At 40.3% G+C, this 71339-nt stretch overlaps 5 protein-coding genes across 11 annotated transcripts; 2 read left to right on the top strand and 3 right to left on the bottom strand.

The window, feature by feature from the left end:
* Positions 1-13841: 13841 nt before the first annotated feature.
* On the bottom strand, positions 13842-28032 carry tspan11 (tetraspanin 11). Of its 3 annotated transcripts, none has more exons than XM_027020263.2 (9): positions 27924-28032; positions 25697-25797; positions 23811-24002; positions 21701-21775; positions 20187-20291; positions 19833-19991; positions 18849-18935; positions 17107-17224; positions 13842-14849 (listed from the first exon to the last, which is right to left on the bottom strand). In XM_027020263.2, the coding sequence occupies exons 2-8, from the start codon at positions 25781-25783 to the stop codon at positions 17147-17149; spliced, it is 783 nt and encodes a 260-aa protein (XP_026876064.2). In that variant the 5' UTR covers positions 25784-25797; positions 27924-28032; the 3' UTR covers positions 13842-14849; positions 17107-17146. The 3 variants fall into 3 exon arrangements, with proteins under 3 accessions (XP_026876064.2, XP_026876066.2, XP_026876065.2); XM_027020265.2 differs by having other exon boundaries at positions 17107-17175; XM_027020264.2 differs by lacking the exon at positions 17107-17224.
* A 2512-nt stretch (positions 28033-30544) lies between these two features.
* prmt8b (protein arginine methyltransferase 8b) lies at positions 30545-42266 on the top strand. Of its 2 annotated transcripts, none has more exons than XM_027020242.2 (10): positions 30545-31912; positions 32673-32900; positions 35560-35715; positions 35952-36015; positions 36737-36879; positions 37515-37599; positions 39340-39455; positions 41617-41767; positions 41897-42018; positions 42160-42266. In XM_027020242.2, exons 1-10 carry the CDS (start codon positions 31844-31846, stop codon positions 42241-42243), a joined length of 1218 nt encoding a protein of 405 aa, XP_026876043.1. In that variant the 5' UTR covers positions 30545-31843; the 3' UTR covers positions 42244-42266. The 2 variants fall into 2 exon arrangements, with proteins under 2 accessions (XP_026876043.1, XP_026876042.1); XM_027020241.2 differs by having other exon boundaries at positions 30546-31912; positions 37512-37599.
* Positions 42267-43437: 1171 nt separating this feature from the next.
* cracr2ab (calcium release activated channel regulator 2Ab) lies at positions 43438-54532 on the bottom strand. Of its 4 annotated transcripts, none has more exons than XM_027020231.2 (18): positions 53914-54532; positions 53568-53649; positions 52751-53108; positions 51737-51848; positions 50971-51145; positions 50490-50627; positions 48817-48907; positions 48411-48506; positions 48003-48190; positions 47675-47746; positions 47554-47599; positions 47364-47458; positions 46752-47226; positions 46503-46638; positions 45276-45357; positions 44662-44878; positions 44379-44455; positions 43438-43542 (listed from the first exon to the last, which is right to left on the bottom strand). In XM_027020231.2, exons 3-18 carry the CDS (start codon positions 52826-52828, stop codon positions 43455-43457), a joined length of 2166 nt encoding a protein of 721 aa, XP_026876032.2. In that variant the 5' UTR covers positions 52829-53108; positions 53568-53649; positions 53914-54532; the 3' UTR covers positions 43438-43454. The 4 variants fall into 4 exon arrangements, with proteins under 4 accessions (XP_026876032.2, XP_026876039.2, XP_026876035.2 ...); XM_027020238.2 differs by having other exon boundaries at positions 47364-47455; XM_027020234.2 differs by having other exon boundaries at positions 53590-53649.
* Positions 54533-54619: 87 nt separating this feature from the next.
* Positions 54620-56515, bottom strand: ccdc59 (coiled-coil domain containing 59). Its single transcript, XM_035527975.1, is given in 5 exon segments — positions 54620-55033; positions 55137-55234; positions 55538-55864; positions 56281-56329; positions 56331-56515. Coding segments are annotated over 5 exon segments (744 nt in total). The 5' UTR covers positions 56436-56515; the 3' UTR covers positions 54620-54868.
* A 182-nt stretch (positions 56516-56697) lies between these two features.
* Positions 56698-67345, top strand: mettl25 (methyltransferase like 25). Its single transcript, XM_035527974.1, is given in 20 exon segments — positions 56698-57025; positions 57155-57319; positions 57491-57609; positions 57772-58254; positions 58256-58297; positions 58299-58397; positions 58399-58464; positions 59083-59092; positions 59095-59229; positions 60576-60581; positions 61513-61565; positions 61567-61602; positions 61751-61780; positions 62315-62388; positions 63193-63286; positions 63758-63814; positions 63816-63833; positions 63999-64063; positions 65498-65507; positions 66763-67345. Coding segments are annotated over 20 exon segments (1863 nt in total). The 5' UTR covers positions 56698-56820; the 3' UTR covers positions 66859-67345.
* The last annotated feature ends 3994 nt before the right edge of the window (positions 67346-71339 follow it).

Here is a 71339-nt window from a genome sequence, read left to right as displayed (position 1 = left end):
TAATGGCTAATAATATATATCTGGATCTTTGAGACATGTCTGTTGCCATACTTATGTCCACCTGTTTAGGAACACTGAGCAGGTGTCCAAATTTCTGTCTACAGCTTATCTCCACAACAACCCCTGCCCCTTAAACGCACACAATGTGTCAATCAGCCTTCATTCACAATATAGCAACAGCCTATGAATGCAATGTAACTTGCTAAGTTCAAATAGCAAAGGTAAACAAGTAGTAAAACTATCAGTAAGTCTCTGTGTGTGTGTGTGTGTGTGTGTGTGTGTGTGTGTGTGTGTGTGTGTGTGTGTGTGTGTGTGTGTGTGTGAGTTTGTGCAAGAGTGTGTGTGTGTGTGAGAGAGAGAGAGAGAGAGAGAGAGAGAGAAGGGTGAGTTCACCTAACCACATTAAAATACAGTCATTAGCACTTCTAGGGGGGGTGTTTGTTTGGGATGTGGTTTTTGTGTGTGTGTGTGTGTGTGTGTGTGTGTGTGTGTGTGTGTGCACACGCACAGAGGGACCTGAAACAAACACAACACACTAGAGTGTATACACAAATGACTGAGTGATCACAGACATCAAATGGCTTCCCCAGGGCCACTTTCACATAGGTCAGCTGCCGTTCTTATCCCACACAAGTCAAACTGAGCAGGTCAACATTTGAAAGGGCCACTGCTCCATTTCCCATAACAGAAGCCAGTAGGTGCCTCTAGAAACTCCAGGACAATTCCAATTTGTCATCTGGTTGGTGCATTAAGACTCTTATTTCTTCCAAATCCTGCTATTACTTTTGTAATGTCTGCAGAGAAAGCAAAGGTAAGCCTGAATGATCGGTCTTTGAGCCCGACACTTGCTCAGAGTCTCCACACGAAATCAGAACAGCTCAGCACCTTCAAGCCCAGAGGTCTGCACACGGGAGCCAATTAGATTCAGTGCCTGAAGGCCTAGGGATGCTGAGGCACACTCCATTATGCTAAGCCACCATGCAATGGCTTGCAGAGGATCATTCTTCTGTTTTAAAGTGATGAAGGTGTGTTTTCACATGCTCTCTGAGATTTTAGCTGGTTCCTGAATCTGGAATCCACAGGATGGTCCTTAGCATGGTGATAAGCTGTTTTCCATGTTAAGGATATAGGGACTATATGATCTAACAACCACGGTCAAGAGTAAGCAGGGGAAGGAGGGTGTGATATATATTTTGACACCTTGTTTCTCACTGGATAATCAGATGGTTGGAAATGGAAAGAAAGCTGGGGCATCTTCCTAATTTTCCTTGATAGACATGTACATAGATCCTTTAAGATAGATTCCATAACACTAAATCTGGTCTGTTTTGTTTCCTTGGAGACCATGCAAGCGTGGCAATAAATGCCAGATAACCATAACATAGCAGCAGATATGTCTCCCCTGCTGAGGACATACAAAAGTGAAAGGGAATTACCATATTCAGGGACACTGAACATACATAATATAAATAGAGACAACATGGTCATCTAAAAATGTAAGATAACTTGTGTAAAGAAACACGACAGTGGCTCATATCTAATGGTTTGGCAATCAGAGGTGCCTGCATTGAAAGTGTCGGGGCGCACCCGTCTTCTTTCTGACACGTGGTGGGGTATAGGCCTGTGCTGTAAATAGTCTCGTCCTGCCCTGATCTCTGGAGTCTCCTCGTTTTCCACTCATGTGACAGCCATTCAGCGCCTGCAGCTCTAACAGCCTTCAGTGCTCATATATACCACCATGATAAAAGTTAAAAGAGGCTGTCAGGTCAAGAGTCCATGAATGCTTTTTTGACATCACATCCACTGTGTCGTCTCACAGTTGTGAATGAAGCTAAGGTCCGATGTGACCACATAGTGTACTGTATGGCAGCACTCCCCATCAAACACTGGCACCACTCCATGGCATCTGCAATACATGCCAAAGTGCCTAAAGAGTAATTACATGTGTGGCAATGACTGTAATTCGTGTGCTTAAAGATGTTATCAGGAACACATGTCTCATTCTGCTCATGTGTTTGTCTGTAGGGGAGATGTGGAGAGAGTAAGTGTGTAAGAGGAAGAGAGTGAGAGGTACAGACAGACTGAAGGAATTAGAACTTGTCACAGAGGAAAAAGGAGAGGACTGTGAAATATGACATATATTAATGAATGTTAATGGTCAAGGCAGCAAAGATGAGATCAAAAGGTGGAATGAGATTGAGAATATAAAGAAAGAATGTGTAGTGAGATTGTGTAGAACAAGAGTGTGTAGAGAGTGCGTGTAGAGAGTGTGTAGAGAGAGAGACAGAGTGTAGAGAGAGAAAGAGGGAGTAGGGGGAAATGGGCAAAAAAAAAGATTAGATGTAACGGGGAGAGAAACAGATTATGTGGCATTGTGCCAAGGAGACTAAGGAAAGATATTAGAAGGACTAGACACAGTTTGAAGGAAAGCACCGAGGAGAAAGGAGCAGGCTAAGTACAAGTACTGTCATACATACAATGCATGAGTACAGCCATACATACAGTCAGACAGTGTGCACGAGTACAGCCATACATACAGTCAGACAGTGTGCACGAGTACAGCCATACATACAGTCAGACAGTGTGCACGAGTACAGCCATACATACAGTCAGTGTGCACGAGCACAGTCATACATACAGTCAGACAGTGTGCATTAGTACAGTCATACATACAGTCAGACAAATCTGAATTATTTCTTCAACTAAATTTATACTTTCAGTATATGTACATTTGTGGGAATAATATTATTTTGTAATAGTTTTTCTCATAGCTGTAACTGTATCATGCAATATTATTAATCATTCAAAGCTATTGAAAAATTTACTGTGCTAAGAATTATATTTGTGAAAGTTATAAACATATGAAGATACACTACATGCTTAATATTTGGTCACTCTGCCACTCTTTCATACATTAAATGCTAAATACTTGGTCACGCTGGCACTCATACAGTATACTTTTCAATACTATACTACATTTTGTATTATATTTTTATACTATATTTTCAATTCTATAGCATATTATTGCAAAACCACAGGTTTGAAATCTTGCTAAAGCTGATACTCCTACAGTAAGTTCCCTTGGGAACATCCACAAAAAGCATCTAAAAATGGCATCTGAAACATGGGACAGAAGTTCAGAGGTCACAGGGTCAGAAAGTCAGTGCCAGTCATCACTTTGCCCCGCCAATGTCTTCATCAGTTGCTGAGCACTATATTATCGCCTTTACTGTCCACTGACAACCTGCACACTTCCTAATAAGCTGCATTAGCATTCGTTCCTCTCAGGAGAGCGATCGTCCAGTCAGGCAACGGCGTCTCATAAGGTAGAGAGATACGGAAGCATTAAAGAGCACATAAAGAGAGTGTTCAAATTGCAACTGATGCACCCTAATGGACATGAGGAAACAGATAGGGCAGTGACAGTGTAGCAGGATACTGTTGCGATGTGGCCTTAATGATTTTATTTAGCCTGGGTGCTGATGTGAGGGTGATGATTTATTAATAGCCGGGGATTAAGAATAGCTGTTAGATTACTATAGCAGAAGCTGTGTTTACGCGTAGTGGGATTTTCCTGCCTATTTCGGGTGTCATCAAGAGACAGTACGCAGACAAGGGTCAGCTTTCCTACCCGCGCCCTGGCTCAGATTCTTTCCCCCCACACTCTGTGACCTTTGGCCTTCGCCCTGGTGGCACACACATCACAGAGTATTTCTGTAACAGCATCTGGGTCGTGGCCCAGAACAGGAAACCGGGGGCAGAGAAGAGCTTGCCCTCTATTTTGCATGGTCACCTTTAGTATGTGCCCCTCTGTCCATTTCCTCACATGTTATCTCTCTCTGACCACTTTTTTTCCCCCTCAGTCCAAGCATCCATCTCTTCTTTCCTACCCCTGTTATGTGAAGGTGAGTCCTCTCTATTACAAGAATCAGACACTGCACTGGAAGGGTCTATAATTAAACACATCCAGTGCTGGTCATTACCAAATACCATCCCTAATTGCCCCTTATCTGAAGTAATTACTGCCTAACAGGGCAAAATGACTCCACATCATGTGGCGAGAGCCTGCCCCGTGTGTGTACATGTACGTGTGTTATTGGGTGTGTGTGTCTGAATTCATGGTGAAATGGAACAAATGTATGAAGGGTTGGGGGAGGTGACAGCAGGCGGTAATGCAGTGGTAATGGCCTGGCTCTATGCTTGAGCTCATGCTGGAAACACGTCCTTCAGAAAAGGTGACGAGGGCACAGAAAGAGTGTTGAAAGAGACATTATAAATTGGTGTTTGTTTTGGTGGTTTCTGCAGGCATGTTTTACTCAAGCCCAGACACCAAGAGCACTACTATATGGCTCCATGTCTATACAAACTGCTCAATGTACATGCATTTACAGTTATGGCATTTAGCTGACACTTTTATCCAAAGCATCTTATTATTAATTATGATTCTCATTGGCTAATTATGACTGAATGTTGGTGGTGGGGCTTGAACTGGCAACATTCTAATTACAAGTCAGGTGCTTTAACCACTGAGCTATACTATCTAATCTACAGATACTGCTCCAGATTGATTGATAAGCACACTGCTCCATGTCTACAGACATATGCACTGCTCCAGGTCTACACACACTACTCCAGGTCTACGGATATGCGTACTGCTCCAGGTCTTTGTATGTGTGCACTGCTCCAGGTCTATGGGTATGCGCACTGCTCCAAGTCTACAGGTATGCGCACTGTTCTAGGCCTATGGATATGTGCTCTGCTCCAGGTCTATAGATATGTGCATTACTCCAGGTATATAGATATATGCACTGCTCCAGGTCTACGAATACACAACCTGCTCCAGGTCTATGGATACACACACTGCTCCAGGAATATGGATATGTGCACTGTTCCAATTCTACACACACTGCTCCAGGTCTACGGATACACACACTGCTCCAGGAATAGGGATATGTGCTGTGTTCTGGGCCTACACACTGCTGCAGGTCTACGGATACGTACACTGCTCCGGCAGCCTGAGGCTTATTCACACATGAGTGAGCTTTGTATCTGTCTCAGCGCTTTTGGGCTGCTGCTGCTCTAAGCATACTGCTTCCCCTGTGTGTGTGTGTTTGTCTGTGTGTGCACGCGCGTGTGTGTGTGTGTGTGTGTGCGTGTGTGGGTATTAAGAAGAGCGGGTGTCACTGGCGGATCGATTACTCTTTCTGTCTGACACTACTATGTCGATTCAGCATCTAACAGAGCAAAGACACAATACATACATACACACAGGCACTGCACAAACTAAGGCAAACTCTTTCAAACCTTTTCAAGGTCAGCACATTCAGTGCTAGAGCCTAGGGGACCCGTATAAACCGCGTCCTATTTAATATCATGGTCTGACACTAAAGGTGAGCCTCTGAAAGTATAAACCAGCGCAGGGAGCTAAAGCAAACCTGCACCCAGTGTCCCTGCTTTACCCATGACCTCAGTTCAGGACTGCAGTAAAACTGTAAGCTCTGAACAAAGATGCTCATGAAAGACCTGGTAGTAACCAGAACACTTTTGGACGTCTGTGTTATTATGGAGTGTGATACTGTCATCATGTGAACATTCATAAAATAATCTCACATGCTCTCTGAGAAATCTCCAACTCCACTTAGAACGGAAATGAAACAGCAAAAAATATCATTATAAATTTACATTACAAATGACAAGACTGCTCTTATGAAGTTCCCCATTCGTCTTGTGTGTGTGTGTGTGTGTGTGTGTGTGTGTGTGTGTGTGTGTGTGTGTGTGTGTGTGTGTGTGTGTGTGTGTGTGTGTGAGAGAGACTGAATAGAAAGTGACTGCACGAGTACACCCAACATGAGCTAAAGAGAAGCACTCAGGCACACACTGCGCTCTCGCCTCACTCACATTAGCTGGCGTGGTGGGCGTCCATCTCCCCGAGTGACAGAGGCATTTCATTAGCGCAGTGCTGGCCGGATTCCTTCACAATAGTGGCGACGAGGACATCTGTTGTGTGCCTAGATTATGCAAAAGATCTGAATGCCAGTGTACAGTTACTTATGCCTACATCTTACCTACACTAACAGGCATCTTAGCCATGTGAATGTGCATTTGTGGGCATGTTTAAATGCTCAGGACTTACCAAACCAGACCGACTTCTGACTGTTGACAGTAACAGCTGCAGGTCACCTACTTAACTGCAGCACTTTTGAGGGTCTAAAATAGGGTGGATATATACAAGATTTGTTTCTGTTCCTAACTTGTTCATTTGAGAGGTATGACAAACCCGATCATTTGAACATTAGCTCTCATACTTAGAGTATTGCAACCTTGCTGAAGAATGGAAGACCATGACAAAGATCATGTCATCAGAAACACATTATTTTTACAGTGGGTGTGGGTGTGTGTTTGCTGAACAATGCTAGCTCCCAGTTCCCTGTGCTCTTGTTAAGCAGAGCAGTCTGTGCTCACACCACCAGTCAGGTGGCCCCGGACATCCCTGCTCTCCAGACCTCAGTTCAAGAAGTCGAACCCGGCCATCCATTACCTGGCTGCCTCAAACAAAGCCCAAAAGATGTCTGCCTCTACCGCTGGCCTGGCAAGGTGTTTTTCTCCTCCCCAAGCACCTTTGACGTCCAACAAATCAATAGCTGCTTTCAGCCTCCACCCACACCATGTCACCAGCAGAATATCATTGACCTGAAAGCCACAAATTCCCACTGCTGTAGGTCTTTCATAATATTTATACCATACAGCATTATATGATACTCACAACGATGCCATATGGAGGAGGATTTTTTCTAACGGATGTTGAGAAGTTGACAACAGTAAGTATTTAACATAATTTCTGCCTCTTAAAACATTCCAGAGTGTGCGCAGCCACTCATGTTTTATGAACATGAATTGGGGGTATTTGCTTAACACATAGATTCTCTGGGAAAACACAGCACTTAGCACTTCACTCTTAGAAAATAGTAAATAATATTATGAATGAAAAAAATCATGCCAAGGAAACATACATGTAGCACATAAATGAACCCATATTAAGACACTTAAATATTTGCTATAAAACTTTACCAGCATCAGAAAATTCATTGAAAAATCTGCTTGTGAGAATGTCACTGATATCACCGATAACACATATCAGACTTTTCAAAATACGTCATTTAGGACTGCTGATTGGCTAGCAGTCCTTCTGGGACAACTGATATATAAGGCCCTGATGTGGGTAGACAGGATGTTCATGCAGAGAGCATGGACTACTGACAGCACTTCTTGGAAAACCCCTGTGAGAGAAGACAGATGAAGACAATCTGTATAGCCTACCACTGTGATCAGATCAAGCCATGAAAACAAGTTTCTGTGGTCGGTGTGGCACAGGGACACATCACTGGGATACAGTTAGCACCTAGAACCACACATGCTTTGAATCTTATCTTCATGACACCATGCAGTGCAGGATAAGTTTCCACCTTACTCCCTTTAGCACAAGTGAGGCAATGACGCAGTCCCGACAGATTCACCCCCGAACGCGGCCCCTAACCAAAATATTTGACTCTGACTTTAGAAAACACAAAACCCCAGCAAGGTTATGTCTTTGCTCCGACACCAGGCACTTCCGGAAACACTCCCTTCACCCCACGGGCTTGTCCACGGAACTGCTGCGTCAGTAATGAGGATGAATAGCACTATAGCAGCACAATCACAGGCAAACTGATGCGGAGCCAGAAAAGAGCGATGGTCTGTGGTCGGGGCCGGCACTGTTTGCGTGCTTTAATCTGTGTCTAATCCATTCTCGTTTGGCTTGTATTGATAACTCCCAGCATCCACAGCACCAGCAGAGCTGAGTAAAGAAACACAGAAGAATGAAAAGCACACCAAACAAGTGGCCTTTCACACTGCCTACTGCTATTTGTTTTCTTGAAAAGGCCTTTTATAATTGGAGAGCCCCCGTCTTTATGGAGATATGCACTCTATAGGCCCTGCGGTCTTCCTCTCGAAGCCAATTAAGTGGAGGGACACAGATGCGCTGTAAGCATCCGAAAGATGAATAAGCCGATTAGGCTGGCGTTAACGCCCGATTCGCCCCAAAGTTCGTCATCGATAGTATTGACCACAGACATGCCGTGGAACATAGGAGAAGTTAATTTCGACGCCAAAGCAAGTCTTCTCATCTTACTCCTCGGAGGTTCTCGGAGAGAGGAAGGGATGAATTGATGGGCTACTCTGCCCCTGTACCCCTCTCTCTTCCTCGCTCCCCTTTTCCCTTTCTCATAAATGTCATCCCACTACTTCGTCGCATTAATCTCCGTGAGGCCTTGGCTAGTGGCTCCAACACGAACCGATTTTGCGGGGTCTGCTGGCTCATGCCCCACTGGACTAAGAGTTGGCAGGTTTTGAGGAAGACACTGGTGTGTGTGTGTGGGTGTGTGTGTGTGTGTGTGTGTGTAAGAGACAGCCCATTTTTCATACAGAAGAGACCTCAGCAGCAGGGGTACGAGTGGGAAAATATGAGGGGTATTATAGTGGTGGTCACTCCTGCCATAGCAGTCAATAACAGACAGAGAGGAAGCATGGATACGGCCTAGCACAAAGAAGAGAATTGCAACACTGGGTGACAAGACAGCCAGTGCAAGAAAAAAGCTCAGTCAACCCCATCGAGTGTGTGTGTCTTTGTGCATCACAGTGCAGCATGGCGTAAATGACAACCAGCTGAGCGATTTGTGCCTCAACATTTGATATCTTATAAACAGGAACAAATGAGACCGTCCTTCACACTGAAGAGAAACAATCTGACATCACTCCTCAAACATTCCATTGAACACTGGACTCACTTACATCACAGAGACGTGTCGGGAACTGTGTGAAACTGCTGCTCTACAAAGAGAGGGGTTCTAGAGTAGTGTCACATTGCACACATGACTGCCTGCACCCTAAGGTTGGCAAAAGGAAGCACAACTGGGATTCACTTCTCTGACGTTGAATTGCCATGATCTGACTGGCACGGCAGATGACCAGTAGCTACCTTTATGGCATCCATCTCAAATCAAATGAACAAAGCTCATTGGCTGAGGGCCTAAAGGGGGAGAGCATAACCCTTGGCCGAGAAACAGTTTACCACTGCAGTTTCTGTGCTGCTAAACTTAAGATGACTTCACTTTAAAAGTAGGGAGGAGCAAAAAAAAATTGTTTGTGAAAATGTGAAAATTATGTTAGCTTGTTGCATTGAATGAAAAATATCTGAAATGTCTGGACATGATAACTAGGTAACAGTAGTAACAGCAACCTATATGCTGGCCTTCCTTGAGTGTAGAAATACGATATATACAGTCATGTACTCTTGGCACATCTATTCATACAATAAACTGAATGTGAGATGAATGCATATATCTTATATGTCAGTAAACTGCCTCTCCAAACCTCACTTCTTATAAAGCAAACTGCATGGCTAAATCATTCAGCACCACTGTGTCCATAGCAACAGCAGAACCATCTAGCCTTCTAATAAATAAAGGGGTCAGAACAGTGTTTTATTTTTCTGTCACCAGAGACGGTCAAAGATGGAGAAAATGCAAGATTACAACACTGATGTTCATGGTAATGATCCGAGCGTACATCTGTGTGTGTTTGTATGTTTGTGGGAGAGGGGAAGAGACAAAGGAGTTAGTATATGGAGACTCTATGAGCAGTTATCAAAAACACATTGGCTGAAGTGAGTAGCTGAATGGCTTTAATGGCATGTGGGGCTTGGGACCTGGTCTGGGCAGCATGCCAGCAGTCCTCTGAAGCTTAGACGTGAAAGTCTGCCATAATGTCAGCTTCTCTATGTTCCCATTCACCTGGGACTTTATCTCAGCCTCGTACTCTCGCTCATTCGCTCTTCCCTTAACACCATCCCAATACCTTGCAGAAAATAAGAAGGTCTCAGTGCCCAAGAGATCATGCTTGTCAGATAGGTGAAAGCTGACCCCATGTGCAAAACATCCCTTATTTCCTCTCTCTCTCTCTCTCTCTCTCTCTCTCTCTCTCTTACTCACATACAGACCTTACTGAATCTTCCTCTGCTTCACCCCCCTCAGATCAAGCAAATGTGTTTCTAATTAAAATTACTTTCTTCAAATGAATTCTATTGCATAACATTCACATTTCGAACCATTTGGCAAGGCCCACATTATTCGATTGGTCAGGACACACATTTGTACATGCTGCCATAAGTGCATATTCAGTTAAATATTCAGTTTCAGAATGAATACCAAGTGGTTAGCACGGAACATCCAGTTGTTGATGGCCATGGATTCAGTAGTCCATGGATTCAATAGAACCAGCCCTAGAAACTGGCCCATACCTCCTCCAACAACCACATCAAACTTATTAATAAGACCGTATTGTACCAAGGATCATTCTGAGAATGCACAGTCTTGTTAATAAATCTAGAACTGCACAATAATTAACTGCCACTGTAGCTTTTAAAAATATGAAGAATTGCAATAATGTTTGTATGTTTTCCTTTTCCAAAGATGACGTAAAACCATTTTTTTCCATCCAGAGGAAGCACACAGGAAGCCACACTTGTTCTTCGATGTTCTGGAGCAGAATTTGGCAGGAGTGGCTTGGATCAATGGACTTAAAGGCTTGTCGTCATGGTGATTTGTCTTAACGCCCATGTGACCTTGCCCCCTGCATCTGTTTTTTTTTTTTTTTCCTCTTCCCTCTCTTTAATCTGCTTAATTATTTAACATTAATTATTAATCACCTGCCACTGGCATGATTCAAAGTGGGGTATTTACCAGCAATACATGAATATGACTTTAATATAGACTTCAGAATTATCTACAATCTAAGAAGTGTATATAAGATTGTGTGCTCCGATACGTCGCTATTAATTTTCCAAGACACAATATGATGAAGGTAATTTAGGATTTATTATATTTATAACAGTTACTTAAAATATATATAACTCTGTCATTGTTACTAACAATTTATATACAGATCACAAATGCCCTCAGTGACCAGTTACCAGTGCACATCTGAAGGATTTTGGACCAACATTACCCTCTGCTGGATGACTAGAGCATTACATCTGGTGCACAACTTAAGAGATCAGCCATTTTGTTGTTTAATGTTCAACAGTTAAATCTCCCCCCCCCCTTTCTTTATTTCTCTCTCTCTCTCTCTCTCTCTCTCTCTCTCATTGTAATATAACCTCTATAGAGTAAGTTGGGTCCTCCAACTTTGAGGTCCTTTATAGATACACACTTTTAGGTCATGTGGGGTTAAAGTTCATAGTACGTAATGCTGCCATGTGCTCGATTCCTTCTCTTACTCTGTATAAAAGTTTTTTTCATAAATGTTACTTTTTCTTTTTCTTGCAATGTTTAGCTCATAACTGTCAGTTCAGGATTTACATGTGCCAAAATATTATCGCAGCACAACTGTAAAAATATTATGCAGTTCTAAGGTATGTTACAATGAACTGTTCTGTGAAGCACGTCACAGAAGCGTGGAAAGAGGAACGTGGTGTGGTACCTCCTACTGCTGCTGTGACCCTCAATGTTTATGAAACAATCTGTGGTTGCCTGACTCACATAAAACACCAAAGAAAAGAAATTACATTTAAAAAACTCATGTGCCACTGTGTTTAAAGACCTGGACCATGTCCCCTGTCCAACAGAACAGTCATACCACCTATAAGTGACAAACTTTATATGTCTACAGAAAATAAGTATCAACTTGGATCTCCCCAATTACAGTTCATGCTCAATGCTATTTGAAGCCGATTATTGTATTTTCACTGCTCCCTGAGGGGTCAGCCGGATCTCACATCACTACTCCCAGCATGTCCCATCTATCACCTGTATCATCTAGGACTTGAATTACAGTGTCAAAACAATTGGCATCTGGTTTCCTTAGGAGACACATCAACAAGCAAATAAAAAGACAAATCTTGCTTGTGCATGACCTGACCAGCTATGTGTGACAGAGGCTATAATGATGCATAGGGTTTTCTGGGCCTTTAGTAGAAACAAACATAGAAGTAAACAAAATTAACAAGAAAGGTAAAAAGCTCTTTTGCCCAACAAACCTTTATGCAAATTTGTACAAAATTTGCCACATTAAACAAGGTGGTTGCATTAAAGCAATCAAAGGCTTTTCCAACAATGTTCCACCCTTACAGTCACTGCCAAGCACACTTAAAGTTCAGTGGCCATCCTGGAGAAGGAACATCTGGCCCTCGTGATGCTTTGGCATCCCTGCGTGATTGGGATACAGGTCTACATGCTGACAGTACCACATGGGGCAGATTTACATCGGCGTGGCGCTGTGCTGCGGCTCGGTGAAGCTTCGTCATCTCGGAGGCAGTCTCTTCTGTGCTTTTGATCTCAGCCCTAAATCTGTCCAGCACATTTACTCCAGAGGATAACGCAGTTAAGAGTCGTGTCAGAGGTCACAACGCTCACATTGGAGATGCCTCTTTACTTGCATTTCTGGCCCCTAACAATGTTATATAACCCACAATATATTATGCCTTAAAACATGTGTTTTTAGAGATATGGATTGTAAGAGAAAGTTTTTGTCCTACATCCTACTAGGCACAGGAAGCTAAAAATAGTTCTGCTTTTGTGTTTTAGCAGTTTGTATAAACAACACTATGGAGGATTTATCAATGCCCGAAAGGGTGAATGACCAGCTGTTTCTTATCGAATTCACTCTTAAGTGAGGTTCTACCAAAGCATCCCACACTTACAGCTCCTGCAGGCTGTGAAAAACTAATGGCATCTGTGCTCAGCCACTCTTAAAAGACTAGGTGAGGTGAGAAATAACTGCTACATCCATTCCACATTAGCATGAACAACACTAGAGTGTTGCCAAGCCACACCAGTGATCTTTACAGCCCTCCAATTCAAAACACCCACTGGACCAGGAAAACCTCTCATGTTCAACCAGGCTGCTCATTAAATGTGTGCATTTCTGTTGAGAAGGCCGGACATGGTGACCCAAAGCACAGAATCAAACAAAGATGCACAAAAAACAAAGATGAATGCACATACATCAAGTGCCATATGGTCCTGGACATAGCTAATCAAATCGTGTTTGTCTCCCCCTCCTGGTCAAAGTGCCTCAGTACAGATTACATTGATCAACAGTAACAGACACACACATACATACACAGCTCTGGGCATTCAGTATATTTTCCAAAATGTACATTTTACTTTTTAGTATCAAAAGTCAGTCTGCGAATATTTTTCTTATAATACATGCCATTGCCATCTCTGGATAAAGTATAATTTCCTTCAGAAGCAGCACACATTTGTCTTAAAAACATTTAGGCAACAAATAAATTACTTTAAATTAGTATTGAACTGTGTATCTGGCTGTAATGTTCTACTATAAATGAATAGCATGATGTAGTCTTGCATGTTAAATTGTAATCAAGAGTTCCATTTATATCTACTAATGCTAAGAGTACATGATTATTCTGCATTATCTGCACATGCTTTAGGAATGCATACATAATTTTTGTAAACATAAGCCGTAAGCCAAATGAAAAGTATCATGTCAAAACATCAGCTGAGAGAGAGATAGATAGATAGATAGAGATAGATAGATAGATAGATAGATAGATAGATAGATAGATAGATAGATAGATAGATAGATAGATAGATAGATAGATAGATAGATAGATAGATAGATAGATAGATAGATAGATAGATAGATAGATAGATAGATAGATAGATCTCAATATGTGTAGTCTAACATCTGGATCACAAAGGTGTTCCATATGTAACACCTCCATAGAGTTCTAGCATGGAAGGCACTGTTCTATTATCTGAAAGATAAGGAAAGGTACCAAAAGTTCACTCTGCTGGTCAATATATTTGCATGATACCAGTGCTCCATTTAAAATGCAATAAAGACAGTTCCAGGGAAGTAACCACAAGAAAACATGACAATAGAAAGTCAGTAATAACCAATACTAGGGAACAAATTCCAAAAGGCTCATCATATCCTATGCTGTTTAGAAAGCACCCCATCAAAATAAGAGCTCTGGGTTTCCAAAAGAGCAAAATGTTACACCTTTGTTACTGAAGTACTCAGGGACCCAGGACACTTTTTGAAATGTGTCATGGTATAAGATCCACCCCTGTCCATTGTAGGTTCACAGTAGTGATTTTGGAAAATGTCTCATGTGTGTTGAACTTCAGCATGCCGTGTTACACACAATGGAAAGACAGATGCGAGTATTCTCGTGAAATCTAAAAATACATTTGATTACAATTTTAAAGGTGTGTAATTTCTACTACCTAGTGTGACAAGTACATTATTTAGAGGTGTATTTTTTTTAAAGAATCATGGTACATAGATTTAATAAGTATACTGCATAGATTTAATAAGTATACTTCTATTTTTGTGCCTGCTAGTTGACAGCTGACATCCAGTATCATAAAGATGAAATGTTTTAAAACAGCTAAAGAGAAACAAAATAAAAATAGCTTTCCTTTTTTTTCTAAAAAATAGTTTGGGTGAAAAATCCTGTCACATGTAAACTGGATAATCATCTTACATGCTGAGACTCCCGCATTAAAGGCAAGAGACTCTTGGTCATCAACTCTAGTGTCTATGCTGATGATGCGTGTTCCTGTGTTCCCGGCTTCATGCTGAAATTGAGAGCGAAGGCATTAAAAGAAGGAAAAAGGCCTCTCCATGTCTGTCCTGGAGAGGGGAGCACATCCATGCGGTTGAGAGACTGATGAGGAGAAAGGAAGGCTGGGGGCTGGGACAGTCGGGGCGAACCACAGTCAGTATGGGTCCAGCTTTACCCGTCTGTGCAAGCAACAGGTAAACACCATTCCACAGATCTGAAACACACACACACACACACGCACAATTCTAAAGGCCCACAGGCGAATCTTCCAGTGACTGCATTACAAATGAACTATTTTCATGATTGACTTGGTGAGGTGGCCATTCCTTCTGACGAATACCAGCTATTATATATGGCTCTGTGGAACATTTACTATATGAAAGATGTAGGATGTAAGGATGAGTAGACACAGGTAAAACAGGAGACAATGGAGAAGCAACCACATTTTAGTTTTGCATGAATATTCCATGAAGTCTTTATGGGAGCTTCTGTTGAAGACAGCAGTATGCAATTACTATGGGAACTGAAGCATAAAGCAGCCATTATAGCAGTAATGTTGTAATTGGATCGATTAGCATGTAAGAGAAAGTATGTCTGTATGTTTGTGTGTCTGTCTGAGTATGTAGACGTGCACATGCATTTGAAGAGTTAGAACAATGGCAAGACTCCAGTGGGAACAAAAGATAATCACAGCACAGACATTAGTTTTCACATTTTCACATCTGTAGTGTTGCCAGAGTGCCTGTAGACTCAATAACATCCACAGACGCAATCTTAAGAAAATTGTAGGTACTACAGTGCCTCATTGTGCAGTTTTTCTAATACAAAAAACACAAGCGAATATTCAGATCAACACAGGATCCAGCCACAGCAGAGATCAAAACTGTATCTAACATATGTCAACAATATATCTAATAATGTATCAACAATATAACAACATTTTAATAGGCTCTATTTTCAGAACACATCAGGAGAGGATAATACTAATGATAATAAAATATGGTATGAAACAAGACCTTCACCATTTTAAAAAGATCTAAAAGTGGGAATCCACATCTCTAAGAGGGATGAAAAAGTAACGTGTGGTTTTTTAACAGCCGATGAGGTTTGTGCAGGCTAGAACTGTGTCCGGGGAGAGTGTGCAGTGAGTGATCAGCCCTATAAAAGAGATAGAGCACCCTCCTACCCGTGAAACACAGACACAGGGCGGAAAGAGAAGAAATGTGGGAAACACTGAAACCCAGACAGTGGTGTAAAGGAATCCGCTTGCACTCGAGTATATGCTCAGCACATGAGGAACATCAGATGAACAGTGATACTCATGGTCAGAATGATCATCTGTGTACATTTAACATAGGGCTTTAAAGAAGCCAGAGTAAATATTGCAGCTTTTGATCACAATATGTGCAATATCATCTTCTGGATAATATTGCATAGCAGAAACTCCAGTGTTATCCGTCAGTGCTGAATTTATTCACACAGTGCACGTTTTTGTGCAACTTGCTTCTGGGGGCTTATTCACCACTGTTTCTTTTGTCTGTGGGCTCTGCAAAATCCAGAAAATTCTCAAACCCTGAAATAGCTCCAGTCCTACTATTTGGTAACACAAAGTAGCACACTTTAAAGATGGCTGCAAATATATTATATACATGCATGTGCTCATCTAATATCTGATGGCCAGAAGGCCAAAACGCATGTGGATGCAGTATGAAAGTTAGAAATAGAAACAGAATAGAAACAGATCTATCCATCTCTAATCTAGAAGAGAAATACTTCTAAAGGCCCCTTCCTTCTGGGAGGTAGAGTGACCGGACCCAGACTTCGTCTCTTGTCTGTTTTACAGATGACACATTACTGGCGTTACCTAACTCCTAAATGCTCACAAAGGAGCAATAAATACACAGCAAAGGTCAATTGGTTTTAGGCAAATTACATGATGACTGAAAGTCACAGTCTGTTAGCTGTTTCATTTTCTTTTCTCCTGGGGGTGCTCTCAATCAGGCTGTCCAAGTAGACAGAGGTGAAAAGCGCAATGACGAGGCAGTAATGCTAAATGTAGGGAACTTAAACTCATAACCATCAGATTTGCACTGTTTTCCAAAGTTTGAACAATGGCCTCCAGTTCAACAAAAGAGTGAGATACCCAAAAAGTGTTGTTACTTGACCTAAAATGCGACAGGTAAACATCGCAAGCACTTGAAAACACCTTTCAGACATAAAACTTTAACTATGCGCCATTTTAAAATCAGAAAGGGACATTCTCTTGTTATGACAGCATCAGAAGTTGGCTAGCATAGTCACATGCCATGTCTGAGCCTCACGATGTATACGCAGCAGAAGTCCCCAGATGCATTTTCATTCTGAAAGCACTGCCTCCATGAGGTGATGACAACGTGCTGCAATACCATGCATAGTGCACAAACACACACACATGCACAAAGACACGCGTGCACACGCGTTCACGTGCAGACCTTGGCTGTTCAGCAGGAGCCAAACAGTGGCAAAAAGCAATCAAACGTCAGAGAAGTCTTCTTCCTCTTCTTTATAAAGCAGATAAATAAAGCAGGCAGTCAGCATTGCTCCTGCTAACTACAGATACAGGACACACACACACACACACACACACACACAGAAACAAAGACAGAGACAGAAAAATAGATAGAAAGAGAACAAGAAACGGGAAACAGAGACATGATTTAAGACAAAAATCAACTATCTAACACATATATCCTACATACTCTAACACACACATATGAATTAAAGCATGACTTAAGTCAGAAACCTAGAAGAAAGCACTGAGAGGAGTTAAACACATACAAAATACACAATAAATGCACACCCACAGACAGACCCACATGCCAAATAAATACATGCCTACAAAGACATTTCACAGATTGATATCTCTACCAAAACTATAACTATAAACCCATAAACTATGAAAGTGAACATTAAAGACCAACTTGCAAACATTGTGCATGCCTACTTCCCTGCTTTTTCCAAAATGAATCACAATGCTTTTGACCCTGTGGAGTAGTACTTGTGAAGTATTAGCATAATAATGATATGGTGCTGAAGAGCATCAATTTAATTAGTGCACTCTCCCAGGAGGTGCTTCTGCCCAGTTTGAGGCTTTTTTTTTACTATAAAATAATTTCAGTAATTCATTGCAGGCTTTATTTTTAGCCAGTTATTAATTGCCAAATCTTTCGTTTCCACGGTGACTTGATCATGTGACTTATCTGTGCAGTGGACCCAAGGACCTGGATAATGGTACTGTAGCTGACTGAGTGCTAGCAACCCCAATTTGTTATGAACTAATTTATTGTCTTTATTAATACAAAAAGGGAGAGTAACTAACAGATCAAAACAGTAATAATTAAAGTATTTAGTACAGTTAAGTAAATTACTGTATTTTTCAAAATCAAGTTAATTTTCTATCACATTTTAAACAGCTATTAGTCAGTCAGCGACCCAAGACAGCTAATATTTAATACCAATATTTAATAATATTATATTTAATACTAATATTTAATAGCATAATTCTGTGCTTCTTGCTATTTTGAAGTAAAGGGAATAATTTTCATCTTTAACCTTTTCATCTTTAAACCACAACCAAAAAGGTCTTGTTATAAAGCATGACTCACACAGTCCAGTCCAGAGACAGGAAGACTGATAAAGAAACAGCTTCATATGTCTTTGTGGTTTATTTCTAGAGTTTATGCACAGAGAAAAGATCAATAGTATTTTGCACTCATTCAGAATTCAGAACTAAAGTTAGCTCTCTCTCTCTCTCTCTCTCTCTCTCTCTCTCTCTCTCTCTCTCTCTCTCTCTCTCTCAATTGCCTACTGGAAGGCTGAGGCTAAAATAGTCTTCTATTTTGCACCTCCCCACAGACCTAAAGAACCTATTTTAGGAGGACTTAAAAAACCAAATCAAATCACTAAACCTCACTGTCAATTTCTGCACTGAATACATGGCTCTGTTTAGGTTTATGATTCATAATAAACAATCATAAATAGCAAGTACACATACACACATACAACACCAGACTGGGCCTAAAATAGGATCCACTTGTATAATGAGAATGTGTTTCTAAAGTGAGAGTGAGTACTGTTATTTGTATCTAGGCAGCAAACAGAAACCAGTCGGTTAAACATTAAACAGCTTAATCTAACATTAAACTTAACCAGATGAAAATGTGGGCGGCGTTACCTGTAGACAGGCCACGCCTATCCCCACAGCTCCGATGATGAGCAGGTGTTCAGCCAGGAAGTGCTCCAGCTTAGTGATACAGCCACCCTGTGGGCGAAGACAGGGCATAAGCCCTCCTGTAGCAGGAATCCTTTACTCACTAACTCTGGTTCTGCTTCACTGTTTTCTGGCAGCTTGGCAGGATATTCACTTCAAAGTCAGCATGGAGCAGGACCAGGTGCTGTAAACAGCTAAGACGCTCCCGCCTGCATTTACCAGATAAAGGCTGTGAGAACCTGCCATCTCTCATTCATTCTCAGGAGCTAATCCCTTTTAAACTGCCGCAGAGCACAGCTTCAGTACACAACAGCAACTTTGTACTTTTGAGCTGCATTGACTGAATTCTAGATGGCATTCACCATTGCAGACAGAGAGATGCATCCATAATACACATCCACACTGTGTGTGTGTGTGTGTGCACACGTGTGCGTGTGTAAATTGGACTGGACATTTAATATCATCCTATCGTGGAAGATATGGAGAAAGGATATGTGCATGAAGTAACAATAGCAAGCTATCTCTATTGCATGTCTTCACAAATATGTTGGTTATGTGACTGTTTTATTTCAGAGGGAAATTTGCTAACTGCAGGACAAAAAATTATATAATCACTATGCCCTTATAGGACTATTGGAGTTGTGTATGTGCAATTCACTAAATACGGTTCACTTGAAGTTAGTTCTGGCATTATCACCTACCTCTCAGACCACTGGGACTTTCTGTAATGGTAATAAGTGCATCAGCTTGCTTACAGCTATAGTTTCCTAATTTAAAGCACTCCCTTGTGATATATTAAGTGCTTTATGGATTTTGAATGCTCAGCAATGTCAAAGTTCCACAGCTAATATAGGCGCAGTTTAGATGGCTATAGCTTCAAAACATTTAAACATCACATTTTCTGAGATTTAATCTAAATTCGAATAATGATCGAATTCAAAGCCTTACTTCCACTTTGTAGATGTTGGAGGGGTGGTCTCTCCAGCCACACTGAAGGGTCATAGATTTGCAGCAGCTATCAGGAACAACCCTCTTCTCTGCTTCCGGTGACATGATGTACACGCTGTGCTGCCAATCGAAGGAGTTGTTGCTCCCACAACACTTGAACTGCAGTACGAAACAGCAGCACGATGGAAAGCGTTTTGTGCCTCATAAATACAGTGATTTAAGAAACAGTGGAATATAGAGGGAGGCTCTTCTAAATGTGTATATTTATAGGCCCACCCACTATAATTCAGACAGAGCTATGGCTGGTTTTGATCCATGAGGCCCAGAGGGCCATGGGAACTGGGAGACTCCTACATCCTGCTGAAGTCGGTCCACAGCCCGAGTGATGCCCTCCTTCCCTGGTTGAGCATAGTTCTCTGTCATGGTCTTCCTCAGGTGCTGCTTCAGCTCCTCACTCAACTGAGAGAGAGAGAGAGAGAGAGAGAGAGAGAGAGAGAGAGAAATAGAGAGAGATACTAAGCCATTGAAAATGACAAAAAAATCAATCAATGACCTTAAAGGAAGAAGTCAGAAACAGCAAGATAAGACACAAAAAGACATCAAAGAGGCAGCAAAAGGAAAACACAGAAGTATCAAGAGGCTTATGAGTGGGAGAGCAGGAAAAAAAAAAAAACATTGTGTGTCTTAAATAGATCTTATCGCAGCAGTGGGAGCAGCTGTTGGCAGAAAAATCAGGTGTGGGGGTGAACAGCACCCTGCTCACTCAAAGCTTTCTTCAGCCCCAGTGACCCCTGACATGAGTATGGGACTGCATGGCTTCAGAAGTGCGAAGCTGGAGAATGGATGTGCCAATGCAATGCTTTGTATAGGTTGGATGCAATGTTTTGGATACATCAGTGAAATCAACAAGAACCATATTGGAGATTTACCATTAAATTTAATAGTATATAATTACTTACATGTTGACAGTTAAAACCTTTCCTTGCTAACCTTATATCATTATATTTAGAATCTGGATTATTCATTCTCCAACTCTTGATCAATAAAGGGTCACTGACCAAACAATAAGATTTTTTTAACAAGAATGGGTTACTTTTCAATCATGCTTTCAAATAAATTTTGGCTTCTGAGTCAAACCAAACTGTGAGTGTATATAATTAGAGTTATTTTTTCAACACAATGTCACTATTGATATTCCGTGTTCCATGTTTTCCCTGTCTTGTGTACTTTAGGTCCATGCCATAGTTTGGTTTTATCCGGCCCTCGTTTGATTGCTTACACCTTTCCCTCATTTCTACCTTGTTAAGTTAATGTATTTAAACCCTGTCGCGTTCCCTGTTCAATGTTTATTTGAATGGTTGTGTTCCTTTGAATCAGTGCGTCTATGTTTATTTGATGGTTGCGATTGTGTTTGGTTTAATGTTTGGCTGTATCAAAGCCTGTTTTGTTATCCTAGCCTTTGTGTTCCCTAGCCTATGTTATAGCCTGCTTCCCTTGCTTCCCTTCCCGTACGTTTTTGTTTGTTTGTAATGTATCCCCGTAATCTCTGTGTTGGTTCTATGGTCCTGGACTGCTATAATGACTCTGATTTTGGATTTGCCAATAATAAATCTCGCTCTTTTCCACACACGCGTCCACCTGCTTACCGCTCTCCGTTGCACACAAAATCAAATCTCAACATTATATAACCAATAACATCCTGAAAATGTGTGTATTCTTACATTCTGATAACTTATCATAGCTTACTTTATTTCTGACGTTTCTTGTGTACTAGTTTAAATAGGGTAAGATCATCTCAGATATATTACTGCATACAAAGTTATAGTGACAGTAACATACGTTTGTGTGTGTGGTCAAGGACTCCTCACCTTTTGATAATACACATATGCTAGAACTCCAGCAACAAGCTCAATCAGGAATATCACCAGCAGACAGGAGAAGTACTGCAGAATGACAACAGCAAACAAAGCAATGATTATGCCCATGCACAAAGTGGGACAGAAGAACCATAACAACCCAGTGTGACAAGGGGCGGGGACAGGGATGGGGGCCAACACACTGGGGCCTATGGTGCCGGGAAGCCTGCTGCAACTGGGCATCTACAATTCCAATTGGGCCTTTTCAGTCAGTGTTTACACAACCTCAATTTATGCCCCTCTTAATGTCTCATTCATGGTAAAAGGAAAAAAAAAACAAAACTATGGCATAATTAGCTAGCTCTCTTATTTTCTCAAGGACATTCGTAGGATCCTTTTTATGAGTGTATACTTCTCCATTGCTGAAATATGCATTACAAGAGATGCAAGTCACTTCATGTTTAAAATGTATTGTTAGCTATGGCTATAACTAAGTTTGAAAATTGCAAAGTGGACTAATATTTTGGCACACTATCTAGATTAGCTATCAAGACAGCAGTGCTTTGGAAGCAAAGGTATTTTTCTCGAAGAAATCCAGTCAAATTCTGTTTCCTTCTGAGATTTCCAAGCATATCAGTTGCTGTGCTGTTGACACATGAAAGTTGCTGTTCAGTCAACAGCAGTGAGGAAAAACTAGGTTTGAATAGCTATCATGTTAAAATGAGGTTGTTACAACCTGAACCAGGAGTGAAACAAGATTAAGAATTTTGATAGATAACAAAGATGCATGACAAACAGATATGTGTAAATTATTTCACCTCTGCCTGTTGTCTATCATTAGAACAAGCTTCTTTCAAAAATATACAATAGGTACAGAGTACACCCTCAGACAAACACACAAACACAGTGCATAACCACCTGCCTGTTCGGTGCTTCTACCTGTTAGAGTAGTTCGAGGCCTACCAGTCCCCATACAAACACACACACACACACACACACACACACACACACACACACACACACACACTCAAAAGACTACTACAGCACAACCCACTAGCTACCTGCTCAGACTGCTTAGACTCAGGTGGGTGTATTAGAAATAAATACATAGGCCATTATGTTCCCTTGACATGTAAGACTCTGATTAGAAAAAGGCAGATTTAATCACTACACTACTGTACTTGCGCTTATTATGGTAGTGGGGGGTGGATGGAATCAAAAAAAAAAAATGCGAACGTAACCCCAACGTGTTTACATTCTTCGTTTCTCTGAAGAAAAATATTTCAGATGTGAAAGATCTCACATCTGAAATAATCAGATCTCAATAATAAAGAGGGAAAGATCAAAAGAAAGAAAAACAGAAAGAAAGAATGGAAAAGGCAGCAGTCATCACACACACACTCTCCTGCTGCCAGATAAGGAATTCATCTGATTAAGCGCGTCAGCAAGGTAGGAGACAAATCCTTTACAAAGACAATGACAAATTTAAAGTCAAACAATGCAGTACAACAGATTAATCTTTCTTGATGGGGCGTGGGGTTTTTGTGTGCGTTTGAGTGGAGCTGGGGGGGACGGGGCTTTATTCAGATGACACAGAAGGACAATAGCCCTTTTACAAGAGAAGAATATGGAAGGTGACACTCTCTCAGTAGATGACTTTCACATCACCTCTTTCATAGGTAAACAGAACTGCTTTCATAACTCATTTTAATCCACACACAAAACCACAAGGCCACAAACACCCAGAGGTGGCACCCTACCTTCCTGAGTATCACGCATGAGACCGAGGGCTAGCTATAAATAGCACTGCTGCAGTGGCAGGTGCAACCTTGGTTCTCTCTCGCTCTCTCTCTACTTTAATAATGAAGGAGAGGAGGATGTGTGTCTGTTCCTTTGTCAGGGCTGATGTGGAGTCAGGCCATCAGCGAAGGGATTGAAAGCCAATGACTATACCAAGAGGCCTAAATGTAATTATACCTATTAACAGCTTCATTACAAATGATGGGGCTAGTTACAGTGTGAAGAACTATAGCTGGGGTTTTGGGCTTCAGGGAACTGGGGGAATATCCCGTATAAGGGCTGCCCAGAGCCACCAGTGAAGCACAGGCAGCCTGCCCCATACCATTGAGAGGAGGCTCCTCTGCTCACGGATGACAGCGCAGCAGCCCAGGAAGCCAGTGACCATGACCAGGGCTCCAGCCAGGATGAGGATGTAGGCAGACACGGCAAATGTGCTGGAGGCCAACAGGCTTAGGTACTCGCCCTTATCGATCAGAGTCCAGATCCCCACCCCCATCACCACACCTCCACCCATCTGAGAGAGAGAGAGAGAGAGAGAGAGAGAGAGAAAAGACCAAAAACCAGTCCTTCAGCACATATATTTTGTTTTTCAGCAAACATTTTTCCAATAATTTGTAAGGCAACTTAAATATGCAAATAAAAATATAATCAATAGATCAAATAAATTGTGAAAATACAGTCTAACTTTAAGTACATTACTCACTAAGGTGATGTGGATACACATTTCAGTTTTGTTCCCTTTTATGACCCATCATGACCCTTTAGTCACATGGAAGTTAAGGAAATTCCAGTAAGTTAAGGAAATTATTGCAAGTTCCAGTAAGGAAATTCTCCCCCGATACTTCCCTCCCATCCCTTTCCTCTGGGCCCAAACAAAAGGCAAGCAGGCATCAGACACCCCTTCTGCATACCACACACACACACACACACACACACACACACACACACACAACAGGGCTCCCATCTACACCTCCACACCACATAAGACAGGGCTCCTGTCTACTATTCCATGAGAAAGATCATGACCCCCCCCCACAAAAAAAGTGGGCTGTAGTTTCCTAGCTCACAGAAAGGATTTTATATTGAAAGGATTTCACCATATGTAGTACAGGATGAAAGACAAATCTTATATTTAATGTTTCTGCATACAAAAGATAATGCTGCATAATAAACCAAAACCAAAAAAATCAGAAACAAATACCACCCATACATATCATTTTAAATATACTTTTTATTTTACTGAAGATTGTTTTCAACAGCTTGTTTTGCTCTGAGAGGTGTGGTCTCATGCGCAGCTGAGTGAGATCATGTGAATTCTGTTCTAAGGAGTGCCTGTACTCATTTCTTGAGTGTTGCTCACACACTTGGCTCCTGGATTCACACACTTCTATTACAATGTCAAATTTCACAGGCAACAGTGTTACAGTGATCTCAGCCTGTGCATATTTGTACAGCAATGGGGCCAAGTCTGTAGCCAACGTACAGGCAAGGGCATTTCCAAACCAAATCATCATGTTGTGGATGGAGCAGAAAACGCTTATCGCATTCTTTTTCAAAAGGAATCTTAACAGCACTCAGCAAATGACTTGAACTCTAGAGGGTGCTGTCCAAGTTCAGTATCTGCTGTGGTAATGGATGGGAGGAGAAAAGCATTGAGAAGATAGCAAGTTGTGGTGGAAAGGAAATTCAGAGTTACGGGTCTGGTTCCCAAGTGCACTACGTGACAGTAGCTCATATGCATACATAAGTACAGGTGCTCATGCACACAGTCATGCATGCGTTGCTTCACAGCACCTTTGCAGTGCTCTGAGACAGTTTAAAAGTGATTCCTCTTCTAGCCCCAAGCTCTGAAGAGGTATAGGACTTCACTCAGCTCTATTACTGAACACATACTGCTTAAGAATACCATACCAGAGAGTGTGTACACACACTCACGCGAACACACACACACACACACACACACCATTAAGTCCATCTGTTGAGATATCCATCAACAAAACACTGATGTACCTGTATCAGTCATCCTTTGCTTTCTCTCTCCAGCTCTCTTCATGTCTCACAGATCAAAACCTCATTGCACAAACTGAAAGAATGAACATTAGACTATTCCCCTTACACTATCTGTAATGCATAAAAAGACAATAGGAACTCCATAAACGTCCCAGTGTGCTGAAGGAATAAAGGCTGCAGTCTACAATCTAGACTCACCCAAAATAGAAAGTTAAAGACAAAGAGGAGGTACTTGAGACAGACAGTCATCCAGTCATCCTGCTCATCCTTATACATGCTCCCCATCTTTCCTGTAAAATCTGGGAGAGGAGAGGAGAACATGTTCATTTAAAGTGGGGGTTAAGATGAATAAAGCTTTTGCCTTACAGTTTTCAGAAAGCAAGAGGAATATGATCAGGGAGGAAAAGGACAAAGATGGTAGCAACAAGAGGCTGCTGAAAGGTTTTGATCAGAGAGACAGCAGTCAGATGCTGTTCTTTTGGGTGACACGTTAATTACCAGATGTGGCTGTGCATTGCTACTGCATGAGAGTGACATGGACTATTTGAGAGCTCAGTGTAGAAGCAATGCATGTCAAAACAGCAGCTGAATAATGGCCCACTTTTGGAGAGAAGCAGTCAAAAAATATATATACCAAAACACACACAGACACGCACACAAACGCACACCCACACACACAAAGAAAATTCACAAACTCCAGAACAGACAGATGGCTGCAGCTCATTATGACGCTGACTTACACTTTTAGGAGCTTTAAATAAAGCATTACTGTCCCTAATGACATAAACCATGCAGTACCACACTGGCCCTGAGTTTCTTTATAATGACATATAACCCATGGAGTACCACCCTGGACCTGAGTTTTCTTATTGTGGATGACATTTTAATCTGTTGTAGATATAACCTAATGTACCATACAAAAGTCTTTAGCACATAAACAAAAAGAAGCTTAAAATTATCATAGCAGAAAGTGTTTATTTGCTCTGAAGGAAAAGTGGTCACATGATTGGTGGGAAAGAATTTCTTCTTTTTGACTTAAGCAGTTTTTGTGCTCTGTTCCCTGTCCAAGTCATCCCCCACTGTTCCAGTTCTGTTATGAATAGGGTTCTAGATAAGTTTCTAGATAGGGGTCTAGATCTGTTTTGTATAGGGTTCTGTTCTGCCCATCAGTATGTCTTAATTGTGTTTCTGTGTGTTTGAAACACTTATGCTGAAATATGTCACCTTCTCAAACCTATGTTATTAATTAGATATCAATAACTTGTTGAAAAAAACATTAAAAAGTTCATTTTTATAGTATTAATGTTGAATGTATTTATGTATTAATGTAATCCATGAATGTTTCTGTACTAGTGTTGGTATATTATTTAATGTTTTCCATGCAAATAAACACACATTACAGAGTTTATAATTTTCTGGATGGCATAAGATTTTTTGCATGGTACAGCATGCACACAGGATATGTTTAGAATAAGCTGATGAACTGATTTTCCAAGTTATTACAGAATGGTAAAGCAAGCCATTCTCAAGTCTTTGGAGTAAACAAAATAGAACAAAAGCTACAAAAGATTTCCTTTTCTGAACAATGAATGTAAATGGTTAAATTATGTAAATAACTACATTTGTCGGGTGTCTGCATCATAACTGTGCCTTAATTCATAAATCAAAATACATAATTTTCTTCACCCATATATTATTGAATGTGAAAGGACACAGTGAAGCTGCCCGATATGTTTACACAGACCCCAAGTTGTCAAGGGTTGCCACATTCAGAGAGGAAATATCTGAACCTTGGCGCTACTGTTTTCTGGCATGGGGGCAACTTCAGATGCTTCCCGATGGCGGAGGCGTAGCTGAGAGGTTAAGTTTCGTTGAATAAGACGGGCCTCGCTCAGCACACAACCAGACTGATTGGTAGCCTATACGAGCTACTGCGGTTTGTTTACAGTGGAAAACAGGGCTTTTGTTGTTATTTTAAATGTCCGCGTCCGATCGATTTCAGATCAAACACAGGTCGGCTTTTCATGGCGATATAAAATAACCTAAGCCACTAGCGTGTTTGCACATCTAAACCGCTAAAAGATCTGTTGTTTTATACATGGATTGAAGGGTTGATGAAAAAGAGCGGAAATTTAAATCATTTGGTTGCATCTTCCCCGAACGCTGGCTCTAGTGATTATCAAAAACATTTGTTATTAGGCGCTTATTGCAATTAGTTAGATTGCCTTTCAGTACTATCACTTTTGTTAAATCGACACAATTAACAAAATGAAAACAGCGACAGTGAAAGGCATTTGCTTCTCTCAAAACAACTGCATTTAGCTTATCCACAATGTGAGGAAAGTACAAACTAACATTCGCCAAACGCTACTTTTGCGGTGTAGGCCAGGAAACCATGAACAGGGAGCTTTTTTGAAAAACTCACCAAAATACAGCGAGTCCTTTTCTCACTGTGTGAAGCTTGTTGCTTTGCCAACGTCCGTCCTGTCCACGGGAGGAGTGGGTCACTGCAGGCTGTAGAGGAAATGCAACTACAACCCGCCCCTCCGACTGATGGGATTAAAACGCGTCTCGCCATTAATCTTCAAACAAATAAGTAACCGCGAGGTGACTACGCAACTCAAGAAAATCAGCTTCCTCGACCATCTGTAATTGGCAAATTCATACATTATATAATGCAATTAAAATATATTGAAGATTATATTTGTTGTGAGATTGAAAAAAACAAAATACCGTTAAACCAATGACAGACCACGCTGCACCGGGTGTACATAAAAATATGTGTATAGGCTATAAGAAATATACGGGGCACATCTTTTCTAGGGTCCTAAGAACAGCCTCAAACTCAAACCCTTATTATGTACTGGAGAGCGAATAGAGTATTAGTCATAACTGTCCTTTTCATTATGCAAAGTGAAGAGCGACGCCATATCACACCTTCATCGCAAAGGTTAATTTGATGTTTTTAACAGCGAGGCAGGGCTTCGCTGATTAGACAGGCGTGTTGTACTGTTATGTATGCCTGTCAGTAGCAGAAAGGATTTTATTATAGAAAAGCAACAGGCGTATTGGCCACTCTGGACCCAACGGTGTGCTGGGGTAAGGCTGATTGAACTGCTGTCCCTACTAACCAGAGATGACATAAGCAACCAAAGACTAAATAAGCTCCACTATTTCATATTATAACAATGATATTGTGGACAGAAGGCCTGCGATACAGCTGAAGTAAACTAGGTCTAAATTGTTCAAAGAATGAAACAACAAAACATGGCCGACAAAGTGGCTATCAATAATACCAATACCGTTCTGTAGTATATAGAAACCTGTGTGTTTGCAGACTGCTACTAGCTGCGTATCCGTTATCCTAGCCCATAGTTGAGGCAAGGCGTTTGTCCCCTGTTCCTCATAGATTACGACTCTGTGTGAGATTTCCTCCCAGCCTACATCCCTGTAACTCAGTCGAGTCAAATCTCCATGAGGAGAAAGCGTTCCATCTCAGGCAGTGGACACAAGCAACAGTTATTTGCTTTTGATGTGATCTCTCAGCGAGAAATGACATTAGGGAAGAGGATGACATCTGTAACACCAGAATTGGCAGAGGGAGTCTACTGATACAACCTTAAATGCAGTTAATTTGGGAGACATCATCAATAATTGACATTCAGTGTATGATAAGGTGCTTAATTCTGTTTGTAGCCCACATGGTGGAACTGGTTGATCATAATATTGATATACCAGAAGAGAATATGATGTAAAAATTGTCATCTGGGGTCACAGATTTAAAAATAATCTCTATATCAAAGTACAGTAGGGAACTGAAAGTCAGTGCAGGGTGTGACATGGCAAACAAGCAAAGAAATAAGGGGGGAAATCATGAATTAATTTGATGAAGAAAAAAAAAACAGATAGAGACAACACCGTATACCTTTCAGAATGAACCTGATCACTTAACTGTATTTTTGTCAGGTCCACCCAATCTGTTCCTTGTAAGTTTTTCACTCCAGTGTTTTATTCTCTGTCTAAAGCTCTTAAAAGGCTGCTCTTGAGGGGGTGTTAGTGGGATGTGTTTTGATGGAAACACATTCAAAATGGACAATCACATGCACATATCCAGGCACACACACACACACACACACACACACACACACACACACACACACACACACACACACACACACACACACACACACACCACAGATCATACAATACTAGCTTTAAGTTGTAGGCTGTAATGCCTCTAAGCTTTCAAGTGCTTGCTCTATACAATGCCTCTCTACTGATAAGTTGATGTATTAAATCATGAAAAGGCTCTCTTGCTCCTTCAAGCGAAATATAAATAATATCTAACCTTGAGGAAATAAAGCAGAAATGTTGTTTTAAGGCCAAAGCAGTAATTGTAGACTGAAACTGAATAACTCCACAGTGCACTTGACCTAAAAGAAAGATAACAAATATATGGTGTATAGTGAAGAAAAAAAATGTCAGAACTTGTACAAAAACAAGTAAATGTCTGGATTTGAAGAATAACAGAAGACTTGCTGCCCACACCCTCTCAAGGGTTACACACCAACTGAAGAAAAAGTACCGCTGGACATTTTACAAAAGTGTGTGTGTTTATTTTTCATCTTGTCACCCATGTTGGTGTGTGAATGTGTTACTCTGTGTATGGTTTTGCACAGCATGCGTGGGCAACACTCCTTCGGTGTGAAGCTTGAGCAGTACACACATTGGAAATCCTCTCACCAGGAGACATCTTAGCTATCTTAAGACTTATTCCAAACTAGCTACAGTTGATTATTAACCATAGGTGCTCGTATGATTTTTAACTAGTTAAGGATAATATTTTCTCCACGCAGTAATGTTTAAGCATGGCCTACGCCTAAGCGTTCGCATCTCTCTCTCTCTCTCTCTCTCTCTCTCTCTCTCTCTCTCTCTCTCTCTGTGTGTGTGTGTGTGTGTGTATGTGTGTGCGTGCGCGCGTCTACATGTCAGCGCAGTGCTACTTCCCACATTAGCTTCAGGGATTACACAAGCCGAGGGGGCGGCACACTGTAACAATGCGGGGGTTGCAAACTCCAAACTAAAATCCTGAATCTCTCTCTATATGGATAGCTATATATGGAGCAGACTCGCCTAGACATCGTGAAAGCATGATTCACTTAATCCGCTTAATTTCAGTCAGGAATGGAATCGCACATAAAGTTACACTAGCCTATTAAGTGTCGCATCGTGTGACGGTTTATCCAACGGGTTTCTGAGGTAAGAAAACAGAGATCGTAAACGCTTGTTGCTCGGCTTTTACGACTGTTCAAATCAGTGTGCAACAACTGTCCTACAGGAGCAACATAGTTACGAAGAACCCGTTACCAAGTTAAATAAAACGTCAAGTAAATTCAGAGAATAGTGTTCTAATGCAGTGATTTGCAGTGACAATTCTACGTTAAATATTTATAACACCGACATATAAGTATGGAAAAAACTGGAGGTAATTTTTTTTCTCTAAATATTTAAAATGTTGACCAAACCATAATCAGACGAACAAACCCCGATCTGCGTGATAAGTATCCTCGGTGCGCTATAGTCCATAAAATATCACCACATAACTTAAATATTTTAATGCGCTATCCTTGTATACTCTGTGAGAAAATCTGTGGGAAGGTGGAGGTGCAATGCGCGTGTAGGAGGTACCGATTTAGGCTAGGGTTCACAACCACGCACTCCGGTTGTTCGACGACTCGCACAAATGTCCATTCATCTATTGCTGTTCAACTCTGAGTAAAGTTCTTTTTGACGGGAACTTTCAATGTAAATTGCACCTGAAATTACCGACAAAAATAAAGCATCTTGGCGTCGCTGATCTGTTACAGGATTGCGCGAGGAAATATGATAACCTTGGAAGGGTGAATTCATCGTATCTTTTTAAATGAAACAATTGGTACAGAAGACGGGCAGGTCTCGAGAAATGCACGCTTAACGACAACGCTGTGGCGCGCTCGAAATACTGACGGCTCGTGGCTCAACTAGTTTCCAAGTGGCGCTTTCTAGGATATTTCCGGTAACTTCAGCACAATGGACTACAGGACTCTTCTGTTTCTTATTGGAAGTTGTGTCTTGAAAGGAGAGCGGGGAGTGACTTGGCTATATGAAAAGTTATGATAGTTCCACTTAAATATTGATGTTGAGAAAGGCAGAGTTAAGTGAAGGGCCATTATAAAGCATAAACCCAAATCATACCTACTTCAATATACCCTAAAGATCTGCACAGGGATATATTAGAACATTGTAACATTTAGGATTACCGAAACATTTGTACCCTCGTCGGGAACCCGAATCTCGTTGGCTCATATGGGACTGAAGCACTCATCGCGGTGCCTGCTCCTTCGGAGAAAGATGGCGGAGGCAGAGGGCTCGGAGGTGAGTTAAAGATACGTTCTGAAATGCATCATAACGCCAAAGTTCGCGCCAGTCTTTGACAAGATTGTCACATTGTATATAATATTACTGAGCACAAATGATTTCATTTGTTTCATGATAGCTTTCAACGTAGTCTTGAATCTGGAGACAAAATCCGCGCGACGTTCTGTGCAATGCTGCGGGCAATATAGCCTAGACGAGCTGGCGACAAAAAACATCTTTTTGTAATCATACTGTACCGCGCGTCGATGGCAGCGTAGTAAAGAACACTAAAAGATACTGCGATCAAAAGGACACTGGACCCTCTGTTGTGGGACGACGCTCCTTGTAGTGTTGCCGGGAATTAAATGCCAAAGCACGCCACGGTTTTTTTTTTTTTGTTTGTTTGTTTGTTTTTTGTTTGTTTGGCGGATCTGGTAGTTAGTGCGGTCGCGTTGATTGAAAATCCCTGCATACACAGCCTACGTTTGTACGAGAGCTGTCCTTGGTGCTGCAGTAACTGCTACATCACACGTTAACACCACGAACGAGCTACACCGTAAATATATGCATACGTTTATATATATATATATATATATATATATATATATATATATATATATATATATATATATATATATATATATATATATATATATATATATATAAACACTTCATCAAACGGCCAGTTGATCAGTCCATGCTTTCCAAAACATGTAGAGAACTATAGGCTCCAAGCAAGCGAAAGTTAATAGCATCGTTTTTCATCTCTCCCGGCTAGCAACAACAGCGCACTGTTAGCGCCCCCTCATCGCAGTCCCCGCAGCCTCCTCCTGTGCCGAAGCTCGTGCCCTCCGTTCGCCATGTCCCTCGACCTCCTCACACTCCACACGTCTCAGCACTGTCCGCCTGCCCCGGACGCGGCAAGATGGCCAAGCTCCTTAACCCGGAGGAGATGACATCACGAGACTATTATTTCGACTCGTACGCTCACTTTGGCATCCATGAGGTACACCGGCAAAGCTGTGACAGATGCGTACATGGCAGAAGTTGTATTATGCCAGTGATCTGAGATCACTTTTATATTTGTAGTCAAGCATTCTAAGCTGTGGGCACACTGCTCTGCACAGATATGGCTTTCTTTTGCTGTGACACACTTAATGGAGTAAAACAGATAATTAACAAAGACTTAATGAGTTATTGGGTGTGTTTTAAAGCAGTGTGTCTGCAGGACTGGATTTTATAGCTCATAAGTCTTGAGTTTTTTTTACTACTTTGATAGTATTACATAAATGTGCAGTGAATCACCTAATCTAACAGGACAAGTTTTCTGCCCATGCTTACAGTGTTGATGTGAAGCTCCCAATGAGCTTTTGTATGTTCGTTCACCAACAAATGGTTCTTTCTAGTATGAAGTGCTACATCATCTATTGTATCATCAAAAGAATAGATTCTACAGAATCCTTCAAAAGCATAAGATAACCTAACTTTACTGTAGCACTCGGCACCAAGAAACACCCCTCTCACAAAAGACCCATGTTCATGATGGAGTGTGATACTGGTACATTCTCTAGGTATTTGGGTCAGGTTGGGCTGTCTGCTGATAAAGGGACTATTCCTGATAACAGAAAAATAGCAAGAAAGGGGGAGAGAGAGAGAGAGAGAGACAGAGAGACAGAGGGAAAGCGCAATGGCCATCAGATAATCCCTCCAGGACTATTATGGAGACCTGTCTCTATAAAAAGAAAGCTAAGGATACTGTGCTATGTGTCCTACATATCTCATAATCCCATACTCTTGTAGAGATGAATGACGATGGAGAGCCTATGTGTCACGATTAGTCCCTCCCAGTTTCCATGTTCCATGTTTTCCCGGTCTTGTGTATTTTAGTTCCATGCCATAGTATTGTTTTCTGCGCCCCTCATTTAATTTTCCACACCTGTCCCTCATTTAGCTCATGTATTTAAATCCTGCCTTGTGGCCTTGGTCTTGGCTGTTCATTGTTTATTTGAATGGTGGCATTTATGTGGTTGTATTGAATGTTTGGATGTTAGAATGCCCATCTGTTTTTCCTAGCCTTCATATTTGTTAGTCTCTGAGTTCTTCCTCATATCTGTCATAGCTAGTTCCTCCTGGCTGTGTTCATGTTTTGTTTGTTTGATCATGTATCCCCATGCTCTCCGTGTTGGTAATATGACCCTGGACTACTACAACGACTCTGATTTTGGATTTGCCCATAATAAATCTCGCTCTTCTCCGCTCACGTGTCTGCCTCCTTACCGCGCACCGTTACACTATGTAATGAGTGGCTCTTTAAGAATGCATGCTGCTGTAGACACTGACTGTGATCCTAGATATGACAGAGTATACTTTACATACATTTTATATTTTTATTGCATTTTAAATCATAAATAATATGCTTTCTACAAAAATAATGTCCACTGAGTTGACCAACAGGGTTAGAGCTGAACAACAATATAATCAAACTATGTTATTTTAAAAATAAAAATAGACTTATGAAGAATATCATCACAAATAATAACTCTGGGCCATCACTTTTTACTAAATTTGTGTTCTTAAGACTACACACTCATACAAAATTACTTTTATTGGTATTGCTGCTTGTAGCCTAGGCATAAGTTAGGACAACCAGTTGTCGTTCTCAACTCATGCTTCAAATCTGACCCGGTCTTACAGATTTCTCCTTTGTAATGTACAAAGGATATAACCCTTTCTCTCACAAGAAGCTGCCCAGGTACTTGTGCAGTCTCTTGTAATCTCAAAGACAGACTACTGCAACTTGCTACTTGCTGGTCTTCCTCTAAGAGCCATCAGACCTCTACAATTTTTCTAGAATGCAGCAGAATGACTGGGCTTCAATCTTCCGAAGTTCAGACGTCACTCCACTGTTGCACTCCCTTCATTAGCTTTCAGTAGCTCCTTGCATCAGATTTAAAACCTTGATGCTTTCCTACAAAGCCAAAACTGGACCAGCCCCTCCATACACAATGTCAATGATCATAGCACAATCTGTATGAGTACTTCGAACCTTAAGTACAGCTTGGCTTGAAATACCATGCTTCATGTCTCATGGAAGACAAGCATCAAGACTATTCTCTGTCCTGGCTCCTAGATGGTGGAATGAACTTCCGCTTGCTGTCCAGACAGCAGAGTCCCTTGTACTCTTCAAAAGCAAACTGAAGACCCATCTATTTCTGGAATATTTAAATTACTACTGATCCTGCTCCTATGTTGACTAGCTGAAACTCTAGTACTTATTGTAGGGAGTTTTGTTTATTGCACTGATTGTTGTCTGAGATAGAGCTTATTTATTTTGCACTTCTAGGCATCAGCATTGATCCCTGTATTTCAACAGGGATTGGACTCTAACCTACAGTACTGGCTAGGATGTATTCTCTGAGTAAATGACAAAGCACTATTGTAAGTCTCTCTGGATTAGAGTATCTGCTAAATGCTGTAAATGTAAATGTAAATAATTGCGTAGTTGAAGCTAGATGTTTCTCAATTGTGTATTACACTGTAGATTGCCCTTTCTTATTAAAGCATTATATAATATTAACAAATGTCACTAACGAATACCTATATAGTATTTCCAAACATTTATTGCAAGCATATATAAATTGTTTTGAATTTGTTTCCCCCAACAGGAGATGCTGAAGGATGAGGTGAGAACACTGACCTACCGGAACTCCATGTATCACAACAAGCACATTTTTAAGGACAAGATAGTTCTGGATGTCGGCAGCGGCACAGGAATCCTTTCCATGTTTGCTGCTAAGGCAGGGGCCAAGCACGTTTATGGGGTGAGAACACAACTCCGGCTCCAGACACAGCACTTTTACAGGAGGAAATTCTAAGCCTTGAATTAGAAAGATAAAACATATGACATATTTTTCAGGTCCAATATTAGAGCTAAAAGTACAGATTAAAAGATGGGGGTGGGGGTTGGATGGGCTATTTGCTTGTGGGTCTCAGCAATAGATCAATAAAAAGTGGACCATTACTATCAAAGGCACTGATTTTCCTGCATGTTTTGCAGATTGAATGTTCAAGTATATCAGAGTATTCTGAGAAAATCATCAAATCAAACCACCTGGACAATGGTAAAACCTATTACATGTTCACTTGTTGAATATCTATGGAGAGGAAAGGGTGACACATTTCAAGTCAGAAATTTGCATTCTATCATACAGTAACACTAACTTCCTGTATAGGACACTCACTTCCTGTGGTGGGATGGCAGAAGTTGTTTAGCTAAATCTGTCTTCAGCAGCTCTGATTAACATTGGCAAGCAGTTGGGGGGTGAGGCCTGAGTCAGCGTGCAAGAAATCACTGCAGCATGGTCGTGCACATACACACACACACGCACACACACACACACACTCTCTCTCTCTCTCTCTCTCTCTCTCTCTCTCTCTCTCTCTCTCTCTCTCTCAGCACCCCTTCATCGGTCAAATCAGTAATTGGAGACTGGCAGCTTGCCCTACTGAAAAAAAAGAGAGAAGCTGAGAAGCAGAGATGGGTAGGAGAAGAGAATGGAGAGAAAGGGAGACATCAGTCAAACCAGACTCTGAATGAACACTCTCAGCCAAAACAGCTCCCTATTGACTTCAAAGCAGGGGGTCAAATGTCACTGACAATCTTTTCATGTAATTGTTCTCCCTGCAGTTAACTGATAGTAATTTGTTAGGATTCAACGAGTTTAGGCCTCATTTCAGTGGGTTTTATAAATTGGTGATGTTGTTACAGGTACTGTATTTTGTACAAGTATTCCTGTGTTTTACCCTGTGCTTCTCTACATGTGTATTTTGTGTGTCATACAGTGATCACCATCTTTAAGGGGAAAGTGGAGGAGACAGAACTACCTGTGGAGCAGGTGGACATTATCGTATCTGAATGGATGGGCTACTGTCTTTTTTATGAATCCATGCTTAAGACTGTCATCTATGCTAGGGACAAGTGGCTGGTTAGTAAATATTCATATGTGTTTAATCCAAGGTCATATAAACCAAGTTCATATTTTAGGATTTATAGTGACCTGGATGTTTATTGTGATACACTGTAATTCATTACACCAAGTAGCAAAGAAGGACTTATAAATAAGTGGGATATTTCAACCCTCTGAAGACATGAGCAACAGAAAAAAATGGTTGCAACATTATAATTATGTCTCACTCATAGTAAACATCAGTAAGTGGATACATTGTAAACTTTCACTGCATAGCATATTTATATGTGTAAGTTGAAAGGGAGATATTTTATTATGATTAGCATTTAATGAAATGTTATGTTTTAATAGAAAAAAAAAAGGTTGACTTCTTTGATAATTTTCTCCACTAGTTTATTTGAGCTGTGAGTGAGAAATAATTAGTTTATTGCAGCAGTACACTGACAAATAGTGTCTTCACAGAGTTTAAGCATTCCCATTTGCTTATGTTTAACAATGAGCATGCAATGTTCATCCAAGAGGGACAGAGAGTGAGAATGTAAATGATGAAAATGAAGTGATAATTTGATATGCCAGATGTTCAGAAAAGGTTATGTGAAATTAATATGGAATACAATAATGTCCTGTGATACAATACCTACCTTTTTCAGAAGCCTGGGGGCTTCATGTTCCCAGATAGAGCAGCCCTCTATGTGGTGGCTATAGAAGACAGACAATACAAAGACTTTAAAATCCACTGTAAGTACACACACACACACACACACACACACACACACACATGCACGGAATCACACATCACCAAGATGAGTCCCAGGTGATATAAATGGCATGTATCAGAAAGAAACAGACAGGAGCTGAAGAGACATCCCTGTAGTATTTGTCACACTCTTCTAGTGAAAGCCTATTTACTTCAGTCCCCTTGTGTTTGTTTTCGATGGAAGCATATGATCTGATTTATTCTAATGTTTTGTTTTTTTTTCTGAAGAATGATGTAATCTCAAGGCTGCCAAACAACAGGGATGAGACTATTTCAGGCCTAAGGGGATAAGAAGACTTTAAAGCAGTAAGAGTCAGAGAGAGACAGGAAGCTATAGAGAGAGACAGAGAGAGACAGGGAGCTATAGACAGAGACAGAGAGCCTGGCTGGCTGTGTAGTGAAAATAATACTGAGCTAATATTAGTGAATAACATTTTATTTGCATTTCATCCACATTGCAGTGTAGCCTATCACCTGTCTTTTTCTGCACACAGCCATTGTTGAGAGAATATTATTTGCCCTTCTGAGAGACAAGAGTTTAGCAGAGATGGGTAGGAGGAGAATGGAGAGAAAGGGAGACATCAGTCAAACCACACTCCGAATGAACACTCTCAGCCAACGTCTCCACATGGACTTCAAAGCAGGGGATCGAATGTCATGGATAATCTCTCCATGTAATTGTTCACTCTACATTTAGGTGTCATTAATTCATTAAGGCGCAATCAATTCACTCAACCTTCAACTCTGTCATAATATCAGCGCTGTGTCTATCTCATTAATGTTATTACAAGTCCTGCACACTGTAAATTGTCAGTCTCACTGTTTGATTGAAAGGTGGTCTGCCACTCAAAATTATCCAGCTAAAAATAACTGAACCGCTGATGGAGTTTTGGAGGATGGTAAACAAACTGCATGAGATAAAGTGGTGGGCTATAGTCTGTACACCTACAAGTTTCTATTCAATACATGTAACCAATAAAGTGGGTGGTAAGTGTATAAAGCAAGAAAGCAAGAAAAAAAGTACACTTGGGGGAGAGTGTGGAAGTGGCAACACGATGTCTATACGCACCACAGACGGTGTTGCAAGTCCTCATCCTCAGAGATTTGCCAACAGCCTGCTCCTCATGTATTGCTCTTACTCCCTTTTTAAATGCTTTTCTTCATGTCAGCTATGTACACTTGCAGGTGGATACTCATATATGACTTTAACACATCCACATGCCAACACATCATATAGAGCGCTTTGAACGTGAATGTCAAGCTTTCCAGCCAAATGTCCACATCCCCTTTGTCATTCTACCATTTCAATTCTCCTTTAACCCAGTTAGGATTGTCCACATCTACCAAAAAGGCAAACCACAACTCCTCACTGTTTGGGCCAAAGAGAGAAAATAGTTCAAAATAAAGCTTTTTTGGCCTAAAGTCACGCAACATCAAGCAATTATTGCTGTTGTGTAACTTTAGGCCAAAGCAATTGAAAAAACCTTGTTTTTCCTATACAGTCTGCCAGGGCTCCTATCCCAGACTCAGAAATGTTGAATGCCAAAAAATCTCACTATCAGTATCTATTTTGACCCATATGCAGACACTAGTACCTTGACAAGGACACAATAACTAAAATCTATCTATTGCGCTCTAACATATTTGCTGTTAACTTTATCTGATAAAATGTTCATGACATTTATAAAACCGTGTTTGCTTACTCACTGTTTGACTTCTAGGGTGGGAAAACGTTTATGGATTTGATATGACTTGCATTCGGAATGTTGCCATGATGGAACCTCTGGTTGACATTGTGGACCCCAAACAAGTGGTGACCAACTCCTGCCTTATTAAGGTCTGAACATAATGTGTGCAGGTGCATAGGCTATGAAAATGTGAGTGTTTGAGTGTGCTCATCGTGAAAGCCCTGCACTGATTCATAGAGCAGATTGACTAGGCGCTACCTCAGGACACATGTTGCGTGGGCGTTACATAATGACCCAGTTATCATTAAGGGGCTGTTTGATGACTGGGTGTTAATCTGTTTTCATCATTTTAACTGACTGGGAGTGCATTTCATACTGGACTACATAAAATGTCCAGCAATGTTATGATTACACTGCTATATTGTGATTGCAATTTCATTTTCAAAGTGTTCCAAAGATCCCAAACACTTCATATTTCTATGCGATGCAGTCAACAGGCTGGGAGATGTTTTTCAAAACAGCACTGAATTTGTCCATTTGACCGTGTCTGTGGTTCAGCCAAATGTTCACAGAAATCTCATATGGGATGCTGATAAAAGGCTACCTTACTTAACGGAAATTTGTAATATGTTAGTGCTCTTGTTCTGAATAGCATAATAACTACAAAAGCCAGATTTTCCTGCTCTAGTACTAAATAGAACACATAGAACAATAGTTATATTTTACCATTCTATCACAAGGGCAATTAACCTGTGACACCAATAAACATGCTGTATACTGCAGACCTACTCAGTCCTATTGTGTTGTCAATATACAAGGTTTTTAGTGACAAAATTATTAATCATCACAATAGGCCTTTATAAATAAGTGCAGTATTTTTCATTGACTGTCACTCTGAACTCCCAAGGATAGCTGCCAACTAAATGTGAAAGAAATCAGTCAGATTGTCTGTAATAATGTAGGTTTTTAAAAATATGCTCAGTGTTCTTTTTTTTTCTATTTGTAGATGGAGGTTGCGACTATAAAGATTATGTGGCATAGCCGTTCATGTTTATTATATGTGGCGTTTGTACTCCTCAGCTAGCGAGATGGTAATTTTAGGATCTATTATACAAACCTTTTCAATACTTAAAATATCAGAGAAAAGAGTGCAAACAGATACCAAAGGGTGGAGAGAAAACAGAGAGGCAGACAGAGGAAGAGAGGGGAGCAAAATTCCAACATCAGCATGCATGTCAGTGACTCCTCTGTTGGTGTAATCATGAAACACCTGGAGGAAAAGGCTCTTTGAAATGAAGAATGGCCCACAGTCGCATTGTCAGGCTCTCTGAATGGAAAAGGCGAACAGGGGGAATGGAGTTAATGATGTGATGTTGACACCATGATCAAAAGCACAGTGAAAGCTTTACCCATTCACCCTCATCTTATGTTCAGAGGACACAGACAATAGGACTGAAATAGTCAAGAGATTTACAATGAATAAGAAAAACTTGTTAATCACATGTATAAGAACTTGCAATAGGGAACAATCTGTAATAATAATAATAATAATAATAATATCATTTCTGTGTTCCCAGCAATCTACATCCTCGGCTATGAATCTTCAAACTGCTAAATGTTTTAGCTCATTTTTCCCCACCTTAATAACTTACCAAATTAAATATTGAAGGCTAAGTATTGTGTCATGGTCATGGCTGTAGTTTATGATGATCATTCTTAATAGATGCCTCTCAAGTATCACGAACCAGAACATCGGGGTTTGTTTTATTTATAAAAGATTAATCAAGATTCAGAGTCATACAACAAGCAGACATCAGTATCCACAGGGCAAGCAGCCAGAACCTAAGAAATAGGCAAAGGGATAAACAAGAAAACAGTCCAGAGTGTATAAAACCAGAGGGCAGTCCAACAGGGAAAACTAACCAGGTTGGAGTAGGGCAGAGGCAAGAATCAGGCAACAAAACAGGTCAGAGAGACAGATAAGGAGACCGCTCAGTACGCATGTGATACTCACGGCAATACTTTGCAAGGAAAAGGGAGGAAATAGGCAGGTATAAACAGACAGGTACATGATGAGAATCAAGTGAAAACAGTCAGTAATCAGGGGTGGCAGATCTGGTGAGCGTGATGATTGCAGGAACTGAATTGAGTGACGGGACCTTGCAACAGGTGAATGCTGAGAGACGGACTTTTGGGCTAAAGAGCGTGATATCAAGAGATTTTTGTGTTTTCAATGGCAGCCAGAAAGCTGAAATCTTTTGATTGTGGGGGTGCCTAAGTGAATGGATGCTGGTCCTTTGTCCTTTGCAGGAGGTGGACATCTATACAGTGAAGTTGGAGGATCTGACCTTCACCTCAGCCTTTTGCCTGCAGATCCAAAGGAACGACTACATCCATGCCCTCGTCACCTACTTTAACATAGAATTCACCAAGTGTCACAAGAAGACTGGCTTTTCTACAGGTTCAGCTCCACTAACAAACTCTGACAAAGCTCATGTTATCTTATTACTATTAGAAATATTAGTTTAAACTTCTTGCTGACTTCAAGCTGATACATATTTATTTTCTCATGTTCTGCTCATATTTTCAGCCCCTGATGCTCCAAGTACTCACTGGAAGCAGACTGTGTTTTACTTGGAGGATTACCTGACTGTGCGGAGAGGGGAGGAGATCCTGGGCAGCATTACTGTGAAACCCAATGAAAACAATGAGGTGAGTATGAATGACCGAATATTGAGGGGCTCCCTTGACAGAGGTATCAGATAGACAGAGAATGAACCCTTCTGGCAGAAAAGGAGTGAATAGTAGATGTGTCAACCACTGGCTTAATTTCAATCTTTTATTTTTCCCTAGCGTGACCTGGACTTTACCTTTGAGCTGGACTTCAAAGGACAGCTTTGTGATGCAGCCATTTCTCATGACTACAAGATGCGGTAGTGCTCTACCAGGGAAGACAGTTTCCTATAAACTGAGCAAACTAGAGAACAAGAGGAGGCTAAGTCATGTGCTGCTACATGCTCTGACCAAAATTGGGAGACTAGGAGGATAATGCAAGCCTAGCGATGTCATCTGTGCAAAACCTGCACGTGAAGCAATAGTGTCATCAATCCTCCAATGCTGCAAAAAACACAAGGCCGTAAGAGAACAACACTTTGAACTTAAGAATGTCCCATTTGTCCTTTATTTTAGCTGTATAAAATAAGAAAGCATGATAGTTGAACACTGTTGAACAGTAATCCATATGTCTGTGTGACACAAAATGAGGTGACTACCTCAAAAAAAAAGACTTAAGTGCATAAATTGCAGTATGAGAATTTTAAGCATGGAGAAAGATGAGTGTTTAAATGAGTAAGAAACTGGACTGCATATTTTCAAATAATTTAATTTATTTCTCATGATTATTAAATATTTATCTGATAATTTCATAAATTTCTTGATCATTAGTTTAATATTGTGATTGAAATGTCTTCTGAACTGTTGCCTTTATTAAGATATTCCTTATCAAGAATCCAAAAAAACAGTTTAAAGCTTTTTTTAAGGGCAATGTTTGACATATTTTGCCATAATCTGAATATTTAAACAATTATTTGTTAAGTTTCTTGGACTGTGTGGAGCCAGGAGTGGTAAATAAATCAGAGATAAATAATTAATCACAGTGTATATTTATTAAACAACAACAAAATAAATTAGCTGTAGAATTTAGCAGTATACGTCTTTTACTTCCTAGTCCTTGGCGTTAAATTCTTTCAGGAGAGATTGATCTATTTATGCTGATAAAGCAGTTTTATTAGAAAGCTGACAGAAGACAGAAGCCATTATGAACAAATCAGGTCTCTATTGCAGCTGTTGCAGATGTGTGTCCTACTGGGCACGTCAAATGAACCTACTTCATTAGTCTTACCAATTATTTCAACTTGAATTATTTTATTTCTGATTTTATTAAATTTGTTTTTTCATATTTTAAAAAAGTAATAATTTCCAGAATAGATCAAAGCCATGGGACAATGGAACTCACGAGTGGATATCATCTGAATAATTTAATCTGACACTATCATACAGATGAAAGCACACACAAGAAGACATTCTCCTCAGAGTAATTTCTGCGTGTGTGTGTGTGTGTGTGTGTGTGTGTGTGTAAGGGGGAGAGGTCAATTGCAGCAGGCTTTCCTCTTCATTGGCTTGTCCACCAGTAACACTGTGCTCTCCCACACTCTGTCTTCCTGCTCCCTCATCACCCTGATTCAATAAAGAGAAAAAGCTTTGAGTAAACAACACACATACAGCATTTAATAAACTACATGCAAACAGAATTTAGACAAACAGTACATATGAAGTGCTCAGAAAGAGAATAAAAAAGTTGTGAGCTTTTCATTACTTTGCTTTCTTATTAAAACAACCCTCTATCTATATTAACTTTCATTGTGTTGTACATTTACTCTCAAACTTTACCATTTCCCTCAAGATTCATAAAAACAACAGGTTAAATACACTGTGTGAATGTATTTTATTTAGAATAACTTCTAAATGCATTACTTATAACTAAATAAATAGATAAATGGGCTAAATCTACTAAGATACAATTTATCCAAATTAAAAACTGTCATTTTTTTAAACCTTCCTGGTACATCTTTATTACTCTTCCATGAATTTATAAACTGATAACTTTTCTGAGTTTTTCTGAGACATCAGGTTAGGAAAAACAGGGACAGAATTCAATGTCACTCACTGGTTTGCAGTCTGAATAATACCATTGACAAGACTAATGATGTTTTACATATCGTTGTTCTCTCACTGTGATATGATTTCACATCAAATGTTTTACACTTTACCCCATAGGCAAAAAGCAATCCATAAAAGAATAGTTCTGCACACCCACAATTTCCTGTCACAGCCACTATTTATACTGCTGTGGTTTCACAGCACAACCTCTGTTAATTACAGGTCTGATGGAAGCTCTGACCAAAGTGATTTCAGGAAAGTTCACAAACAGGGAAAAATAACCAGGGATGCCTGTAAATTCATCTCAAATGGGAAGACCAGAGGGTGTTTCACTGTGAATTGATTATCCTTGCCTGGCTAGGTGTAGCATGGCCTCCATCACATTGTGACCTGTGTAAGCACTGCACTCGTAGAACATCAAACCTGTTTCCTAAAAAAATATATCACAGGCAAATATTAATATCATCTAGTGTCCATTAATGATCAGGTACACAGGCCTACCTGATAGTTGTGTAAAACCTTAGGGGTTGTCGTGAAATTAATATTTTTTTCCCCATACTGTGCTCCTGTTTTTGCAAGTAGTGTGAGCTTTATCAATGGATGAATATTATCGCTTGAGAATGTTCCGAGCACTACCTGAGCAAGCTGCTCCCCCACTTTAGTTGGCACTTCTCTCATAATCTCCTTGTCTGATTTGTTGCCGAGAAGCATGATGGGAATGGGCCCCCTCACTTCTTCCTCTATGCTGTCTAGCCAGCAGTGCACTGAACTAAAGCTGTCATGTGTAGTGACATCATAGATCACTACCACTCCATCAGCCTTGCGAAAAAACTGTTGTGTAATACTTCGATACCTGTGAGAGATGGCAGACAGTTACAGTTCACCATTATTTTTTCATACAGAAGGGGTTACTGTTTATGATAGGTTTGCTATCCACTAGATGTTGAAGCTAGTTAATACTATTTGGTTATTATGAACTAGTGAAACACTAACATTAAGGTTACATAGCAGTGGAGTGCCATTATAATACCCAACATCATGACAATTTTATCATCTATAACTGGACTTTCAAAACCTCTGAGTTGAAGATGCTGGCAGAAGATATAAGCTATGAGTTAAAGAGTTACCATGAGTTAGCCCTTTGAATTTAGATATTACATTCAAGTTCATAGTAGGTAACCAAGAATATATTTAAACATTAATCTTCAAAGCAAACAATGCATCAAATTTTAGTTAATCAAAGAACTCACCTCTCCTGTCCTGCAGTGTCCCACAGCTGAAGTCTCACAAGACTATCTCCCAGATTCAGGCTATGCATGCAGTAGTCAATGCCTTCACACAGAGACAGAAGAAAAAAAAGTAAAAGATTATAAGTAAGTCTAGCATAAAGAAGCATAAATCCATCTTTATGTACTTCCAAATATTCCTCAGTAAATTGGCAGATATACAAATAGACAAACAATCAAAACACTCAGACACATCAAAGACTTATTAAACATTAAAAAAACAAGTATTTTATGAATTATTGATTGCAGCGGTCAGCCTAACTCTGCCTACCTGTCTGTCATGTAATCTCTGAATACATCTTTAAATAAATGTAACGCATTTTGCAATAAGTCAATACATTTTTCAAAAATATTTCAGCACCCGAATTTTAGTATTTGAAGTCTTATAGTTATATAAGTTATAATGAAGTAAATATTAATGGTTATATGGCTTATTCATTAATGTTTTTTAATATGAAAATGGTTATATGATTCATTAATTAATATTAATATTGTATTATTTATTAATATGGCAATACCTTTATTTCTGTAACACACACACACACACACACACACACAACTTGTTTCTTATTTTTAAAAAATGCAAATAATAATTAGTAATCAGGATCCATCAATAGCCACAAGGAGGCACTGTTCAGTAAATTTAGTCACCTTAAACAACCAGTAATGTGTGTGGATTTAAATCAGGGATTAAGAGAAAAATCCAGATTAGGGTGAATTGACATAATCTGTTAAACACTAGAACTCAGACGGATACAGCCATCTCATGTGACCCTGTTCTTCCACTTTTTCTTACGTCTCAGACAAAGTACATAAGGACTCTTTTGTCTGTCTCTATCTCTCACACCCACATGCCCACACAGCCTCACACTCACAGACAACATTGGTCTTTTTAACTCTCTAATAAAAAAATTTACAGGAAGTGGGGTGATGGTTAACCACTTATAAAGTCTTTCTCTGAGCACAAAACTGGCTCATTCTGCTAGTAACCTGAAAATATCAAATCATACTACAGCCTCAGTCTCTGTCTTTAAGTGCTTGCTAAGAAGTAGTCCAGGCTTTTTTGTAGGTCTCTTAGTTGATTTAGAGCTAATTATCTTAAACTATCTCAGTGTAATCAATTGTAAATAACCACTCACAATATATGCACAAATAGTGGGCTCAGAGGTCATCAGAGGCTGTGAGACTCACCAACAGTGACCATGGTTGGATGGAATCGTCCATCACAGAAGCGGCGCAGCAAAGCTGTTTTCCCTACACTCGAGTTTCCAACAAAAATGACCTTAAAGATGCACTCACGGAGGCCCACAGCGTCCTCCACTGGACCCTGCACAAACAAATGCACAGTGTCCTGAACAATATCTCAGAGAGTAATGTGCTGGTGCAGTAATATAAAGAGATCTTTAAACACTGCAGACTTTATGCAGAGAGATCCTTCACCTTCTGCAAAGATTCCTTGCCTACTGGTTGGCCCCTGGCCAAATTGGGGACAGTTCCTTCTCCTCCTTTCTGTTCAGAGAAGTGCATTTTTCCTCGGGCAAGAGGAGCTGAATCGGCACAGGCCAGGAACATGTCAGAGGAATACATTTCCAGGTCAGTCTGGGCTTCCTCCTGTCCTCCTTTCTCCTCTTCCTCTGCAAGCTGGTGGAGCAGAAGATGGGGGTCTTCCTGCAGCAGGTTTGGGAGGTGATCCTCCTCAATGGAGATGACCCGGCGCAAAGGCCATCCCTCTGGAGGAGCTACTGTCACATCCACGCCCGGACTCATGGTTGCTGGAGCCCAACCTGCATTTGAAGTGCAGTCGGCAATTCTCGTCTTCCCTTCAGCCCTGGCACCCAAGTGTGACGTTCTTACATTCAACAGAGAGGAAGGCTTCCTGCTAGAGGGCTGAGTCACTTCCTCTGTGCTCATCTCTCTAGGGTGAGGAGAGGCCAGAGACTCTGAGTGTTCAGGGTAGTTTTAATCGTCAAGAAGGAATTGCTGCCATGTGAAAAAGAAAAGTGATCTCCAACAAATGTGCTTTAGCCTGTCACACCCATTCTAGCTTCTCACCTTGCAGTATCTTGGTTCTTCCCAGAATTCTTTATTGGGGTAATTACTGCTGGTCTCTGTGAATGGGTGATTTTTTTGAATAAGTTGCTCTTCTTCTGTAACCAGAATCAAGATGTTTTTTTTCTGAAAGCTATCTTTATTACATAAATAGACTTGCAGTGCGTTACACAAATAGAAACTGAACGCTTACCATAGAGCTGATGTCTCGCTCGTCTCTTAAATGTTTGTTAATTTCTCTGAAGAAACACGCACAAACTGTGAAAAAGTCATAGACAATTATTCTCAAATCAGTAAACATGTTTGGAGCTTACCTGAGTAGGTCTAACTGTTTAATTAGACTTTGTTTCTCTCTCTGCAGTCCTTCTGTGATTCTATAAATTTCCCTGTGTGAGAGAACAGTGCTTCTGAGCATGACTGTGTATGCATGTGTGCATGCACATGTATGTGGATGTATGTGCATGTGTATACTTTATATGAACATGCATGTATATACTGTATATGAACATCCATGTGTAGACTGTATATGTGCATGTATGTGCATGGTGCACCAGGAAGCAATAAAGAGAATAAAGAGATATCTAAACTAATAAATAAAAATACAACATGTTTGTGTGTTTGTGTAGAAGTGTATGGGCATACATCTCTCTCTCTTGCTGAAGTCTCACAGCCTGCTCCTCTAGGATGGCCAACTGTTCTTGAGCCAATGAGAGCTCATGACATGTGTTCTCCAGCTCATGAGACAGCTCCTCATTGGTCATTTTTAATTTATTATTCTCCACCCGACTCTCCTGGTGCTCACTATGCAGCTCCTGACACTGTTTCTCCAACTAGGAAAAACATTCATACAAAACACAACAGGTTCTTTCCAAGTAACTCCATATTAAGTAATTCTTTAACATCTGCTGGTGCACTTGTTGATAGAACAGGTGTACTCCTGAATGCATTACAGAAACGGTTGATTTTAGCAATGCAAAAAATGGCCACTGCAGTTTTTTGGATGCTTGCTGGGCATTTGTACATCTCCAGTACTTTCCTGACAGCACCCACCCTCCTGTGCCTGAGGCCAAGCTGCTCGAGCTCCTGCTCTTTGCAGCTCAGCTGCTGCTCCAGATCCTGGCTCCACTGCTGTATGCGCTCTGAGCCCTGCAAAGAGGAGAGAGTCATGGTCATCATTTACAGACTGCATGCCATAAAGGTCTTTCTTGTAGTATCTACATGTTCTATAAGCCGATGTGGAAGAAGGTTGCTGGTACACCCATGTTTCAACACAATTTTAACTCGCAGATTCACTGTAGAAAATACAGTGTTGGCTTAATCAGTGAAAGTTGAGATCAATTATGTCATCACGAAATTAAACATAAAGGACTGCTGCAGGCGCCATCAAATTACGAAAAATAAAATAAAATAAATAATAATCATAGTCAGGATATAGGTGGAAGGAAATCCTGTTCACCTTAAGAAGCAGTTGATCTTTCTCAGTGTTTATCTGTTGCTCCATTTCCTCGTATAGCTGCCGGATTTCACCATCATGTGTTGCAGCTTTTCTGTAAAAAAAAAAGGAAACTACCAAGTCTACTAATCTATGTGTCCACACTAAAGTCTGTACTTCTTTTAAGCATCAAACATGGATAGACATAATTACTGGTAAACAAAGAGGCCTTAAATGTTGAATCATAATGACTCATGTGAAAGGGTGACATGCAAATATACAATTACTTCAATAATTCAAAGTTTGTTTGTTTGTTTGTTTGTTTTTTTAGAAAAATGACTTCTAGAAAATATGAATCATTGATATCAACACTGATAATTCAAACTTTATGTCAGTGTTGTGGATCAGAAATATTAAGTATTAAAAACATCATTAGAAACTTGACAAGAGAAACTCTCAAATATAATGTTAAGATTTAAGTAAGCAGATTATAGTTTTCTCAACTGCTGAATTCCAAAATGCATCAAATTCTTTACCTTAAAATGTTTTGGGGGGAGGTAGATGGTTAATTATTTTGTATATTGTTAGACTTTGCAAATATGCATTTGTATTACTCTACTGACAAGCTTAAACGTCACTAGACATATAAATAATTATCTACAGTAATATAAAACAATATGTACAGTAACATTAAACAATAAAAATACTGCAACCATTGGAAGATTTTAACCATTTAAAATCAATTTTAAAAATCATTCTAGTTTTTCTAATACATTATAATACAAAACCATGATAAAATGATGCACTCCATATCATTTTGAACAGCTAAGACAACTGACATTAAAGTGCTTTTAAGACACTACGTTCAGATTGTTAACGTGTATTTAAAATAAATGCCCACCTCATGTGGTCACAGTGAGTGATACAATTTCTTTATGAAAGGCTACAACTTTAACTGCCTTATACCACATCCATAACTTTTCCAGACTCCATCCCATGCTCAGCAGCACTGAAGCATAAATGCTGGTTCATGCTTTTATCATGCAGTTTATCAGTCTTGACTACTGTAATGCCCTTCTCTTTGGTCTCCCACTTAAACTCCTTACTATAGTATGTCCAAAACTCAGCATCTAGAGTCCTTATATGCTCTAAATCCTATTCCCATATCATACTTGGTCCCCACAAATTGCACTGGTTACCTGTCTTCTTTCATATGTTATAAAAAACTACCCCTTATTACCTTGAAAGCCTTACATGGACTTGCTCCGTCATACATTGCTCAACTTCTACATCCCTAGACTCCAGCCTGTACACTTAGGTCTTCCGGTACTTAAAGTCCCTAGTTTAGATTGTCTTCAGTCAATGGTAACAACTCTGAAACTTGGGAACTCCTCAATGGCTCCATGATCATACCCCTATTTCTACCTTTAAAACACATCTCAAAATTTATGTTTTCTCAGTGTTTCCTTTCCCCTTCTCTTAATTTTGATTATGTTTGTGTTTGGTCATGCATTGCTTTGCTGACTGTCCTATGTTGTATGTTTCATGCATGAATTATGTAAAGTGACCTTGAGTGTGAGAAGCTGCTATATAAATAAAATTTGTGATTATTATTATTATTACAGGTTTATATATAAAAGGAGTTTACGGAGACATTCATTCACATGTGAGAAAAGGCCAGAAACAGGGTGTCCTACATTCTGAGTGCATCTTCCATCTCTTTCCTCTCTTGTCTAATTTGGGATGTGACTTGGGCCAGGAACTCTTCAAAATTGGACAGGAGGTGAGGCTCATCTTTTTGGAGCTGAGCCCACAGACTGCGCACTTCACTGTAACTAGAGAGAGAGAGAGAGAGAGAGAGAGAGAGAGAGAGAGAGAGAGAGAGAGAGAGAGAGAGAGAGAGAGAGAGAGAGAGAGAGAGAGAGAGAGAGAGAGAGAGAGAGAGAGAGAGAGAGAGAGAGAGAGAGAGAGAGAGGTAAAGAAAGTGCAGAGAAGGAAATAAAAATTGCTTTACAGCCAATTAGCCTGTATGTTTGTACTATTTGTACTAATAGTATCAAAAATTAAACTTTTGACAAATTAATACTAGTCAAGAAATCTCTGTGTATCAGTGCAAAGACTCAGCCTTATAAAAATAAAACTGGGCTGAAATTGTCAAAAATACACAATGACACTAACTCCTTAAAGACACTACAAGCATCAAGGCGTTCCATTAGCAGGCTAAAGTGTTTCTCCTCCTCATCCTCAATTCCTGCTTGGGGCTCATCTTGATATAGCACTTCTGGGACATTCTGTGAGAGATCTGCCATCTGATCCTGTGCTTGACTCAATTTACGGCCATACAGAAAGTCACCTGGGGCAAAAAGAGAAAAGACATTTAAGCCCAACTTGGCTTCATTCAATCAATACATGACAGATCAGTCCCGCTAAGAGCATGTTTGAGCATCAAAGACATTGGACTAATTGTTTCTCAGTCTCTTTATTAGAATACAACCAGAAAATACAGGAAATTTGTATGTAGTATTACAGTGGCAAGTATTTAGTGTGAGCTCCCCTTACACTTGACCAACAGCAGGGACCTGGCTTTCTTAAATCTAAATGGAATGAAACCTGAATAGTTCCACTCCATTCCAGAAGATTACTTCAGAAAACTTCAACAGAGTCTCTACAAAAGAGTTCAAGATGTGTTTATTCCCATGAGAGGTCACATTAAATACTGACTTTTGCCTGTAGAAGCCATTTTGTTCTGAAAATTGTGTTTTTTTAAAGTATATGTACATATTTCCTATATTTTCTGTTTGTATCTTAATAAAGACACTGAGAAATAATTATATATGGTCGTTATAGATTTAATGGTGGCCTAAAACTTTTGCACAGTACTCTATATAGACATATAAATATCCAGTATTATAAGCCTGGTATAATGATCTGTATACAAGCTCACTAAATCCCAATGAGAACTCTTCCAGAGTAAGACAGCCATTTTTGTCTGAGTCGAGTGAGTTGAAAACATTCTCCAATTCTTCTGCAGTCAGTGGCATCTCTCCATGTAGCTTCTGAAACAATACACCAAGAGGTGGGGTGGGGGGCACATGTTGGTACATAGAGGAACAAGAAATCATAAAGTAAACATTGCAAATTTCCCCATGTGTGTTATAATTGGATAGGATTACTTAATTAATAGGCAAGGCACCTATACCAAGCAGAAAATACAAGACAATTTATAAGGGAATCTGGTTTAGCTGTCCTGTTTGATGATGAACACAAAGTGAGTGTAAGTAGGCTTACGTTTAAATTAAATCCAATAATTAAAGATCGAAAGAGATGATAAATGTAGTGAGATTCTGTGCACTAACAAAATTAAACTCTCACAATTGTTGCTCTTTTCAGTAGTAAACTACAAACCAGTCTTAAACCAAGTGGGATGAGAGCAAGAAAAGAAACGCTGCAATAAAAGTCACTTAAAAGTCACATTCAGCCTTCATGGTCATATCAAACTGCTCTTCTATAAAATATCGTCTCATAAGTACAAGCTACATGCTACAGCTAAAACAATGTAAAATCATAAATTATATATTATAAACAACACATAAACAACATAATGTATTACTTATTTTTCCAGGTAATACATTACATTTTACAGAACATATCAATTCTTCAGAGTCAGGTCATCAACATATAGTAATCCATCAGTATTAAAGAAACATGTGGAAGACTCACTCCACTCATGTGTGAGAAGAAGGGATTCCTTAGGTCATTTAACTTATGATTATAGTGACACACAAGATATAATTTCAAGCAAAATGTTAAAGGGAACAATTTTAGACAGATTATCACCAATGAAATATATAGTTTGGCCTGAAATAGAAAAGTACAATCAAAATGTACACCAAAGAAAAAGAGAAACTATAAAAGATTATTTTGGCGTCCCACAAATAAAAATGTTTCGGCTCTTTACCTTCATGTCAGTGCGTGTTATGTAGCCTTTGTCATCACTATCACAGATCTGGAAGAGCTCCTGTATCTTCTCCAGCATTGCAACAGGTGCCAATCCTGATCCAGTTCTCTCCAAGTTCTTCCTCGCCTGCGCCCATGCCAGGCACTCGTTGTTCTCTGAGAAGTCAAACTGTCATGACCCGTCCATTGGGAATTCAGACATGGCTCTGACTTCTCCTATCCACTCAACTCTGCATCCTCAGGATAGGATGTGAATAGGAGACACGATGGGGGAAATATAGGATCCACAGTAAGGGACATCAGAGGACCAGTGGTTTTAAAGAATGTCATTACTCATGTTGCTGAGTTTATCTTTAGAGCTTAAGTAAGAGAAAAAGAAAATTAAATTAAAAATGCAAGTTTAAATCCATTATCATGTGATCATGCTAAGAAAACTTGGATAAACGTTCTGCAGAGTTATTTTAATATACAGTAGGTATGTGTGTGTAGTGTTATGTAGTGCAGTGCCCTTAACTAATTCTTCAAAGTTTTAATCAAAGTTTTTGTTGGATTATGTGTACTGAAGTAGTGACTAATTAGACTATTAAAGTTACGAAATAGTAGATGTAAAACATACACACGTTCATCAGTAAATTCGGAGATAGTTGTCAATACTACATTAACTTAGCACTCTCCCTTATTCAGGTTTCTCAAAATGAATTCTTAATAAAGTTATTAATTTTGACAGCAATGTTACGGCAGTGTGTCTGGTGTTCTAACTAGGTACTTGGCTAAACGCTTTTTCTTTGGGGATCGATTTTTCACAAACTGAAACCTACCTTTGATGAAAGTCACACACACCTCGCCATAATGATGAGTAACAGGAAGAGGCATTTGCGGTAAAGTGTTAGATTTCCTGCTCTGCAAAAAGAGCAGATTAAAAGAGTCAGCAATGATGAGTCCACTGATACCAAGGGATACTTATTCAGCTTCGGTGCATTAGTTAGCCTGTTACAAAGAAATATATAAACAGTTGTAAAAGCGTCAGAAAACTGGGAGAACACCATCTCAACTAAGCAGACCGATAAGAGCAACGATAAAAATAGGAAAACATTTTGTAAGTATACGCACGAATTAGGAGACGTTGACCAATGCCACTGACACTTTCAGCAAGTGCGGTCTTACCTTAGCACTGTTTAAAGTGAAAATTCAAATCCTCCCGATTATTTAGGCGTCGAAAACGACAACTTCAACAACATAAAGAACTCCAGTTTTGCAGCATGTTTAGCTAACTTTACTTCATGAGCCAATAGTTCTCGACTTCTCGGTTGCTATTGTGTGGTAATGTGCTCGTGGTAAACGTCTTTAACTGCCCACCGCCTCTTTTGAATCAAACAAGGACTGACTAATCTGTACATGAAGTTTGACGTTTCAGTCAGCAGTCGTGCGAATCGAATAAATTGCTCTTAAAAAAAAACCAAAACAAAAAAACCCCACACATTAAATGCCTTATTTATATAAACAAAAGTGCCCAGCATATTAGTTGACCCTGATCCATAATTGGCTCAAAAGCCTACTTTTAAAAGTAACTGTTCATTTAATCCACGTTGTGCTAACAGTGTTCTACTGAAAGTTCTGCTAACCTACTGGAAATGTGTATCTGTTCAACTCGTGTAAACTTGTAAAGCCTTATTAACCTCTTTAATGAGTGGCCTAACTTTGAACAAAGAGTTGGTGTTTCTGGTGTTTTTTAACAGACAGCACATTTATAAATCCCCCTGTTAATGCTGTGGAAGCTATCCAAAGTATAAACCAAATGAGGCCTTAATTCAGTATGCTTCCTTTTTACACATCAATTCCCTTTTCCCCTTATGTGGCATATAAAGAAAAATATTAGTATAGCTTTATTACTTTGAAGTCAAAGTTACATAAAAGTTAAAATGCAATATAAATCTGTTTATGTAAAATCTATGAGCTTTGCACAGACAGCACTTCACCATACTATTTCTATTGACATATTCCATCAGTCCATAATTTATTGGATTGCCAGGATCGCACCGCTAGAGTTCAAGGCTCTCATTCTCTGCCAGGTGCAAAAACCTTTGGCTGGACCTTTACAGCAGCTCAGTGTACAGCTTTGTCATTTGTGCTGATCTTGGATCTTCTGAAGCAAAAGCTCCATCTGCAGGTTCAGGTTGGGCTGACCTTTTTTAGTCTTTTTTTTCAGCAACTGGTATGTTGCCATTTTCTTTTCTTTGTAATTCTTCAGGGCTTCCTCTCTCTGTGCTTTGTCCTTCAAGTATTCCTGCAACAGAACAAGTGCATACAAGTGAAATGATAAAGGAATATAAGAATTGTTTTCTTTATTTTGGCACAACAAACTGGAGTGAACTGTATTATTCTCTGACCTGTCTCTTTCTGTCTTGTTCCTCCTTGATTTTCTCATACTCTTGCTTCATCTTCTGATAGGAAGACATTTTCTTCTGGTTCTTTTGCCTTGGTGTATCTTTATGGAACTGCCAACAGCACATCAGCACAAAACATAGCAATTAGCAAAGTAAATTAACCCTTTTTTATGTAATCAAGTGACTTCTTATACCAAATAACGCATTTCAGATAAAAGTTCATATAAGACCCGAAATCCCTGCATTCTGAAGGGTTTAGCACCAGCACAAGTTTTACCACTGGCCTGCCATCATAAAGCACATACATACTCTTGCGTGATTAATTGTTCCCAACACAGGAGATGGTCAGTTTGTCACTGTTATTGGTGAAATTGTAAAACCTACACACCTCTGAATCAGTGAACCCTGTTCATTAGATGAGCCTATAAGAGCTGACACCTCAGGAACAGGTTGCAGCCCTTGTCACAGAACTGGAACGAGCAGCAGGGGTTCCACGGTCCCTATTTCCTCCTCTTCAGGCTCCACAGTCCGTCCTTTCCTCCTGTGAATCCTTTTCATTTGCTCTTCCTCATCAAGCCTCTGTTGCTCAGCCAAGTAGAGATGCTTCAGATGCGCTGGGTATTCCTCTGTCAGTTGAGCCTTCGAATCTTGCATTCTCCATTTCTCCTTTCGAAGAAGCTTTCTGTATTCCTGTTTTATTTGCTGCCTTCGTTTGAAAGCAAATCCCTGGCCTGTTAATGGATAAACAGCTCTATTAGACTGGCTTAATAATAACCCAGTAATAACGTAGCCACTACATACCTAGCTATTACTGCGCCTTAAGATGTCTTGAAATAGTTTGTTGTACCAAAAGGTCTCAAATAGTATTTGTAATAGCAGTTAGCAAACTAGCTTGCTACCGAAGTTACGCAAATTTGGGGCACTGGATCAGTTCTTAAGAACGTCTAAAGAGTCCGAAGAGTAAACAAGAATTGTGGAATTCTATAACTCCATAAATTCAATGGTCTACGAAATATAACCATCTAGTTAGCTCTAATAGCTGACGTTAACCAAAATGCTTAGATTGTGAGCTACGGACAGACTAACCAGAGATCAACATACTTAGGTCTATAACGGTAGCTAGATATTAGAAAATCTCTGGACTAACCTTGCTGTAAACTGCCATCGAAATACTTGTTCCCGGGAATCCATTTTTTTCTTCTTTTGAGTAACAGCTAATGACGGGCCCTTTTCACAATCGTTTTTCACCTTTTTATCTTTAAATGACGCTTTAGCACTAAATCTTGGATTTGCAGGTGCCATTTCACAACTAAGTTAGCTAGCTAGTTAGCTAATCGAACTGTAAACATATGTAGCATGTATGGCCACAATCCGACACGTGACATTTTTGTCGCATAGTAATTACGTAAAGGTGGACAGTAGATCCTGCTAATCGAACATGGGCTATCGATAGACAGGGTCTTTACATTTTATTAAGTTTATGTAGCTATTTATAGTGCTATAACGCAACTACATTTACTTTAATAAAAGTGTAATTGGTGTCAATGATGAAAGTAAACAAACATTCAGACATTCAGTTTTCTTACTGAACCTTATTTTAACAACTAGCAATGTCTGAATATCAAGCCTCACTCTTCTGGTCTCTGTGTGACATGCCAGCAGTACTTTTCGTGTATTTCAATACAATATGGCTTTTTCTAATATCTCTAGTAATAAATTAAAGAAAAATATAGACGACGTCCGCCGTTTTCTTTCTATATCATTAGGTATTGCAAATGCGCACACCGTAGATTTCTATACGCGCGATGTTTGGCGGACGTCTATAGCTGTGAATCCTGAAGAGGTGTTGTCGGCTGTTAACTCTACTTGTGACCACACGGTGGAGGTAGAGGGTAAGTTAGGATCTTGGATAGTAACTTATTGTATACATACTGTATAGTATACTCCGTGCCTTATAAAGGATACACATTGCTTGTTTAATTTTCAGAAATTACTTTCAGTCTTCCTTTTTACAATTTTAGGTAACGAAAACATTACTTTTGGATTCTGTAATGTCACCAAAAAGCTGGTAGACATAGCAGCACTTCTCAGGGCAGCCAAAGCTCATTCTCTGGCTGGCTTGGGTGTATGTGTGCAGCGCACAGCAATGATGGAGTCACTGAGAGTGATGTCTGAAGGCTGCCCAGGTCTGTTTTTTAACTATGTGAATCTTAATAAAAGTTTTTCATTTGTTCATTTCACTGTTTATCAGCCATTGAATTAGTGGCTTATTACTGTGTAATATTGTTGACAAGCATTTTACATTTCCCTCATTTACAATTTCACAAAGTTGTTATTCACTACTTTGACTGTTTTAGATGGAATATCAGATGGACGTCTTGTACCTGAAGAGTTCATGAACTCTAAGAAGGCTCATGAGGTGCCAGCTATGTCTGAAGTGGTGGCCAGTCTGGCCAGATGCTGTGGAGTCAAACAGGTTAGAATGGCCTTGTTAACACTGGTACTGCTGTCACACTCACTAGAAGCTCACTAAAGCTGGATTCAGTAATCTTTCTCACCAACTTGTTTGTATATATTCTGTTTCTTTCCCCTGTACTCACACTCACTCACTCTCTCTCTCACACTCTCTATCTCTCAGGTTATCGATGTGGGCTCAGGTAAAGGCTACTTGTGCTCATTCCTCTCTATGCAGTATGGCCTGCAGGTATTTGGCATTGATTGTTCCAGCACAAACACCCATGGTGCAAAGGAGAGGAACAGGAAACTCAAAAGGTTCTCCAAAGCCTACCGTAAACATGACAGAGTAAGGAGAAACCAGAAAGTCCTGCCCAAAGACTCAAGTAGCAGGCAGACAGAAAAAGAAGAAGAAAAAGAAAAAAGAACCAATGAATGTCACACAGCTACTCCAGACCAGAAAGAAGGGGATGCGGAGAGCAGTCAAGCAGAGGAGAATGTTGACGAATGGAAAGTTGGGACAAACCTCTTCACCATAAGTGGACAGAGTCGTATCGTCGAGGTCCAGAGTTCTGTTTCACCAGAACTGGCCAGGGATCATTCTGCAGTCTTGAACAGGCTTGGCGAATGGGCATCAGATGCGTCAGAGAACCCTTTCATCGGTGCTTTTGGCCCCTGACATTGTGGAGCACACCTCACCTCGTGTCCCACTCGAGCCAGCTGAGCCCTGAGGAGAGGGAGAGGAGGAAGAGGGAGAATCTGGAGAGGAAGGCGCAGGACGGCAGACACAACAGTGACAATGGCAACTTGTTTTTCACCTCTGACCTCCTATGTCACAGCCCAGTACGGACCTCGGGACACTCATTCAGAACTGGAGGTGAGGGATAAGGAACACTGCTCTGACTAATGGCGAGTTCACTCTTACCAACACTGTTCAGACTCTGTTAGCATGCAGTAGGTTAGAAAAAGAAGCATAGTGGCTTTTATGTTGCCATCTTCTCTGCAGAACAGTCATTTATAATCCTCATGCACCTCCAAATCAGGCTTAAATGTGCTAATGCAGTGAATGGATTCTTATGTGCTGTGGCCTCTTCTATGCTTCACTCCTTTAACGGGGCGTAAATGTCATAAGAGAGTCAACTAGCCATTGGGTTTTAATATGGAGCAGAACCCTAAGGCCTTCGTTCCCCTGATGTGACAGCAGTAATCATCCCAATAATATTAATTATGTGGATTATGGGAGGTTACGCTCAGGAATTACAGGGATTGGTGTGTGAGATGTTTCCATCATGACATATGATAGCCGTGTTCAGTGAGCGGCTGCCGGGGAGAAGAAAAGTGGATGCATGCGTTAATGCAGCGTGCTGCCAGATAGATTTCATCACTGCACTCCTCCCCCCTCCCCACTCTCTCTCCCTCTCTCTCTCTCTCTCTCTCTCCCACTCCCACTCTCCCTCTCTCTTCCCTCTTCCTCTACCTCTCTCTCTCTCCACAGGAGGCAGTTATGGTGGCCTGCATACGTGTGGAGATCTGGCTTCCAGCAGTTTGCGGATGTTTGGAGCCAAGCAGGAGCTCCGGGCTGTCTGCAGTGTAGGCTGCTGCTACCACCTCCTCTCAGAGCAGTTCGATCCGGATGGCCAGGGTGAGCTCATGCCCTGTGTTCAGGGTTGTATACAGTGAAACATCCACCCAGCAACCCCAGGAGCTGAGTCACTATATCCGCATATTAAAGAAGAATGAAGGGTCACATAATCACGTTGGCTGAACTAAAGGGAGCAATTCATATTTAATTGGTGTGGTCATTGGGTAATGGAGGTCAATATATCTTTTTTGTTGTTGTTTGTTTGTTTGTTTTAAAATTGAAATACTACCCTGTAACAGGCTGATGAAAGAGTTGGTAGTCTGTGTAGGACTTCAGAGTAGCACCTAGACAGCAGCGTTCATTATGACATCACGATCACTCAAAGTGTCTGATTGCTTTCAGTGATGACACTTCAGTTGATGGGTTGTTGAGACATGCAGTCAGCCTGTGGTGTGTATGCATTTATCTATGCATTTGTGCTTGTGCATTTGCCTCTGGTTCTTCTTCCAATAATAGGTCTTCCAGCAAAGTTTAATTTCGTGTCAACATAGAAACTCAATTGTACATACACACCACAGGCTGACTGTGTGTCTGCTGAGGAAAATACTACTTATATAGTATTTCTCTCAGTATACTGTCTCCCATGAGACAGCTCTCCCAAGGGAGCATATGCTTCCACACACCACACACACACACACACACACACACACACACACACACACACACACACACACACACACACACACACACACACACACACACACACACGAGTACACACAGCAGGGGTTTGAGTCCTGGACAGCTGAAGCTGCTCTGTACAGCTCTCCTGTTCTTTATTAGTTCCTCACACAGCAGTGGCTTATTTGTCCTTCCTTCTGACCATGCGGGAAGGATTATTACTTATTTTCTCAGCCAAGTCAAGAAGCATAAATGCTCTAAAAGGGCTCAATATATTATATGTGACAGGTGATAGAAACAGCAGACCTTACTGCTGCTTCCTTTAAAATCACTTAGGAAAAGGACAGGAGATTCCGGAAAACAGTATGATATAAACAGGGCAACCTTTTTATTAGCAATAAATAAAAATTATGGATTAGGCAAAGAAAATGTGATGTTTTTCATTGGAGCACATGAAGACATTCTTTTCATTTTACCCAGTAAATGGTTCTCTAAAATTTATAAATTGTCCATTTCGATTCTACTTATAGAAAAATAAGGTTTGACAAAACATATGGTGAAATGCCTGACAGAAAGTGTGCAAGAGTTAAAATGAACACTGATGCTGCACTGTGGCTAATGCTACTTCCCATGGCAGTCCCGTAGTGACCTTCCTCAGTAATGCTATATTAAGATTAAGATTAATCTGTGTCTGGACATGCAGCCCCTTCTCATTGCCTCTAAGTCAGAGTGTAGTGATGACATAAATGCTTGCAGTAAAGTCGTCCACTGGGGCTCACGTGCTCTGCGTCGAGAAGAGTTCTGGCACAGCTTCTTGGCCACTGCAGACAATACTTGCTCCCAATCAGAGCAGAGCCGCTGTACCTGAAAACAGCCAAGAGCAATAGTGAAAGAGGCTGGAGCGGAATTAAGGAGGCTGTTTCGGAGTGAGGAGGCGACGGAGCGATGTTTCGCCCACGGTGCTCTCGCTTCCAGCCTCGCAAAGCTCGCCTTGAGCTGGCTTATATCAACAGTCACACGAAATTGAAAGTGTTGCGTCATGGTATGGTCACAAATGCATCAGGCGTACTTGCGCGCGCACACACACACACACACACTCACACATGTGGTGGAGAGTATCCATCTTAGGGCCCACTGTGATTATGCATCTCTGCGCAGTGTAAGAACTCACACTTAGTTATGTCCATGTGAAAGCACTGGTGGTCATATCCTGTTAGCCATGATGCATTGTTCTCCCAACCCACCACCCCAACAAACACACACACACGCACACACACACACACCATACATTCTCACAGTTTCTGTTAGGTTTTGGCTCTTGTTCAGCACAGCAAGCTTCAGGTTAACAGTAAGGCATCTTGTATTGCATAAGGAATAGGGCCTAAATGCACCAGTAGAGGGCTGGTTGAGTGGCAGGCTGACTTGAACATGTGGCTTGCAGGCATGTGCTCTGTGAAGCCCCACAGGATAACACGGCCTAAGAACACTTGAGTTCCTTAGGGCCTGGAGCAATGATGAATCGGGATCTAGATCTTCTGCAGCTTCCAGCAAAGTGATATATAAACAATGTTTAGATAATGATATTTATTCATGTTATTTTTAATCTTTTCTGGAATATATATTCTTTTCATTTATTCCCTGGCCTGTCCTGGGTAGAAGTGTGAGGTGGATGTGTGTGCGGGTTTCCCATGAGCCAGTATCTAAGAGAGCAGGCATGCTTTTTGCGGACGCAACGCCAGGATGTCGGCATGTCTGGTGAGTTTAAAATACAAACTCTTTGCCCAGAGGTATTGGAACACATTGACCAATGAGATTAACCCGGAGGTTGATGCCATTGACATGATATTGCAGTCTTGTGGTGTGAGAGTCAGTCTCTCTTTATGTTTGCTCCTGTGGTTCTTAGGCTCTGGAGAGAGTGGCAGCTGGAGGAGGGGTAAGTGACTGATGAAGTTGTATTCCTGCCTGCTGTAACCACACGTGTGCCCCCTCAGATTTGCATATAGAGAGTGATTCTGCCAAGGAGCTGTTTGTACAGCTGACAGTAATAGGCTGTCCATGCTGAACACCAGTCCTGCAGTTTGGGGTTGGAGGAATATGAATATTTATCATGCTCTGCTTAGATGGGCTGATAGGGTCTGCTTTTTACTTTAGATTTTTTTGTTTGTGGAAATTAGCGCAAGCACAGGGCCAGAACAGTGTGTTCTGCTGATTTGCATTATTTTGTGTGTATGTGTGTGTGCGTGCATGCATAACTCCATGTGCGAAGAAATGCACATCTATGTCTGATAACAACTGTGGAAATAAATGTGCTTTAGGCACAAGTGTCTTATATAAGGTCCAGGAAAACACCGTTAAAATGTGAATAAAAGGGGTTTTTAATTAACATTTTGGAGCATTTAAATGCCAGTTGGTTAGGTAATTCCTTATCAAATGTGTTCTGATTGGCCTGTTCACCTTTCTTTCACAGCTTCCTATGGAATCGCTCTTCTACAGGGCAGTTCTTCATGTTATTCTTCAGGATCACTATGATGCCCATAAGAGGTACTACTTTTGTCTATCTGTATACACACAGGAATTCAAACACGCGCGTGCGCACACACACACACACACACACACACACTCACACACGTTACTTACCAGGAATCTTCTTCGGATTTAAATATGAAGATTATTTGTAGTGTATGTATATATGTAGTGTTGTGCACACGATTTCCAGAGAAACAAGCCATGTAGATACACATAGGTCTGCCTCGCATACTGTATGTTTGTGACATCCTGGATCAAGTTGTACAGTAATCACCAATTTATCAGGGCATATAATACTGTAGTACATTGCTTTATAGTTTACAGAATTATATATTTCCCAGTGGTCATTAGGCTGTCATTCTAAAAGCAATGTATTAAGTAAAAGCAGAAATGCACTGTTCCTTGGGACAACTGAGAAGTCAGTTCTGGTATAAAACCCTAGCATTACCCGCCTAACCTTCCCAGCACTCTCTCCCAACACACACACACACACACACACACACACACACACACACACACACACACACGATGACAAACACAAAGCTTGCTTCGCTTGCTGACACAATCCCCCCGGGTGAGCGGGAGACACAAGGTTCTGTATCTCATTACCATGACTCCCGGCACATAGCATCCAGAGCAGTGTGTTGTTTTTCCCGCTCATGCTCCAGAGAGCTTTAGGAAGCACTGGGGAGCAGGGGGTGACCACTGCGGGACACTCAGGGGCTCCAGATACTTGATACTCACTGCACAGGTTGAGACCTGATTCTGATGACTGATGGTTATGACTCTTGTCTGAGCACTGGTTTTCCCCGTGGCTAGTGGGAAGCGCGTTGGGAATGTTTACTCCAAAGCATCCTCATTCGTGGACTATGTGAGGAGGGCACTCAGGAAATTGGAACTGGACGCTTCAAAGGTGAGCGGTAGTGACACTGAAGATGTCAAGCAGAGGGGTTGTCTGTTCTTCTAATTTTCTATGAAAAGATGCCCAAGTCATAATGCAATCTGGATTCAATCTGCTGTTTGTTATCAGATTTTATCATGGCAGAGATCATTTTTCGCCTAACAGAACTGAACTAAGCACCTCAATTTATCCTTTATGGGGACTTTCATTTACTTTAGTTACATTGTAGTAAATCTCTGTTATTGAAGAGTGCTTGTGTTCATCTGATTTCTGTTAGGGAACAATGGATAAGGGCCTAATTAAGCAAGCAGGGTAGGGCAGAGATTTATCAAATTTCGCATCCAAGCATTTTGCATCCTAATTCTCTATGGTCAAACAGTGACTCTTGTTGTTTCTGGGCTCTGAAAATAGAATATTTTTTCTTCTCTTATGGTTTTGATTTTCACTGGTCTGCCTTCTCCCATCTTCTCCCCTTCTGTGCAGCTGTCAGATGGTGTGATCCAGGGTTACCATGACCTCTACCATCCTAGGCTGAACGAGGATGGTGGCCTTCAACATGGTGAGTTCAGTTTTAACGCCATAACTTCCACATTGTTTGACAACATCATAGAGTTTCCCTCCGTCCCTACCTACATTTAACATCCAACAAACTGTCTGGAGGGAAGTTACAGATTGAACTCAAAAGTGAAACTGCACAATATGGCACTGTCACATTCTCCTTCAGCTGAAGGTGACTTTGGCTCCATGTATCGAAGGCCTTATCCTGCTGGACCGTCTCTGCTACATGAAGTGCAGGTAACAAAGTCCTCGTGTCCTCATGACAGTGATAGATATTAGATATTACCATCTGATTGGCTGACCTGAGCCATTTGCAGACTGATGGTTTTTGCCACCATCAAGTATTTCATTCTGTGCAGGTCACCAGTCACACTCTAATGAATATGGAGGTCTGGTCCTGTCATCTCTCCCCACCATCCTCAGCCTCCCTCTGTTGGTCCCTTGCCCTTGGCCCTTTGACCACTCTGAGCCATTGTTGGATAGGGATCTGTTTCAGTTCCACGATGAAGTTTGTTCTCCAAGTGCTCTGCATGCGTCAGTCTGAAATAGAACACCGAAAAAGCTTTTTAATCCACTCGTAATTAGAGGAAAAAGTGCACTTTGTACAGTTACTGTGGGACTGTTGAAAAGGGCCGTTATTTCAGGCTAAATCTCTAGCTTATGCCTCAGAATTACAGCAAATATGGTTCTAATCATACAAATCTAAAACTGACTATTCGGCATTTTGGACACTGAAAACTGTTGTAAAGCAACTATTTAAATACTAATTCATCACTTTCTAAAATGATGGATCACTTTCTGGTTGAACTATGTGCTGTTCCTGTTAATATAGAACATAGCTTCCAGCATGAGCCCTCACAGTGGTATTGTATTTGAAATGACTCATCAATGCATACACACTCATCACATAGAGTGCTAAATAATTAACAGTATTTAGCTGGGCTGGTAAGACAGCATATGTTTTAGTTAAATATTCATTTATTTTTATACCCAGAAAAGGTATTACATGCAAGTTTGGGCAATTTGATCCTTGCTCCAGTCAAACAGTTGATCATGAGACAGAATCATTAGAATCTATTCTTCTTATCTTCTCTCAAGATTCATTTGATTTTATTGCCATGCAAACGTGTGCCATTGTAACGCCGTTTCAACTTCTTTCTTCACATCATCCATCTGTGTTTCAGTTTCTACTCTTCTTTTGCACTTAATGCACATAATTCTTCCAACTTATCTGGATCTGAGCATCTGTTTTGTAGTAGAACTTCAAGGACCTTGCGTTCTTACCAGTTGCTCCAATACTGCTGATATTCTCCTTTATTTTGCCTTAGCTATTCAGCATACAGAAATATCAGTCTTTGGTCCTTTATCTTCTTTTATAAGCATCAACTTCAAACAATCAAATCTTGTGTTGGTTAATTTAAAAACGGGGCAGTGGTAGCTCAGTGGTTAAGGTACTTGACTTGGTATGCTGAGCAAGGCCTTTAACCCTCAATTAATCCATTTGTACTCAGTCATAACTGTAAGTCACTTTGGATAAAAGTGTCAGCAAAATCTAAGTATAAATGATTCTTTTCTTTTACTATACTGTAGTTTTATTCTCTTACATGTTTATGTACAAACAGCCAATCGTTCTACTCCAAAAGAGTGGTTTCTTAGTGGAAGTAGGGAGAGGGAGGCACCAGCACAGGTGTACTCTTGTAGGTCATATAGTAAGGCAAAACCTGCTCCACAGCGGCCTCGGGTGGTAAAGCAAACTTAGGCAAAAAGACAGCTGTATTCATATATTCACACACACAAAAAAGTAGTTCGGGTTCCACAGCTCTCTTCGTACTACAGGAATTCAACAGTTTAGAGTTTCGTCTCCGTTTCTGCCTTCCATAACATGCTTTAAACATAAAACCCAAGCCTCCTGTCGAGGACACTTAAGAGCGTGCGGCTAAGGCAGTCACGAGGCGAAATCCGCAGACTATGGAAGAGTGATAGAAATGTTGATCAGGAGTGAAGCTGTTGGTTCTCTGGGGATCATTTCTGTATGGTTTTGTTGCGTTCACTTGGCGGTCATATAGCATAAGGCAACTAAACCATTTGCTTTCGTATAGAATGATGTGGTTCCCTTTTGTCAGACACTAGAAGGGCTTGCTGCTCATTAAGCATTGTTGACATGACAGCCTGTGAGCCCATGGTGTCCATATGGAAATTAGAGTCACAATAGACATCATAGCATTTGTGGTATAAATAATTTAGCTGAGTTTGCTACCCTATATAAAACCTACTTTGATGAGCAATTATGGAGTGTTTTATTATATGAACTTGAGGACAAAACAGTTTTCAGCTGAGCCAGATATTATATCTATCTAAATAGTCTCTTCTGTGTTTTATATACAGTAACTGCACTCAAGCAATTGGCAAACTAGTTGATAGAATTTGTTATGTAATCCTGTTATGCAGACATGAAACTACAGTAGAGTTTAAAAGTCCACAACCAAGAACTGTTGGCTTCATTAATGAGAAACTAATCCAAGTGTTTAGTCATTTATTACTTACTAATGAAGAATAATTTTATTAAGACTGTTTTAGATCCTCAAATGAAATATATCTGGAAATCTTGTTTGCACATCATTCGCACATATTTTTTAATTCTTGAGACAAACCATTCTTGAGAATGGTAAATTATTTGCCATGTCTTAACAGCTAACACCGATTGTTTTCCCAACATGATTCTTTATGCAGCTATGCGTATGCTTTAACAGTAAAGAGCATGGGCTCTCTTATACACCACTCTCTGTTTAGGCAGGGTGTTAAGTAGATGGCAGAACAAAAAGCTGCAGTGAAATATACTGCACTGCCGTCATGCAACCGTAGCCCTATATTATACATATGCCTCTCCAGTGTACAAATTCCTCTTTAAAGACTGAATGTTCCAACAGGAGAATGTGTGCTACTCCGCCCTGGTGCAGCTCTTTGACCCACTTCTGTCCCCCAGATGTTATGCTGTCGTTGGAGTAAAGAGCCAAAGGACTTCATAACAGCCAAAGATGCTTTACCTCATATATTCCTTTTATTTGTTGTAATTAAATTTTATTTACTTGCAATGTACTCTTATATCCTAATTGTTATTGTGAACTATAAATGATTTCTTATGTCTGCATCTGTGTGTTGTAATTAAGTCATTATGGCAATGTGCTTTTTCACTATCTCCGTAATTTCCATGTTGATATCAGACTTAAAGGAGTGACTAGCCCTTGAAAGCAAATAGTCGCATCCCCATCTGATCTTTCAAAGAAACAAAATCTGATTAAAGCATCACAGAGTTGTCCAAGTAGCACTTTAATAGAAGCAGTAGATAGAAATTAATGCAGTGTGTTATTCAGGCTCTAAATGAACCTTTTGAACTCCTGAGTTTTTGCTATTGTGGATACTGCATGCATGGAGTGATCCTCAGACATAAGTCGCACTCAGGCTGCCAGTATTCTGCTGTGCCAGGTTGGTTACCAATAATCAGTACTAATTAAAGCCTCAACTCTTGGTCACCTCAGCCATTTCATCCACAGCCCTGGATGTGCACGTAACATTCAGATTTATTAAAAACATATATAAGCTCCTCAAAGAGATACATTGACCTCTATCATTGCCAACTCTATAGATCATTGCAGTTTGAGGGCAGAAGGATATAGTGGAACTATTCTTTAATTAGTTCTTTGTATATTTATCTATTCCTTTTGATCTGTGTCTGAATGGAGGAGTAAAAAAGGTTTCAAGGCTATTGGAGATTCTGTTTGCTAACCACTAGTGAACAAGGCTCTGTCTTAAGGGCAGATTTCAACACCTGGTAAGTGCATCATCTATCTAGTGGAAGAGTTTTTCCCTTCACCTTTCTCAGTCTAACTTTATAACTGACCTTCTAAAAGTAGGTAATTCAGTAGCTTTTTGGTGCACATGATTTATGCAATACATATTCACTGATTCAGTCCTATCTGTGGAAAACTAGCTATTTGAAAAATATGCACATACTCCAGTATAAATGATAAAGATATATAGTTATATCCTCTTTTTCAGGTTTATCATATTTTTTGTTCATTGTTGTAATGGAGTCATGAGGTTACCTGATTTACATAAAGCTATGTATCACAAAATCCACTAAGCACATGGCATTTGTATTTCTAGGGGCTGAAGTGGCATTTGAGGTCTTAAAAACGAAGGGCTAGTCTCAAACCATAAACAAAAAAAAAGCATATCCACTTTTTCCTAGTGTTGCTGGTTTTGTATGCATGAAGAGTTGTTTCCAATTGTAGTTACTGCTATTGTCTTTGCTGCTGTCATCACAAACATTCCTCATACTACAGTGCTGGCTGGAGCTCACTGTGCTCTGACATCTGTCCACAAACACCTCATTCAGAATGAAAGAATGGAGCAGAATAAGTTACCGGAGGAATCTTTTGGGTGTATATGCTGTGGAAGGGCTTTGATTCCTGCTCACTTCTGACATGTCGCACCTGTGCTGTCCAAACCTTCCCCATGGTCCAGGACGTTTGTGGTCATTCACACTGCACAGAGCCTGTAATTTACACTGACCGCTGCCTTATCTTCTGGCACTGCTTACTCTGTAAAGAGCTTGCACACACACACTCATGCACAAACATTTATGCACTTAAAGCAGCTGAAGGCAATGCCATACTCCAGCAGGGATGTGATGCCATTTCCTGGTGTGTGGCTAAATCGGGGGATGGGGAAAAAACATGTCCAGGATATGATGTTTTAATGCAATCTTCAGGATCTCTGTGCCTGAAATAGCAAAGAGATGAGAAACAGACTAATTCGATCTTCTGTTTCATTTGCCCAGGTCTCGGTTTTGGGGAATGAAAGAAAGTGTCCTTTTGATATACAGACCATAGCATCTACAGCGTCTCTGGCATCACTAATGTCCTAACTACTAAATCTGTGCTATACATTATTCATTCCACATGGACCAAAATCACATATTTCTATTTTAGCACCTTGGTAAACACAATGGACTGATTTAGTTTTCAACACTGCAAACAGCACAGTCCTGAGGGTATTTTATATACAGAGCTGCGCTCTCCGGTAAGCTGTGGCCTACAATGATATGGTGTAGGTATTTCACAGCCTCAGTCTTATACAGCTCTAAATATCAACTTATTACCACTCCATGAATCACTGTGGATTGTTTGTCATGTAACATATGAAACTGTTGCACAGCTGCCAAGAGAAAATCCCCAACAGTTCAGAATAAGATTCACACATTTGAAAGGGCGTACATGCATTATTTAAACACTTACATTATTTAAAAAAAAAAAATCTGTTGGCATAATGGCCTTTGCCCCATGTGATCTGATCAGCTGGTGGAAGGGGGTCAAACAGGAAGGATGAGACTGGAAACAGGCTAGTCAAGCTTCCGGCCAGGGAAACAGAACAAGAGGAAGTTGAGAGAAGGCCTGGAACACTGCTTATCAGGCATCAGCTCTTTGAAAAAGCACCGTGAATGAGGGACAGACGGAGGGAAGCTGAGAGGAAAGAGAGGTGCGATTTATCTTTTCCATCGATGACCCATCATCATCAGTGCGACCAAACAGGATGCAGGGAGGTTGGGCGAGGGTGGAGGGGGTGGGGGTCTATTTACAGATTCTCTCTCCCACACACACACACACCACCAGTCCATAATGGCACATGATGAGTTCCATCTGAAAACAATCACTCACTCGTCCAGTGTGTGAACTGCAAATTCATTGCATAAACACTACCACAGCCAACAGAGACAAGTATACGAAAACAAAGAACAACACAGTATCTTTTATCTCCTCTTCTGAGGTGGGATCTTTCCTTTTTTCTTTGATGTGTAAATAACAATATATAACATATATTTAGCTAAGTAATCCAACTTTAACATTTAGTAAATTCCAAGTTATACAGTTTGCTCATGTTGAACCATTATATCTCTAGAGCAGAGCCTTTAATACTTTCAGATAAAGCATGAAGGTGATTTTTCAGTCAACGTGTTTGCTATATTAAGGCTTCATCCAGTTTTATGCCACTGATCTTGTGTGGTTATGAAAAGATGAATAATAATAAGCATTGTGATTGCACTGTGCTGTGGACAAGCAGCAACATTTCAATCTAAATATTTTTCATGATATAATGTTCCATTCACATAGCCATTGTTTGTGTGGATAGTACATAAATGTAGTTCATATAGACTCAAAAACTTAGATTGTTCCCATATTTTTCAGTTTGCTTCTGGTTTATTTTTATTTATTTATTTACTTCAGGCTGTAGTATTCAATAAGATTTCCAATGAAAGAAAACATTTTCTCAGTAAAACTAAACACTTTTGAGCTTGCAGTGAAGTACAATAGAGTAGCAGACTCAAGGGATCTGCTAATCACTACAATGTTTTCAGTAAGTAATTAGAAAGTTCTGAATTTGGTTTTAGTGATGTGCTTGTTTTTGAAATATATCAGTCTAGATATAGCAACTTTTTTAAAGGTATAATGAAGCTTAATTAAAGGGTACCAGGTAGGGCAATTGTTAGAACATATTCAAAATTTCTTCTTGGAATGAAAAGAAAAGTTTAAAGTTGCAGAAGTTCATTACATCATTTTAGATTTTTACATTTAGATTTACATTTACAGGATAGTCTAAACCATAGTTTAGACTATCCTGTATTCTATTCATGCAATCAAAAATTATAATAAAAAATCTAAGAGTACTATGGCATTCGTTTTATTATATCAATTATGTCATGCAGATGAAAGAACACGATCAAAAAAATGAGCAATTTCTGTAAAAGCCATAAAATAGAAACTCTGTTGTTAAAGCAAAAGCAGCTTTACTGGCCATTTATTTCTCATTCAGAAAACATGCACAAACACTTGTATCTTAAACTGAGGTTAACATTATCAGATGAAACCTAGTCATCTGTTGTAAACATGCCTAGGTGCTAGTGGGTCTCTGCATCTAAATGGCTTACTCTCACCACAATCAGTGGACAGTTTTAACATGATTAAAGGCAGTGTAGTTCAAACACATATCTATCTGACAGCCATTGGGGCTTTGTGCTTCCAACATTCAGCAGTACATTCTGAACTATCTGAAAAAAAGTAACTTGGGCATGCACAGATGATTAATGACGAACAACAAACCATTTTGAGTAATCAGGAAAAGAGGAGAGAGAAGAAAAAGAGAGGAAAAAAGATGGAGAGAAGGATTCCAGAAAAGAAGAGATAAGCCAAACATCTTCTATGATAGTTTTCATGTGTTCCATCTCTCTTGTAATTGGAGGCAAAGGCTGACACTATCTTTGTCTCTTTGCTGTTAGTGATTTTCATATACTTGATAATAACTGTTTTTACATTGGCTTGAAGTGAGTATATGCTATTTCTGACTGGGCGTGCTCACACTCTGTCATTCCTTATTATGATTTATGGTTTCCTGTGCGACATTCATCAGCATTTATGGAAAATGCTACTACAAATGCAAAAATATGTAACTC

This window comes from Electrophorus electricus, chromosome 7 (genome assembly GCF_013358815.1).
Source record: "Electrophorus electricus isolate fEleEle1 chromosome 7, fEleEle1.pri, whole genome shotgun sequence".
Classification (NCBI taxonomy): Eukaryota; Metazoa; Chordata; class Actinopteri; order Gymnotiformes; family Gymnotidae; genus Electrophorus; species Electrophorus electricus.
Note: the sequence above shows the minus strand (reverse complement) of the source record. Positions and strands in the feature narration are given on the sequence as shown.

What these genes read in the sequence shown, in the direction of transcription:
- prmt8b (XM_027020241.2), top strand. Translation starts at nt 31,844, where the DNA reads ATGGGACTGAAGCACTCATCGCGGTGCCTGCTCCTTCGGAGAAAGATG. An exon ending in CTCACTTTGGCATCCATGAG is followed by an intron (nt 32,901 to 35,559) that starts GTACACCGGCAA and finishes TTCCCCCAACAG; the next exon opens with GAGATGCTGAAGGATGAGGT. An exon ending in CAAAGACTTTAAAATCCACT is followed by an intron (nt 37,600 to 39,339) that starts GTAAGTACACAC and finishes TTTGACTTCTAG; the next exon opens with GGTGGGAAAACGTTTATGGA.
- cracr2ab (XM_027020231.2), bottom strand. Translation starts at nt 52,828, where the DNA reads ATGCTGGAGAAGATACAGGAGCTCTTCCAGATCTGTGATAGTGATGAC. An exon ending in TTGGCCTCAGGCACAGGAGG is followed by an intron (nt 48,191 to 48,410) that starts GTGGGTGCTGTC and finishes TGTTTTTCCTAG; the next exon opens with TTGGAGAAACAGTGTCAGGA. An exon ending in AAGAACCAAGATACTGCAAG is followed by an intron (nt 47,227 to 47,363) that starts GTGAGAAGCTAG and finishes TCCTCACCCTAG; the next exon opens with AGAGATGAGCACAGAGGAAG.
- tspan11 (XM_027020263.2), bottom strand. Translation starts at nt 25,783, where the DNA reads ATGGGGAGCATGTATAAGGATGAGCAGGATGACTGGATGACTGTCTGT. An exon ending in CCAACATCTACAAAGTGGAA is followed by an intron (nt 18,936 to 19,832) that starts GTAAGGCTTTGA and finishes CTTCGCCCACAG; the next exon opens with GGTGGCTGTATCACTAAGCT. An exon ending in TAGGCGTGGCCTGTCTACAG is followed by an intron (nt 17,225 to 18,848) that starts GTAACGCCGCCC and finishes CTGTATCTGTAG; the next exon opens with TTAGCAGGAGCAATGCTGAC.